The following is a 72,089-nucleotide window of genomic DNA, read 5'->3' as shown; positions in this document are numbered from 1 at the left end:
TATGCCCCAACACAACATGTGCAGATAGTATGCCCCAACACAGCATGTGCAAATAGTATGCCCCAACACAGCATGTGCAAATAGTATGCCCCAACACAGCATGTGCAGATAGTATAACCCAACACAGCACGTGCAGATAGTATGTCCCCTAACACAGCATGTGCAGATACTATGCCCCCCAACACAGTGCATGTGCAGATAGTACGCCCCCCAACTATGCCCCCCCAACACAGTGCATGTGCAGATAGTATGCCCCCCAACACATGTGCAGATAGTATGACCCAACACAGCATGTGCAGATAGTATGTCCCCCAACACAGCATGTGCAGATAGTATGTCCCCCAACACAGCATGTGCAGATATTATGCCCCCAACACAGCATTTGCAGATAGTATGCCCCAACACAGCATGTGCAGATAGTATGTCCCCCAACACAGCATGTGCAGATAGTATGTCCCCCAACACAACATGTGCAGATACTATGCCCCCAACACAGCATGTGCAGATAGTATGCCCCAACACAGCATGTGCAGATAGTATGCCCCAACACAGCATGTGCAGATAGTATGTCCCCCAACACAGCATGTGCAGATAATATGCCCCCCAACACAGCATGTGCAGATACTATGCCCCCAACACAGCATATGTAGATACTATGCCCCCAACACAGCATATGTAGATACTATGCCCCCCAGCACAGCATGTGCAGATACTTTCCTCTTTAATCTCCAGATACCTCCCTGCCCGGACCCTCCGTTCCTCACAGGAGACCCTTTTGTCCTCCAGCCTAGTCACCTCCTCTCACTCTTGCATCCAAGACTTCTCACGGGCTATCCCTTTCCTTTAAAACTCTCTCCCTCAGCCAGTTCGTCATGCCACGAGTCTGGAAACCTTTAAACGTACTCTGAAAACACACCTGTTCAGACAAGCCTTTAATTTGCTATAGGCAGCACTGAAGGCACACTGGCTCACCCACTAATCCTTGTGTTTCCTTCCCTTTTGTTTCCTCCCCACTACCCTCTAGATTGTAAGCCCGCAAGGGCAGGGACCTCCTCCTAGTGTTTCTCATACTGCTGTAATTTTAACCACTTCCCGACACTTATTGACAATTGGCGGCCGGGAAGTGGACCCCGCAAGGACCGCCGTATTGACAAATGGCGGCGGTCCTTGTAGGGGCATGGGCGGAGCGATCGTGTCATCTGTGACGCGATCCTCCGCTGGCGCCTGTCTCCGCTCACCCGCCGCAACATCCCGCCGGCCATACGGAAGCGCCGGCGGGATGTTAACCCGACGATCGCCGCATACAAAGTGTATATTACACTTTGTAATGTTTACAAAGTGTATTATACAGGCTGCCTCCTGCCCTGGTGGTCCCAATGTCCGAGGGACCACCAGGGCAGGCTGCAGCCACCCTAGTCTGCACCAAGCACACTGATTTCCCCCCCCCCCCCGGCCCCTGATCGCCCACAGCACCCCTCAGACTCCCCCCTGCCCACCCCCCAGACCCATGTTTACACCCAATAACCCCCTCATCACCCATCAATCACTCCCTGTCACTATCTGTCAACGCTATTTTTTTTTATCCCCCCCCTGCCCCCTGCTCCCTCCTGATCACCCCCCACCCCTCAGATTCTCCCCAGACCCCCCCCCCCAGATCCCCCCCCCCCTGTGTACTGTATGCATCTATCCCCCCTGATCACCTGTCAATCACCTGTCAATCACCCATCAATCACCCCCTGTCACTGCCACCCATCAATCAGCCCCTAACCTGCCCCTTGCGGGCAATCTGATCACCCACCCACACCAATAGATCGCCCGCAGATCCGACATCAGATCACCACCCAAGCGCAGTGTTTACATCTATTCTCTCCTCTAAACACCCACTAATTACCCATCAATCACCCCCTATCACCACCTGTCACTGTTACCCATCAGATCAGACCCTAATCTGCCCCTTGCGGGCACCCAATCACCCGCCTACACGCTCAGATTGCCCTCAGACCCCCCTTATCAATTTGCCAGGGCATTATTTACATCTGTCCTTCCCTGTAATAACCCACTGATCACCTGTCAATCACCTGTCAATCACCCATCAATCACCCCCTGTCACTGCCACCCATCAATCACCCCCTGTCACTGCCACCCATCAATCAGCCCCTAACCTGCCCCTTGCGGGCAATCTGATCACCCACCCACATCAATAGATCGCCCGCAGATCCGACATCAGATCACCACCCAAGCGCAGTGTTTACATCTATTCTCTCCTCTAAACACCCACTAATTACCCATCAATCAACTATCAATCACCCCCTATCACTACCTGTCACTGTTACCCATCAGATCAGACCCTAATCTGCCCCTTGCGGGCACCCAATCACCCGCCTACACGCTCAGATTGCCCTCAGACCCCCCCTTATCAATTCGCCAGGGCATTATTTACATCTGTCCTTCCCTGTAATAACCCACTGATCACCTGTCAATCACCCATCAATCACCCCCTGTCACTGCCACCCATCAATCACCCCCTGTCACTGCCACCCATCAATCAGACCCTAACCTGCCCCTTGCAGGTAATCTGATCACCCATCCACACCAATAGATCGCCCGCAGATCCGACATCAGATCACCTCCCAAGCGCAGTGTTTACATCTGTTCTCTCCTCTAAACACCCACTAATTACCCATCAATCACCCCCTATCACCACCTGTCACTGTTACCCATCAGATCAGACCCTAATCTGCCCCTTGCGGGCACCCAATCACCCGCCTACACGCTCAGATTGCCCTCAGACCCCCCCCTTATCAATTCGCCATGGCATTATTTACATCTGTCCTTCCCTGTAATAACCCACTGATCACCCATCAATCACCCCCTGTCACTGCCACCCATCAATCACCCCCTGTCCCGGCCACCCATCAATCAGCCCCTAACCTGCCCCTTGCGGGCAATCTGATCACCCACCCACACCAATAGATCGTCCGCAGATCCGACATCAGATCACCTCCCAAGTGCAGTGTTTACATCTGTTCTCTCCTCCAAACACCCACTAATTACCCATCAATCACCCCCTGTCATTGCTACCCATTAGATTAGACCCCTATCTGCCCCTAGGGCACTCAATCACCCGCCCATACCCTCAGAACGCCCTCAGACCCCAGCCCTGATCACCTCGCCAGTGCATTGCTTGCATCTATTCCCCCCTCTAATCACACCTTGAGACACCTATCAATCACCTCCTGTCACCCCCTAGCACACCTACCCATCAGATCAGGCCCTAATTTGCCCCGTGTGGGCTCCTGATCACTCGATCAAACCCTCAGATCCCCTTCCGATCCCCTTCCGATCACCTCCCCAGTGCATTGATTGCATCTATTTTCCCCTCTAAACACCCCCTGAGACACCCATCAATCACCTCCTCTCACCCCCTAGCACTCATATCCATCAGATCAGGCCCAATACAACCTGTCATCTAAAAGGCCACCCTGCTTATGACCGGTTCCACAAAATTCGCCCCCTCATAGACCTGTCATCAAAATTTGCAGATGCTTATACCCCTGAACAGTCATTTTGAGACATTTGGTTTTCAGACTACTCACGGTTTTGGGCCCGTAAAATGCCAGGGCGGTATAGGAACCCCACAAGTGACCCCATTTTAGAAAAAAAGACACCCCAAGGTATTCTGTTAGGTGTATGACGAGTTCATAGAAGATTTTATTTTTTTGTCAAAAGTTAGCGGAAATTGATTTTTATTGTTTTTCTTCACAAAGTGTCATTTTTCACTAACTTGTGACAAAAAATAAAATCTTCTATGAACTCACCATACCCCTAACGGAATACCTTGGGGTGTCTTCTTTTTAAAATGGGGTCACTTGTGGGGTTCCTATACTGCCCTGGCATTTTAGGGGCCCTAAACCGTGAGGAGTAGTCTACAAAACAAATACCTCAAAATGACCTGTGAATAGGACGTTGGGCCCCTTAGCGCACCTAGGCTGCAAAAAAGTGTCACACATGTGGTATCGCCGTACTCAGGAGAAGTAGTATAATGTGTTTTGGGGTGTATTTTTACACATACCCATGCTGGGTGAGAGAAATCTCTCTGTAAATGGACAATTGTGTGTAAAAAAAATCAAAAGAGTGTCATTTACAGAGATATTTCTCCCACCCAGCATGGGTATGTGTAAAAATACACCACAAAACACATTATACTACTTCTCCTGAGTACGGCGGTACCACGTGTGGCACTGTTTTACACCCTAAGTGCGCTAAGGGGCCCAAAGTCCAATGAGTACCTTTAGGATTTCACAGGTCATTTTGCGACATTGTTGGTTTCAAGACTACTCCTCTCGGTTTAGGGCCCCTAAAATGCCAGGTCAGTATAGGAACCCCACAAATGACCCCATTCTAGAAAGAAGACACCCAAAGGTATTCCGTTAGGAGTATGGTGAGTTCATAGAAGATTTTATTTTTTGTCACAAGTTAGTGGAAAATGACACTTTGTGAAAAAAAAACAATTAAAATCAATTTTCGCTAACTTCTGACAAAAATGAAATCTTCTATGAAGATGGCTACCTACTCCCCTGGCTACCTACTCTGGGCACATATACCCCTGCCTACATATATTGGACACATATACCCCTAACTACATATACTGGGCATATACCCCTGGCTACCTACTCTGGGCACATATACCCCTGCCTACATATATTGGGCACATATACCCCTAACCACATATACTGGGCATATACCCCTGGCTACCTACTTTGGGCACATATACCCCTGGTTACCTACTCTGGGCACATAAACCCCTGCCTACATATACTGGGCACATATACCCCTAACTACATATACTGGGTACATATACCCCTGGCTACATATACTGGGCACATATACCCCTGGCTACATATACTGGGCACATATAACCCTGACTACATATACTGGGCACATATACCCCTGGCTACATATACTGGGCACATACCCCTGGCTATATATACTGGGCACATATACCCTTGACTATATATACTGGGCACATATACCCCTGGCTACATATACTGGGGACACATACCCCTGCCTACATATACTGGGCACATATACCCCTGGCTACCTGTTCTCTGGACATCTCTACCCCTGGCTACCTGTTCTGGGGACATCTATACTGCTGGCCACCTATTCTGGGGACACCTATAGACCTGGGGCTACCTATTTTTGGGGAAGCACTGCTGTCAGATTGAGTGTATTTTGGGGAACTGCTGCCAGGTGAGAGGTGTCTACCATATTAAGGGGGCATTCTGCCTATTTATGTGAAATGCTGTCTATTTATGTGCCTCATGACTGCTGAATTTGTCTTGTTGGGGGCCTCATGGTTACTGAATTTGTCTTGTTGGGGGCCTCATGATTTGTTGGGGGCCTCAAGATCGCTGAATTTGTCTTGTTAGGGGCCTCATGATTGCTGAATTTGTCTTGTTAGGGGCCTCATGATTGCTGAATTTGTCTTGTTGGGGGCCTCATGATTGCTAAATTTGTCTTGTTGGGGGCCTCATGATTGCTGAGTTGGTCATGTTGGGGGCCTCATGTTTGCTCATGATTGCGGAATTTGTCTTGATGGGGGGGGGGGGGGCTCATGATTGCTGAATTTGTCTTGGAACATGCTGGAAGGTACATACTGAGGGAGGGTGGGTGAGCGTGAGCCTGCTAACCTCCATGTACATTTGAAGGAGCGTGACCAAATGTGGAGCACCCATAACCACGCCCACATTTGGTCACGACCCTTCACCTTAGGGGGCGCATTAATAGTCTTTGTCCCCGGGCGCTGAAAACCCTAGCTACGCCTCTGTATGTATCTGTATTTATTGAATAGAATAAAATGTCATGACAATACAGTGTCTTGTATTTCTTATGTACAGTATATTTGTTACCCATTTGTAACGATCGGTGTAACACAGAGAGGGTCTGATTACCGGTGATCTGCAGTATCACCGAGAATGCAGAATATACCCGATTATTGATGATCTGCAGTATCACCGATAATCAGATATATCTTCTAACCTCTGGACACCTGATATATGAGAGTGTTTGGTGCAACAGTAATACTTTGAGGAAAGCACCCATAAGATGGGTGCTAGACAGTAAGAGCTACTGATATGGATCAGATTCCTTCCACAGGTCTGATGCTCCCCAAGGGGCGGAGCCAGGCTAAGACAGAGGGAAGGACAGAACGTGAGTGACACCAATGGGCAGTGTCACTAACAGATCTGTGAACTATCTCTTAACAGGAGAGATAGTTCTCGAGGTCGGACAGGCCAGGTCGTAACCACACAGACAGATACAGTACAGAGACAGGAGGCAGATGCAGATTCCAGAGACTAGCCGAGTTCGGTAACAGAATGACAGAATGACAAGGTACAAAATCAGAGATCAGGAGAATGGTCAGGAGAGCCGAAAGTCATAACAAATAATCAACAATGCCTAAGCTTGAGTGTGAACTCCAAGATTCTCACACTCCAGGAACTAGTCTAGAATATGACAAATAATACAGATGATACTGAATTCCTAGACTAAGGTGTGAGTTCCTTGGCCATCAACACCTTGGAAACTGAACTAGAGAATAATACAAATAATAACAGATTTCCTAGACTAAGGTGTGAGATCCTTGGCCATCAACACCTTGGAAACTGGTCTAAATAACACAGATACTGACAAGGTCTGAGTGCTACCACGTAGTGACCGCAACGCCAGACACCAGAGGAATGACCAGCACCCAGTATATATACACAAGCGCTCTCCAGCGCCTCCCCTAAGTGCTGGACCAATTAAGGTAGTTGAAATTGTCAGCTGACCGGCTTGGTCAGCTGACCCCCTTCTGACTGCCATAAAGGCCCTGCCTCTCTGCGCGCGCGCGCGTCCTCCTAAACCAATGTGGACTATCAGTCCCAGCCACACCAGTCATGTGTTGTAATGTTTCTGCTGTATTAGATGCGGAATCCGCCGCATCGCTGTCCGTGCGTGCGGCATTTTCTCCGCATCCCGCATGAATAAGAGGCACAGGCCTTTGCGTGCAACTTGCCGCATTGGACGCGGAATCCGCCGCCCTAATGTCAGAGCATGCGGCGGTTTCTCCGCGCTCCGCCTGCGCGCCAGCTGCCATGTTGAACGCGGAATCAGCCGCCTCAGCTTGAGTATTGGCGGCGGCTTTTCCGCGTTTTCTCACACCATTATTTGTTTGTACTATGTACAGCGCTACGGAAGATGTTGGCGCTATATAAATAATAAAATAATAATAATAATAATACTATGCCCCCCAACACAGCATGTGGTGATACTATGCCCCCAAAAAGTTATTCCCTCCACCTGTTAACCACTTTCCTCAGCAGCCTGAAAAACAGTCCCCCACACACAAAGCAATCAATCTTCAAAATACATATTTTAAGATCCCCCCCCCCCAAAAAAAAAACCAACCCCCTTTTCCTAATAATCGCATGAACTGCAAATTATCCACCACACACACAGAAGAGAACTCCCAGCAGCAGCCATTCATTCACGGGGCACCTGAAAAACCTTTTTGCACCAGAGATTGAAGCATACTCAGGTGACAACATGCCATCCAATTGGACAGCAGTGTCACCTGATGCGGAATTGGATTGAAGGCTAGCGAAAGACTGTTTGCTGGCTTCCCTGTGGAAGGGTGGTGCCAGCACTGCTATTCTATATACGGGCTACTGATATTTAGAGATGCAGTGGACCGTATCTATATGTAATATGTTCTGTGAGTGGGGGCCGGTAAAAAAGCCTCAGGGGGACACATTCAGCCCGCGGGCCTTAGTTTGAGGACCACTACTCTAGGAAATGTAACTGTGGGTACATGTAAGAGTGATGTGCAGGTACTCTGCAGGGGAATAAGGAGATTCTTCCTCTATTACACATTCTTCATGCACACACTCTGTTGCTGGAAGCGTACTACACCTGTGCAGCACTATTGTGCAAGTGCAGAATGCTCCTGGCTGTGGGAGCGGCGCGGCCAGACTGCGCTCACTGGCTGAATTACCAGGACTCATAGCAGAAGATCCAGATGGCGGAGGAGGACAGCAAGGGACTGATTGGCCTGAAGGGGGCTGGAGGAAGCCCCAGGTATGTATAAAACTTTTCTTTTCATCCGTCTCAGGTACCCTTTAATTCGTAGTCACCAAACCAAATTTTAACATATCAAATTATTTGATTTCATAAGTAAAGGAAGTGCATACATTTGCATAAATCAGCATCAACACAGAATTATTTCCATCTCACTGACCATCTCTATTAGTGACACAGCTACACATCAGGCTTTATTCTTACAGTATATATAAGAGATTCCTGTGTACACATCATATATACAGTCACAATCAGATATGTATATCTGACATTAAAAATACGGGGACTGCTTTATTGAAGCAGCACAAGTAACTATTTTGTGATTGGTTTATTTCATTTTTGTGGACTAAGCACAGCTATTACTGTATATATAAATTATTTATGATGACTATTATCTGAGAAAAAGAACATTTTATAATATTTTCAATTTTAATTACAGTTTAAATTCATTGCATTGCATTGCATTTTTTTCCGACTCCAACTCCAGGTACCCAAAATTGCTCCGACTCCTCGACTCCACAGCCCTAGTTTTATCAAGAGACGCGCCTCCTAATTTTACTGGTCTTATGTCTACTAGAAATTACAGGTGCCCTTCTAGTACTTAGATCAGCAATCCTCTATTCATCAGGTGCTAAGGGTTGTCTAACTACGTCCTTAATGAGGCTCATATATTATACTCCGGTGGATACGGCAGCTGAAATAGCACCGTACCTTATTCTTCAGGTGGCAGGGGGTATTAAACCTTTTTTAGGATAGGGGATTGCTGATAATGTACTTATACTTCTATAATGAAAATCAAATCAAATGGTTCTTACCTTGACCTGAAGTGTAGTCGTTTTCCAATTCGGGAAACCGTCACCAGATCAGGGTCCAGTCGGTGACCGGCCTCTTTTTACGTCAATTCAGACGGAGGTCTTTTGTGTTATGACTTCCATAGACAAGATATCTGGTGATCACTTTTAGCAGCATATACAAAAGTCTGGACACAAAGATGAAGTGAAATTGTGCTTTTAATAAACTGTGCTATATACATATAATACATATAAGTGAAAATAAACAGTTATCATTCCCACAAACACACAACTAGCAAAATATATACAAAATATACAGTATTCCAATATATATATATATAATAGAGTAAGTGCCTCAACCTTCAAGCAAGAAGAAGAAGTAGCGCCCTGCCCCCAGGGCCGGTCCAAGCAAGAAGAAGGGGCTGGTCCACAGTGGTGGCTCCAGGAATTTTTTTTAGGGGGTGCTATGCAGGTGCTGGACCAATTTCCGGGGGAGCTGACGACCTTCGCGCGCCGCGTCAAAAATGGGTGTGGCTACAACCTCGCGACGAAAGAATGGGCGTGGTCATGACCGGATGAGGGCAGGGCTAACTGTAATTTAAAGTGAACCCAGGGTGAGAGTGATATGGAGGCTGCCATATTTATTTCCTTTTAAACAATTCTAGTTGCCTGGCAGCCCTGCTGATCTATTTGTAGTGAACTGAATTACACCAGAAACAAGCATGCAGCTAATCTTGTCAGTTCTGACAATATTGTCAGAAACCCCTGACCTGCTGCATGCTTGTTCAGGGTCTATGGTTGAAAGAATTAGAGGCAGAGGACCAACACGGCAGCCAGGCAGCTGGTATTACTTAAAAGGAGATAAATATGGCAGCCTCAATATTATTCTCACCTCGGGTTCCCTGTAAAAGTGCAACGCAAAGACAGAGAGCCCAAGTTTTGGTGACCCTTTCCCCAGAAAATTCACATAATTGTGCAGGTTTTCTCAAGAAAATACACGTAATGTGAGCAGATTTTAACAAAAAACATGTTCAATAACCCCAATATGCACAATCGTTAGCAGATATGACCCCAATATGCACAATCCGTAGCAGATATGACCCCAATATGCACAATCTGTAGCAGATATGACCCCAATATGCACAATCCGTAGCAGATATGACCCCAATATGCACAATCCGTAGCAGATATGACCCCAATATGCACAATCTGTAGCAGATATGACCCCAATATGCACAATCCTTCCTCAGCAGTTTTGACCACAATCAGCACCACCTGAAAAAGAAAAGAAAAACCCATTTACTCACCTACAGCCAGAAGACCTTCTTTCCCGAGTCCCGACCTCCTGTCCCGACCTCCTTGTGGCGCGCAGCGCCCGCGCGCCCACGATCCTCTTCCTTCCCGACGTCACGAGACTTCCTGCCTGCATGCTGAGAGCAGGGCTACGGGAAAATGGCCGCCTGAAGCCATGCACTGCAGACTCGAGGTCTGCAGAACAGGGCTTCGGGCGGCCATCTTACCGTAGCCCTGCCTGCTGCTCCGTGCTGCTGCTGTGTGAACTGACTTGGCGTCTTTTAGACGCCTGAAGTCAGTTCACTCCAGGGGGTGCTTGGACAATTCTAGGGGGTGCTCGAGCACCCCCAAGCACCCCCCTGGCGCCGCCCCTGCTGGTCCAAGCAAGAAGAAGAAGTAGTATCATATCAAACCAAGGGCAAAGAGGGATAATTTGCATATTCAGTAGCAGTGCATTGTGGGTAATCACAAATGTTCACTTATAGCTGAATTATTGCATATTTGCTTCTGTTTTAAAGGGAAGGTTCAGGGAGGGTGGGTTAAAAATAAAAATCAAATTCCACTTACCTGGGGCTTCCTCCAGCCCGTGGCAGGCAGGAGGTGCCCTCGCCGCCGCTCCGCAGGCTCCCGGTGGTCTCCGGTGGCGCGCCCGACCTGGCCAGGCCGGCTGCCAGGTCGGGCTCTTCTGCGCTCCAAGGCCCGGAACTTCTGCGTCCCACGCCGGCGCTCTGACGTCATCGGACGTCCTCCGTGCTCTACTGCGCATGCGCAGTAGTTCTGCGCATGCGCAGTAGAGCCCGGAGGACGTCCGATGACGTCAGAGCGCCGGCGTGGGACGCAGAAGTTCCGGGCCTTGGAGCGCAGAAGAGCCCGACCTGGCAGCCGGCCTGGCCAGGTCGGGCGCGCCACCGGAGACCACCAGGAGCCTGCGGAGCGGCGGCGAGGGCACCTCCTGCCTGCCACGGGCTGGAGGAAGCCCCAGGTAAGTGGAATTTGATTTTTATTTTTAACCCACCCTCCCTGAACCTTCCCTTTAAGAAGGAAAATTACACCAAGCTTTGCTTTTTTTAGTAGGAGGGATTTTTGGTCTCTTTTATCCCCCTATACATTCTTAGTAGTTTGGGTCACCCTGAGCTGCTTGGTTACTCTGTAGTACTGGTCCAAGCCCTATCTTATCATACAGCCTGATCAATCCCTGCTATGTACTGATGAGAACCAAAGGTCTGAAATAGGCTGTCACATGTGGGTTAGATATGACTGTGTAAAACTTGAAGCATTAAGCTTGCTTGGCTTACTAAGGGTGAAAATGAATAATTTGCATATTTAGTAACGGTGCGTTGTGGGTAATCACAAATGTTCATTTATAGCTGAATTATTGCAGATTTGCTTCTGTTTTAAAGGACTTCCGAGGTCAAAATCTGCCCCCAAAACGTAAAAAAAGTTAACTACCTGCATGACTTTGTAAGGCACAGAGGACGCCGTCCGCGCCCTCCGTGCCGGTCTGCCTGGTCCCCTCTGCTCAATAGCCCCCCGAAAGGCTGTGACCCCATGATCCGGGTCGGTATCTGCAGCCTGCATAAAGATGGCCACCGGAGCTGGCCACGGCTGCACAGTCCGCATAGCCGCTACTGCGGCTGCGCAGCTCTAGGGTCAACCCTCCGATCCACGCTGCCTGTTATGTGGATCGGGGGTTGGCCCTAGAGCTGCGTGGCCAGCTCCGGCGGCCATCTTTATGCAGGCTGCAGATACCGACCCGGACCGTGGGGTCACAGCCTTTCGGGGGGCTATTGAGCAGAGGGGACCAGGCGGAACGGCATGGAGGGTGCGGACGGCGTCCTCCTTGCCTTACAAAGTCATGCAGGTAGTTAACTTTTTTTACGTTTTGGGAACAGATTTTGGCCTCAGAAGTCCTTTAAGAAGGCAAATTACACCAAGCTTTGATTTTTTAAGTAGGAGGTCTTTTTGATCCCTTTTATCCACCTATACTTTCCGAGTGGTTTGGGTCACCCTGAGCTGCTTGGTTACTCTGTTGTACTGGTTCAAGCCCTATCTCATACAGCTGTATCAATCTCTGCCATATACTGATGAGGAACAAAAGTCTGAAACAGGCTGTCACATGTGGATTTGATATGGCTGTGTAAAATTTAAAGCTATAGGCTTGCTATACCCCAGTGGTCCTGGATGCTTGCTTGGCTTACTAAGGGGAAAAGGAATTATTTGCATATTTAGTAGCAGTGCATTGTGGGTAACCACAAATGTTCACTTATAGCTGAATAATTGCATATTTCTTTCTGTTTTAGGAAGGCAAATTACACCAAGCTTTGCTTTTTTTAGTAGGAGGTCTTTTTGGTCCCTTTTATCCCCCTATACATTCCGAGTGGTTTGGGTCACCCTGAGCTGCTTGGTTACTCTGTTGTACTGGTCCAAGCCCTATCTCATACATCCGTATCAATCCCTGCCATGTACTGATGAGGACCAAAAGTCTGAAACAGGGTGTCTAGATGTGGGTTTGATATGACTGTGTAAAATTTAAAGCTATGTGCTTGCTATACACCAGCAGCTCTGGATGCTTGCTTGGCTTACCAAGGGGGAAAAGGGGTCATTTTCATATTTAGTAGCAGTGCATTGTGGGTAACCACAAATGTTCACTTATAGCTGAATTATTGCCGATTTCCTTCTGTTTTAAAAAGGCAAATTACACCAATACAGTGTGCGGCATTGCAGGAAGTGACGACAGTAGAACGCACGATGGAATACGGTAGAGGTGAGTCATCCCTGCCCGCTGCCTCTTACTAATAGTGGCGGCTTCTACTGTTCTTAAGCAGGAGGGGGAGTGCACATGGGGGACCAAGGTATAGGGGACCAAGGTGAGGGGGCGGGGGGGGGGGGTTCCTGCTGAGCTTAAGCTGGAGGGGGGGTGCACATGGGGGACCCAGGTGAGGGGGGGGGGGGGTTCCTGCTGAGCTTAAGCTAGAGGTAGAGCGAACATGGGGGACCCAATTGAGGGGGGGTCCAACCCCTCTCCCCACCGCTGTGCCCAATACCCCCTTCCTGCCCTCTACCCTCTTATGTGGCATATGCTACGCCACGGGTCGGCTACTACTCATATAATCAAGGTACAAGATCAGGTAACAGGAGCAATGTCAGGAAGCAAGCCAAGGTCATACACGGGCAGATCAGGATAGATGAGTACAGAGCAGACAGAATCAGGAAACAGGATCAAAGTCAGAGAACAAGCCAAGGTCATACATGGGCAGATCAGGATACACTGGTACAGAGCAGAGAATAGGGAAGTGAACCAGCAACAGAAGCCAAGCTAACTAAAGATCTGGCAATCCTGCAAGAGGTGTGGTTGTCGTAAATAGGAAATGGTAAAATGCTAGGAGAACACCTGTTGATCAGAAACATGCCCAGAATGTGATACTTTATCTTGCGGTGAAACTGGAAACTGCAGGTAACATAGCAGAGATAGCATAGTCACCTGCTATGATAACACCAGCAGGTGAAGCAGGGTGCAACAGTGTTCCTGACATTTTGTTTCAGAGTCCCTGTGTGGTCTCAGGGACTCCCCATACGGTTTAGTCACCAGTGTTCTGGTCCCTTCACAGTATCTTAGGTTCCGGCTTGAAGGACCAATTTTGTGAAAGAAATTCTCCAAGACCACACTTAGGATCAAGTTAAGTTAAGTTAAGACAATCTATTGCTCATATGAGGAGGCAGGATACAACTGTCCCTCTGTTGGTTCTAGACATCATGGCCCGTGCAGTAGGGCTGCTCACACAATGTCTAGCCTGTAGGTTCAGAGACTTGACTGTCTCTGCTGGCAATAATTTAACTTTATATAGGGGTATATTTCCTGACTGAACTCAGCCCCTTGGACCATGATTCGTTGTCTGAATGACTGGGCTTGACCTTTATTACCATGTCCAGGAAGTAGGCTGGGTGTAGTCTCACAGACTATTTTTAACAAGAAAAAGGAAATAACATGTCTCAAAGCCATGTCTACCAAAAGGGTGGGGGCTAGTTTAGTTTAGGTAAAACAGAGACAGATTATTAAAACACATAAATGATTATAATACCAGATTAAATTTACTTTAATAGTACAAGAACTTCTAAATCACTACAACCAAATGCTCCAAAATCACCAGACATAAATAGGAAATCGCAGGGCACATTCCCAGAATCGCTACTGAAAATCGCTAAGTGGCACTTAAGAGTGGTTAAAATCTGGAATATCTTACCTCAGGAAGTAGTTATGGCAAATTCTATATCGGCATTTAAAGAGGGCTTTGGAAGCTTTCCCCGCCTTACACTTTCCCGGCGCAAGGGCAATGCAAGTCTATAGAGACTTGCACAGTTCACGTGATGCGACACGGTGCATTGGTAATATCAAAGTCGCCGTATTCCCGACACAGTCTGCAGCATGTTGCCACATGATCTGTGCCTACCACACTGATAATGCAGCAATGCAAGTCAATGGGCAACACAGCAAGTGTGAACGACGGGAGTGCGGTGTTATTCATGCGAGGACCGACAGAAATCCCAGTGACATACTTCTTGCCGAGCAGGGAGTACAACACTAGCCAGGGGGCGGGCTTATGCATATACGACCCTGTCACCGCATGTTGGCGCAGGGTAATATGAAGGCTGATTTCTGCAGTGTGATGTGGTGCTTGGGCATTTTTTAAGCTCTGCTTAGCACAGGAAGTGGATCCTTATGTTAAAAATAGGATCTGCTTCCACACAAAAAACTGATCCATTTGCCATGTTGCGGTAAACAGAGCGCACAGTCCAAATTTAGTACATTTTACTGCAACAGCCGGGAAAATGTATGCAATGAAAGCTTATGGGAGTGTCCATTCTCACTGGACTAGTCACCGCGTCCGCTTCGACCCACTTCGATTGCTGCCATGACGTAAATACTCATGTGTCTCCCCGGTTCTGATGCCACTAAATCCTCTGCTCAGTCTCAGCATGCAGATCGGTGGCCAGTAGAATCATTGGGATCCCCATAGGGCTGCAAAAGACCAATGTGAATGCTCAGGGAAAATAGGGAGTGCAAGTAAAGTTTGTTAAGGCCTCATTTCCATGGACAGTTGAACAGTTCTAGTGCGGAACAGCGGAGCATACTACACAACACATGCACAGTATGTCCGCTAGGGCGCCTTATGACTGCGCTCCCTGGCGACTCCATATAATGTCAGCACTCATGCGCAGTCGCAAGGCAGCCTAGCGGACATACTGCGCATGTGCAGCATAGTATGTCTGGGTCAGAGGTCACCGTTCGCGGCAACCAGGGGGGGCAGAATGAGACGAATTAGAGAAGAAGGGAGGGTAACGCCAGGGCACGGGAGGTGCAGTAATACTCTACACAACTCCCCATAGACACATAAGGCGTCCTTTTTTAAATAACAGAAAACTATGAGATAAAAATGGAGGTGGGTATGACTCGATTGAAAACAAATTTGTTTGAAAAGTAATTTTTTTTTTTAATAATCCTTTATGTTTCACTTAAAACCATATAAAAATGTGCTCCCAACCCCAGCAACCCCTTTCCCCATCAACCCACCAGATCCCCTGTTCCCCCAACACTGCCTGTATATATGGGACAGTCTTACACTGTCCTGACAAAATAGTGAAAAATAACAGCCGCTTCACTGAGGGAGATGTGATAAACAATATAACCCTGTTGTGGGAATTCAACGAGCTGACTGCAATGATGCCCCAGAATAACTTTAGGCCTGAAAGGTGCAGGCCAGCTCCAGTTCTAATTAGCTAGCAAAAATCCAATGGATATAATTGAGCGATCCAGGTGCACAGCACAGTCCTCAATATAAGTATAGAGCATCGAACGATAGCACATAAGCCATGCGTATAAAGGCCCAACAATGGGCTCTATTTACAATCACTCATGCGGTAAGAAATTTTTCACCGCTATATTACCGCCAGTGATAATTTCCGCATTTTTTCCCCACATTCACTAAAATTTTCCACATGTTTTCCACATGCGGAAACAATGCGTAAAAAAAATTGGGGAAACATGCGTAATTACGCATAAGTGGCATAAAAAAAAAACTTGTCAAAAAAAAAATGTATTAAAGTCCAGCAAACACAGCACTCAAGGCTTCAGACTACATTTAAGTCAATGGGAAGTGAAATATATCACCAAGTACTAGTAGGTTCCAGAGAAAACCGTTTGGGCGCCATTTAAGTCACAAACGCAAGTTTCATAGCAAGCAACCAAAATGACATTTTTGGTTTAAATCAACCCCCTTTTTTTTTGAACGATACTCTCTGGCTCTGCCAGCAATCTCTGATAGCTTGCAATTACGAATCTTTTCACTTAAGTGTGAAATCTGTCCCCTAGCATTCCTGGGAAGTTATATAGCTCATCCATCAGATGAAGTCAGAGATCAGCCTGACAGATCCAGTTTAAAACATCCTTCTCTAGACTGGTAGGAACCGATCTCAGCAGGGGGTTCCCTCAGCTGGAAGATCAAAGGAGGTCCTCTCCCAGCTAGCTCAGCTCAGAGAGCAGATGACCCTACTGTAACCCTTAATAATCCATAAACTACTATATTTGTAATATTTCTGGGGTTACAAAGATACCAGGTCCTTCAAATTCGCAGAGTGTGTTGGACTTCACGTGACACTGGTCCTGAGAGATTTTCAATCACCTAGATCTTCCAGAACCAATGCTACAAAGGGTGGAAGTAACGAATGGTGTTATTTGTCCTCATGTGTGGTATCAAATGAATTGTACAATTATGCTGGGTGCGAATATGCATTCTATTTCTTGATGTGACCTATGGGCACGGAGAAAGAGGGCAAAACATGAATTGGGCCAAAATCTCTCCCTGTCTAACAGGGCACTGCCTTATTCAAATTGCACAAGGCTGGACTTTTACGTGTCATGAACCCGCCCATCTACAGTGAGGATTAAAACTCCAATGACACAAGGGTCCAAAGTCCTTCATCTAAAATCTGATGTCGAGTTAACATCAACTGGCAGCCAGCTGGACACAGGCAAATCACTTGGATTATTTCACACAAAAGGGCCTCTTGGCCTCTATGGCAATCAGCCATTTTGGACTTCCTCCAAAGACTTGCGATTGCCGCATGGACTACCAATAACGGTATTTGAACTGTACATTAAGAAATTCTGTTTCTTTTCATCTCTACTCTCTTTCTATCAAACCAATCTGTTCTGACGGACAGGCATACAGTATTTACCTGTGGACTAAAGTATGCTGTGTGTATGTAGTTTTAGAATAAAAGTAACGATTTTATTGTTTAGTCTTGTGCCTGTTTTGGTCATCTGATTGTTGCTACAACGAATCTGCCCTCTGAAGAGTCAGTCATACTACCGCATTGTTTTATTATTTTCTTATAAATTGTTGATTTGCTAGCTAGGTTGTAAGTAACAGTTTCTTCCTTCCAGGATTAGCTAGTACCCGATTTCCTGTGCGAAATCGATAACTTTAGTTTTTCGATTGGACATACAATTGAGATTGCATCACATATGGACCCAGTAACCTTTCTTAACCACTTGATGACCCACCCTTTACCCCCCCTTAAGGACCAGCGCTGTTTTTACTGATCTGTGCTGGGTGGGCTCTGCAGCCCCCAGCACAGATCAGGTAGCAGGCAGAGAGATCAGATTGCCCCCCTTTTTTCCCCCCTAGGGGGATGATGTGCTGGGGGGGTCTGATCTCTTCTGCCTGCTGGGTGATGCGGGGGGGGGGGGCACCTCAAAGCCCCCCTCCGCGGCGAAATTCCCCCCTCCCTCTCCTACCTGCTGCCCCCCCGGCGATCGAGGCTGCACAGGACGCTATCCGTCCTGTGCAGCCAGTGACAGGACGTCCCCTGTCACATGGAGGCGATCCCCGGCCGCTGATTGGCCGGGGATCGCCGATCTGCCTTACGGCGCTGCTGCGCAGCAGCGCCGTACAAATGTAAACAAAGCGGATTATTTCCGCTTGTGTTTACATTTAGCCTGCGAGCCGCCATCGGCGGCCCGCAGGCTATTCACGGAGCCCCCCGCCGTGAATTGACAGGAAGCAGCCGCTTGCGCGAGCGGCTGCTTCCTGATTAATTAGCCTGCAGCTGGCGACGCAGTACTGCGTCGCTGGTCCTGCAGCTGCCACTTTGCCGACGCACGGTATAAGCGTGCAGTCGGCAAGTGGTTAAACGTCACACTGCTCACAGTCTTTAAGCATTCGGAAGTGACTATTCCCCGAACTGTGACTGGAGCGTGTCAAACGTGATTGGGCTGGCTACCGTATTATGATAGCGTTGGAGTCTCTTTGCCCTATCAAATCAGAGAGTGGTGGCAGTGAAATTACCCGATTTCCAGCATGAAATCGATAGTTTTAGTTTACCGATTGTACATACAATCGTGATTGTACATGTATGGGCACCTCCAACCAATCTTAACCGTTTACTACGCACACAGTGAATCTGCCTCCAGAAGTCTCTAGTGCACGAGATCTGCAAGGCAACAGTGGCCTAGTAATATGGGATTGGTGAGTGAGTGTCACATTACATATTGTCGGCAGTGTGGCGACCAATCTTTATTGTCAGTCTGCTCACCGTACTTCTTGCTAATGCTAACGGGAGCAGATTAGACGGGATTGGCACGCTCTGTCACATTACTACCTTCTTCTGATGATCCAGCAACCGGTCTGTATTGTCAGTTTGCTCACCGTACTTCCTGCTAATGCTAACGGGAGCAGATTAGACGGGATTGTGGGGTTGGATTGTCACACCCCCCAAGCACTCTATACATAACCATTGATACGGCACCCCAAAACCTGCCAACGGCAACTACAGTGTTAGAGGTGCAAGCAGGGGATGGGGAACACTTTGTTAATGATTTCCACTATTCAAAGCATCTATAGAAGTGATTATTATGAGCACAGAACCAATAGAGAGCTAATACTGTAGTTGAGAGAGGGCCCCTTGGGGCCCCTCTGGCCCAAGGGCCCTGATGCGGTCGCTACCTCTGCACCCCCTATTGCTACGCCCCTGACAGTCCTCAGTCTGAGTATGTAACATCCATAGGCAGGACATGTACTGACAGCTCACAGAGGAGATTGCAATTGTAGTGGCTTATGCTTGTAATGCATTCATGCATAGCAAGTACAGTGTCCATAAGCGTGTTAGTTTAGCAGCCAAAGATGCACATGGTCATCAAAACCATCTCATATAATCAGGGCCGGATTTAGGCCTAGGCCTTCTAGGCCATGGCCTAGGGCACCAGAGGAGGAAGGGCACCAAAGCAGCGGGCAAAACTGGTGCAGCATTTGCAAGCTTGCAAATGCTGCAATGCAGGGAGATCAGGCGAGCACCTGACTGCTGCCAGCCACCTGTGCAATGGCCACCTTGCTCTCTGTGCACGTTTGCATTGTGGTCGGTGGCTATGGACTTGGGGAGCATTGGAGATGGAAATGAAAAGGAATCATCTGCACTGGAGATGAGTGGAAAAATGAGTGACACTGATGGCTGCTGCTGTGGTGTGAAGGTGAGCTGGCTACCTATACTGAAAGGGGGGGGGGGATTAAGGGAGTCATCTGGCTACCTATACTGGAGGGAAGGGGGGAGGGGTCATCTGGCTACCTATACTAGAGGGAAGGGGGAGGGGTCATCTGGCTAACTATACTGGAGGGAAGGGGGAGGGGTCATCTGGCTACATATACTAGTGGGAAGGGGGAGGGGTCATCAGTCTCATATAGCATCAATATTCAAGTTAGGTGCCCACTGGGCTGCTTACAGACATAGGTTTGCTGATGCTGCTGTTACCGCAAGCAATGTCAGGGTGCAGCAAGATCTTCTGCTGGATCGGCAGGGCAGAAAGGCACGGAGGCCGGGACGCTGCACATGCATCCTCGACTGGTTTCACCAGACTTCCGGCTTCCTCTGGAGGCGTGTACTTTTTTAAATACATTTAGAGCTAAGGTATCCTTTAAGGGCCAGAGACTGGGGGTACTAAAAAATGGGTCTTGCCATTGTCTTGCCACACGGACGCGCCGCTCATGCTGCTCAGCCGTCGCTGAGCCCACTTGCTCTGCCATTGCTATGACAGCAGAGCTCCATAAGCCGGTCAGAATCTGATTTCATTGGCGGAGCAAGTGTCCAGCAGCGATGGGAGAGCAGCTGGATTGGCGATAGCGGCTGGTCCGTGTGGCACGGTTATGGAAATTTAGCCCTGACATTCATAAGCAGCCATAAACAGAGGGTAGATTTCAACTACTGCGGTCAAGAAGCAGTTTAAACTTGCATAGTTGAACTTCAAATAAACCTGCTATGGTTGAATTATTGACTTTCTTCTTAAAGGGGCACTACATAAATTACTTTTCTCCTATGTTGCTGTCACTTACAGTAGGTTGTAGAAATCTGACAGAAGTGACAGGTTTTGGACTAGTCCATCTATTTATAGGGGATTCTCAGGGATATATTTATTTTCAAAAGCAATTGGTGAATGGCAGTTGCTCTGTCCAACTGCCAAAAAACTGTGTAGTGAGCAGGGAAACTGGCCAGCATCATTGTTTATATCCTTTTTAGGGAATATCTTTAGAAAGAATAAAAGCCTTGCTGAGAATCCCCTATCAAGAGATGGACTAGTCCTAAACCTGTCACTTCTGTCAGATTTCTACAGCCTACTGTAAGTGAAAGCATTATAGGAGAAATGTAATTTATGGCTCATTTTACTGTGGAAAAAACGTACTACTTATTTGTCTATGTTTGCACATATTTTAAATTTTACAATTTTTCGCCATAGTGCCCCTTTAAAGGACAACTGTAGCAAGAGGCAGGGTTGCTGGAATGTACCAAAATTCGATTCGGGTACATTCGAATTCGGGTCCGGGGCAAATTCAGATTCGAATTCGATCGCATTCAACGAATTAAATTCGAATTCGGTTCGTGTTCGGTAACAAAATTCGGGAAAAAAATTAGTGTTCACGAATTCGGATGCCTTTTTGTAAAGGGAAATCACATTTAAATAGGTGTAATAAAATAAATGTGATGGAAAACTTTTTTTCACTATTTCTTCTTTATTCTTCTTCACCGTATTCACCGTCTTCTTTTTGTTCTCTCCATCTTTTTCTTCACCGTCTTCTTTTTCTGTTTTACCATCTTCTTTCTCGTCATCAATCATATTCATTACTATCATCTTCATCATCTTCTTCTTCACTGGCATCTGGTTCTTCAAGTTCTTCTTCTTCTTCACCTAGTTCATCTTCAATTGGTTTTTCATCTTCTTCTTCAATCATCTGGTTCTTCTTCTTCAATCATCTGGTTCTTCTACTTCAATCATCTGGTTCTTTTTCTTCAATCATCTGGTTCTTCTTCTTCTTCACCTGGTTCTTCTTCTTCTTCTTTATCTGGTTCTTCTTCTTCACCTGGTTCTTCTTCTTCATCTGGTTCTTCTTCTTCACCCGGTTCTTCTTCTTCACTTGGTTCTTCTTCTTCACCTGGTTCTTCTTCTTCACCTGGTTCTTCTTCTTCACCTGGTTCTTCTTCTTCACCTGGTTTTTCTTCTTCTTCTTCACCTGGTTCTTCTTCTTCACCTGGTTCTTCTTCTTCACCTGGTTCTTCTTCTTCTTCTTCATCTGGTTCTTCTTCTTCACCTGGTTCTTTTTCTTCACTTGGTTCTTCTTCTTCTTCACCTGGTTCTTCTTCTTCAACGTCCACCACCATCTTTTTTTTTTTGTTTTGTGTTCATATTCTTCCTCTTGAACCCAACTTAATGTTTTTTTCCCTTACAGAAGTGTACTGTTGTAAAATTTTATCTTTAACACCAGCATAGCTAAATTTGTGGCGTAATAGCTAGTGGCGCATGGCAGCAGCGCATAATTCTGTGGACCCTGGTGGTGGGAACACAGACAGCAGGAGGATAAGTACAGCAGCAGAAGAAGCAGGAGGAGGAGTGACGTGTGGCAGCAGGCAAGGTAACAAGGCCATGGTACTTAGCGTTTGTAGTACCACGGCTGTAAATAAAGACACCAAGATCAGGAGGTTCTGGACAGCAGTCGTGAAGCACACATTGTGTCCAATGCACAACTGGGACAGCACAGTTTTCAACCCAGACACCTCAGAATTTTTTTTTTTTTTTTACAACAGTATATAGCTATTGTAGTGACGTAATAGCTAGTGGTGCATGGCAGCAGCGCATAACTCTGTGGACCCTGGTGGTGGGAACACAGACAGGCAGGTGGTTAAATTCAGCAGGAGGAGGAGGAGTGACGAATGGCAGCAGGCAATGTAATCTGTCGATCCTGGCGGTGGAAACACAGACAGCAGGAGGATAAATGCAGAAGCAGGAGGAGGAGTGACGTGTGGCAGCAGGCAATGTAACGGGGCCATGGTACTTAGCATTGGTAGTACCACGGCTGTAAATAAAAGCACCAAGATCAGGAGGTTCCGGACAGCAGTCGTGAAGCCCACATTGTGTCCAATGCATAACTGGGACAGCACAGTTTTCAACCCAGATACCTCAGAATTTTTTTTATTTTTTTTACAACAGTATATAGCTATTGAAGTGGCGTAATAGCTAGTGGCACTTGGCAGCAGCGCATAATTCTGTGGACCCTGGCGGTGGGAACACAGACAACAGGAGGATAAATACAGCAGAAGCAGGAGGAGGAGTGATGAATGGCAGTAGGCAATGTATTCTGTGGACCCTGGCGGTGGAAACACAGACAGCAGGAGGATGAAAATCAATTCAGCGCTGCGTAATAAGTTGGTGCTTTATAAATACAATAAATAAATAAATACATACATAAATAAATTCCTAAATAAATAAATACATTCATAAATAAATAAATAAATACAGCAGGAGGAGGAGGAGTGACATGTGGCAGCAGCAGGCATGTCACGCGGGCCATGGTACCTAGCATTAGTGCCACAGCAACTAAAGAAAAACCAGGCCAAATTATCAGGACCCAGGGACTGAAGGTTGATGTCAAAGAATAACTCCCAGGCACCTCATGTCCTCCTGTCGCCGACAACAGGTGCCTGGAACGTGCCTTGAATCCAGGCCTAGTTTATCTTAAGGAATGTGAGCCTGTCCACGCCCTCTGTGGACAGACGAGAGCGCTTCGCGGTGACCACGCCACCGGCCACACTGAAGCACCTCTCGGACAGCACACTGGAAGGGGGGCAAGACAATACTTCCAAGGCGTACTGCGCCAGCTCACTCCAGATGTGCAAGCGCTCCACCAAGTACTCCATGGGGTCCACACTGCCGGTGTCAAGCCCACTGAAGGACCCCATGTAGTCGGCCACCATCCGAGTCATGCGCTGGCTATGACTTTGAGAGGAGGTGGCTGCTGCATGCACCTCCTCTCTCAGCTGCTCTACCATCATGTAGAGCGCCTCCGTCAATGACAGCAGGTCTCCTGGGTGCCTTAAGCTGCTGCTGGCAGCAGGCCCCTGCTGCTGTGCTGGCTGGACAGGGACAGAGGGGGTGGAAGGCTGGGGGAAGGCTCTGGGGGTCAGCCACGTCTTCTCCTGCTCCCTCAGGTAGCGGAGCACGTTGGCTGCCGTCAAGCTGTTCTTCCCCAGGCTTTTTATCTCCAGCAGCGCTTGGCAGTGGCGGGCCTTAATGCTGCTGTTGATGCGGTGTCGATTGGTGGCGGGAGCTGCTGCTTCTCCCCTGACCCCGCGTGGTGGCACCACATAGTGGGCGACTGGTGCCGCTGCTGCCGCTGATGCGCCCGAGGGTGGATCTGCTGCTTCCTCGCTCGGGCTTTCCACCAGGCTGACCCAGTGGGCCGAAAAGGACAGATAGAGGTCTGTCCCAAAACGGCTGCTCCGTGAATCCATGGTTATGTGGATCCGCACACTCACGGCGTGATCGAGCGTGCGGACCACGTTCGCCATGGCAAAGAGGTGCAGTGCTGGGATCGCCGTGCGGGAGAAGTAGTGGCGGCTGGGGACTTGCCACTCCGGGATCCCAAACTGCAGCAGCGCTCTCATGTCACTCCCCTCCTGCACAAAGGAATATGGCAGGAGCTGGGAGCACATGGCCCGGGCAAGCAACCCGTTCAGCACCCGGATGCGCCTGTGGGCGGGAGGCAGCACCTTGGTCACACCGGGGAATGACTCGCTGAGCAGGGTCTGGTGGCATTTGCCTGCATGGGAGGATGAGGAGGCCACTGTGAAAGGAGCTGATGAGGCCACTGAGGACTGCCTGGGGGGGGCAGTGAGTTGCTGCTGCTGCTGCGCTCCTGCTGCTGCTGCTGGATGGGCAGGAGGGTGGGATGCTGCTGCTGCAGTCTGTGCAGTGGCTGTCTGGCTCTGACCACTGCCTGCGCAACTGTCCTTTAGCTTCATATACTCACTATAGTCCTCAAAATGTTTGTTCTCTAAGTGGGTCTGCAGGCACGAGGTACTCAACTTGAGGAGATTGTGACCTCTGCTGAGACTGACGCCACAACTGTTGCAAATTGCACGGGTCGCGTCCACTGGGCACTTAGTGAAGAACAGCCAGACTGGGGACTTCAACTTGCCCTTCGAGCTTGAGGGCTGGGGATTTTTTTGGCCCTCGGAGGGTTGTGTTTTTTTCTGCTTTGCTTGGAGGTTTGCTGCGGGTGGTGGTAGTGGCTGAAGCAGCAGGCTGTGGCTCCTGCCTTCCACGCCCTGTGCTGGCTGCCTTGCTGCTGCCACGCCTCTGCGCCAGAGACACACGGTCACACACGGTCAGATGCAATCAATAGGGTCGGGCAAATGACAGTGACTCACAGGTCACAACGGATGCTGGCCTGTGATGTAACGATTATTTGTTACACAGTACAGAAGCTAATTAAATCACAGACTAACAGTAGAAAAAAGTTAACTGAACGTATAGTAGTAGTAGACTAGTAGTAGTACGCAGGTAACTAATAATTCCCTAGTGTACTATGCAATAACTAAGTGGTGTGCCAGACAGTGGGTGACAAAGTCGGTCACACACGGTCAGACGCAATCAATAGGGTCGGGCAAATGACAGTGACTCACAGGTCACAACGGATGCTGGCCTGTGATGTACTGATTATTTGTTACACAGTACAGAAACTAAGAAACTCACAGACTAACAGTAGAAATAGAAATTAAATGAACGGGTAGTAAGTACGCAACTGACTATAAATCACTAGCGTACTACACAATGGCTAAGTGGTGTGCCAGACAGTGGGTGACAATTAAAGCCGGTCACACACGGTCGGACGCAATCAATCAATGGGGTCGGGCAGATGACTGTCTGTCACAGATCACAATGGATGCTTGCTGGCCTGTACACAGTCAGTCAGTAACTAACTAACTAACTATTAACTAACACAGTACTAAAGCTATAAACTAACAGACTTCAGCAGTACAAATTAACTAAACTAGTATAGTACAAAACTAACTATAATCCCTAACCTACCTAAGCTAGTAGTAGGCTAAGGCTGCCCTAGGCTAGCAGGCCTAGCCTGCACACAGACTAACACTAGCCTAGCACAGTACACTATACACTAGCTGACTACAAACAATCAAATTACTAGCTATCTAATAAAGAGCACAATCAATGTGTTTAGGAGGTGTTAAGGAAGAAAAACGCTAGGTTTAGCAATGAGAATGCACTTGCTCAGACGCAGCACAGCACTGGAGATACTCTCAGTACCAGAACAGTCACACAAGTACGTGGCTCCGCAACATGGCCGCCTTATATATAGAGGAGGGGAGGGCCAGGCTCCCCTCCTCTGATTGGTTGCTAGCGTTACCAGGGCCTCGGCTGGAGGACTTCTGATTGGCCCACGTCACCTGCCACGTCACTCCCGAATCCCGAAGCTGAACCCACCGCGTCATCCGGCCGAATTCAAGTGCGCATATTTGGGAACCTTCGCATTTGTGTTCGGCATATTCAAGTTTTGGCTTCGAGAGTCCTGGAGAGCAACCCTGGCAAGAGTTATATGAAGGCTGCCATATTTATTTCCTTTTAGGCTGCTTTCACAGTGGGACGTTACAGGTGCACATTAGAGCAGCCTGTAACGCAGCCCAACTCACAGTAATGAAAAATCAATGAGCTGTTCACAGTGCCCACGTTGCGCTACAGTGTAACGCTGGACATTTAAAGAAAGTGCAGCATGCTGTTTGCACATGCTCAGTAAGGGGAGAGTCCGCTATTGTTCCTAGCCACATGGCTAATTAATATTCACTGCACAGTAGTGTTGTCCAGGTCATGAACGATTTGGATCTTTGATCCGGATCTTTTTTGTGAGTCGAATCATCTGGATCATCACAATGAAGGATTCGGTTCACAGTGAATGTCTGGAAGAAACAGGAACTGCAGCTTCTGTGCACAAGAAGAATCTTCTTGCTGCATCTCTCCCTTCCCCATTAGCACCCTCAATGTGCCTTCATTCTCCTGCACCTCTCACTCTGCTGCCCCCCTGCTTCCCTAGTAAAAGGATTCAAAGATTTGGTTCAAAGATCCGGATCTTTTCAATGATCCGATTCGAATCATCGGAATCATTGAAAAGATCCGGACTTCCCATCTCTACTGCTGCGCACCAAGAGCCATATAACGCAGCTCAATCTGATGTCCAACTTCAACACCACCATGCGTTGAGTTAGGGGCACGTTATGCGACCTTAACGTCCCCTAAAACGCAACGTCTTGGTGTGAAAGAGGCCTTAAACAACACCAATTGCCTGGCAGCTCTGCTGGTCTATTTGGCTGCAGTAGTATCTGAATCACACCAGAAACAAGCAGGCAGCTAATCTTGTCAGAAATGACAATAATGGGCTCTATTCACAACGCATTACTGCATTTGGTAATGCTGAAAAGAGCTGATTTTACCAATCATCTTCACAAATTACAATTCAATAAACCTTCCTGCACAGAAAATTAATATTACTGACTAGTGAGGTAAATTACCGACTTGTGCGGTAGATGCCTCAGGAAATGTCAAGAAATTGCAATTCACAAAGATTTGCACATTCGGTAAACCAGGCAAAAGTGTTCGGTATTTTTCTCCAGCTCACAGCAGCCGATAACTCACTCTTTCCATGCTGTCTCTGTGCGGTAGATTTGACAGACAGCCTTTAGGTAGAGCCAGGCAGCCAATAGGGAGAGCCACACAGCCCTGCTTCTCACGCTGATTTGATGCTACCAGGTATCGGGACTTCACTCTCACAGAGCAGAGGAAAGTGACATTTTTTGAGGCTTTTCTGCATCCATTTAGTTGTGAAAATCTGTATTCTGGCACACAGAAGAGCTCCCCCTGGTGGCTGCAGCACACCTAAAGGGATGTCAGAGATGCGCTGAACAGAAGCCCCCACTCAAACACACAGCTCACTGCTGACCTGCTACACAGCTGGTAAGTGACACTAATGCTAGGTACACACTATGAGATTTTCTGGCAGATTTACTGTCAGATCGATTATTTCCAACATGTCCGATCCGTTGTCTGATCGATCTCCGATAATTTTCCGATCGATTTCCAACTGTTTTCTGTTCACCCCCCTTTGAAATCGATCGGAAAATTATCAGAAACCGATTGGAAACGTTGGAAATAATCGTTCTGGCAGTAAATCTGTCTGAAAATCGAATAGTGTGTACCTTGCATAAGGCTATGTTCACATTTTAAATCGCCAGCGATATCGCAAGAGCTGCGCTTTGAGCTTAGAAAAGCGCTTTTCTAAGCGCTTTTGATGAGCAATTGAGATTTTCTTTGAACCAGAAAAGAATAAATACAATGGGCTCTATTCATAAAACTTTACCGCAAGTTTTCCGCTCAAAACAGCGGACTTTTCCGACCATTTAGCAAAGTGGGCATTCATAAAGGCTGTTTCCGCATGAAAATCTGACATTCCTTTGCAGTGCGGGAAATTACCGCCTTGTGCGGAGATTATCATCACAACACATGTCACTGAAGGTTAATTCATAAAGATTAGAGCAGGCGGAATGTGTGCGGAGAAACCCAGCTGTTTAGAAAAGTCGATAAGCCAGGGGTAACAGTCAAGATAACAGCAAGTGAATGAGAAAGACCTCCCAGGCAGCTGCAGTGAGAGGAGAGCAGACAAGGCATTCCGGAATACCAAGGCTGTGATTATTTAACCCCTTGGGTACCTGTTTTCAGATATATTTCACATCAGAAAGCCTGCATGTGTAACATTTATTGAAGTTCTTCTAAGCTGCAGCAATTAAATAGATTGTTTAGGAAGACTAATAGACAGATTCAGTGCAGATTCAGGAGAAGGAGAGGCAGAAAAATGCATATGTAAAGGGATGCTGGGGCTGCCTCTTCTATAGTAACCCTGTCTCTGCAGGAGAAAATGTGTCAACTCAGCCAGCAAATGTAACAACTCAGCAGCACCGCCAGTTTAGTGCGGGAATTCCCCGACCTATTATCGCAAGTGTAAACATTTATATGAATTAGCACACAAAAGTGTAAAATACCGATGCAGTGTTTTCCCTCCAAGATTTTTTTTTTACCGCAAATGTTTTATGAATAGAGCCCAATGTATTTATTCTTAAAAGCACTCTGGAAATCGCAATACCAAGAGCTTTTTTAAGCACTTTTCGATTTCCCTATACCTTCCATTGAGTCAAAGCGCTCAGAAAATGGTACATGTAGCGCGTTTGCGATTTACTAAAATCGAAACGCTCACATGAACACTCTCATAGGAAATCATTGCACAAGTGCTTTTTGGGCGATTTCTAAAATCGCCAGCGTTTAAAAAAATCGGAAATGCTCATAGTGTGAACGAGCCCTTAGGCCTCTTTTCCATGGGCAGTTGAACAGTGTGCTCAGCAAGCAGTTAACAGGCAGCAGCAAGCAGTTACCAGGCAGCAACAAGCAGTTGTGAGATTTTGAGAGGCATTTCACTGCCTATCAACTGCTTGTGGAAAAGACGCCTGAGGCCTCTTTTCCACAAAGGGCTCTATTCATAAACCGTTACCGCAAGTTTTCCGCTCAAAGGGCTCTATTCATAAAAAAGTTGTGGCGAAAAAACTCCTGGAGGGAAAATACCGCAGCGGTATTTTAGACTTCTGGGTGGTCATTCATTAAAATCTTGCCAGCTGCAATCAGTGCTGGTCGTAATGGAGAAAGCTACGCTTACGGATCATTACGCGTAATTTTACGCTATTACGCATTACGAAATTACGCTTACGGCATAGACATTCAATTTCGGTACATGTCTATAATTACGCATAGCACTTACGCAATTACGCGTAAGTATACCGTAATTCAGGTTATTACGTTATAGGCTTACGCGTAAAATCCTACTAGCAATTAATGCGTAAGGTCATGCTGCCAAGCGGAAAAGTTGACGCATGGATCAATGTTAGGTAGCCGCCGACTTTAAGGGTTAATAGCAAAGCCCCCTTAAGTGCTAAGAGCCTCAAATTTGGAGAATATATTAAGGAGATCAGAAGGAATAAGAGGAAAATTTTTTTTTCAAAAAGACCTTATAGTTTTTGAGAAAACCGATGTTAAAGTTTCAAAGGAAAAATATATACATTTAAAAACCCGCCGACTTTAACGGTTAATAGCAAAGCCTGCTTAAAATTTAGGAACACCAAATTCACAGGGTATATTAAGGGGATCAGTGGGAATAAAAGGAAAAAAAATTTTTTCAAAAAGACCTTATAGTTTTTGAGAAAATCGATTTTTAAGTTTTAAGGGCAAAAATGTCTTTTAAATGCGGAAAATGTCAGTTTTTTTTGCACAGGTAACAATAGTGTTTTATTTTCATAGATTCCCCCAAGTGGGAAGAGTTTTACTTACTTCGTTCTGAGTGTGGGAAATATAAAAAAAAAACGACGTGGGGTCCCCCCTCCCAGACCTCTTTAACCCCTTGTCCCCCATGCAGACTGGGATAGCCAGAATGCGGAGCACCGGCCGCGTGTGACCTGACTATACCAGCCCGCATGGTCCATGGATTGGGGGGTCTCGGAAGGGGAGGGGCAGCCAAGCTTTCCCCTCCCCCTCCGAGCCCTTGTCCAATCCAAGGACAAGGGGCTCTTCTCCACCTCCGATGGGCGGTGGAGGTGGAGGCCGCGATTTCCTGGGGAGGGGTTCATGGTGGCATCTGGGAGTCCCCTTTAAAAAGGGGTCCCCCAGATGCCCACCCCCATGCCAGGAGAAATGAGTATAGAGGTACTTGTACCCCTTACCCATTTCCTTTAAGAGTTAAAAGTAAATAAACACACAAACACATAGAAAAAGTATTTTAATTGAACAAAAAACATAACCACGAAAAAAGTCCTTTAATATTCTTAATTAACCATTAATACTTACCTGTCCCTTTAAAAGCCAGTTCCCACGCAATATCCTCGGAAATATACTAATCAGTTACAATGTAACAAAGTTATTACAATGTAACAACTTTGTTACTTTGTAACACCACCGCACCCGACGTCACTCGCCGCTCACCCGCCGGCCGCCGCATACACGCTAGTCCCCGCCGGCTCCCGCCGTCCACTCCGCCCACACCTGTCACCCATATACATGCTGGCACCCATGGGTGCCAGCATGTATATAGGTGACATGTGGGAGAGGCGGGGAGGGCAGCGGAGCCGGCGGGGACTTAGCGTCCCTTCACCCGACAGAGCTCTGAGCTATATTAGCTCAGAGCTCTCGAAAGCATCTTTGTATTTGGGCTCCAAGGAGCCCCATTGGTCTGCTAAGGACCAATGGGGCTCCTTGGAGCCCAAATACAAAGATGCTTTCGAGAGCTCTGAGCTAATATAGCTCAGAGCTCTGTCGGGTGAAGGGACGCTAAGTCCCCGCCGGCTCCACTGCCCTCCCCGCCTCTCCCACATGTCACCTATATACATGCTGGCACCCATGGGTGCCAGCATGTATATGGGTGACAGGTGTGGGCGGAGTGGACGGCGGGAGCCGGCGGGGACTAGCGTGTATGCGGCGGCCGGCGGGTGAGCGGCGAGTGACGTCGGGTGCGGTGGTGTTACAAAGTAACAAAGTTGTTACATTGTAATAACTTTGTTACATTGTAACTGATTAGTATATTTCCGAGGATATTGCGTGGGAACTGGCTTTTAAAGGGACAGGTAAGTATTAATGGTTAATTAAGAATATTAAAGGACTTTTTTCGTGGTTATGTTTTTTGTTCAATTAAAATACTTTTTCTATGTGTTTGTGTGTTTATTTACTTTTAACTCTTAAAAGAAATGGGTAAGGGGTACAAGTACCTCTATACTCATTTCTCCTGGGAGGGGGGTGGGCATCTGGGGGACCCCTTTTTAAAGGGGACTCCCAGATGCCACCATGAACCCCTCCCCAGGAAATCGCGGCCTCCACCTGCACCGCCCATCGGAGGTGGAGAAGAGCCCCTTGTCCTTGGATTGGACAAGGGCTCGGAGGGGGAGGGGAAAGCTTGGCTGCCCCTCCCCTTCCGAGACCCCCCAATCCATGGACCATGCGGGCTGGTATAGTCAGGGTGCGGAGCCCCACGCGGCCGGTGCTCCGCATTCTGGCTATCCCAGTCTGCATGGGGGACAAGGGGTTAAAGAGGTCTGGGAGGGGGGACCCCACGTCGTTTTTTTTTTATATTTCCCACACTCAGAACGAAGTAAGTAAAACTCTTCCCACTTGGGGGAATCTATGAAAATAAAACACCTTTACCTGTTACCTGTGCAAAAAAAACTGACATTTTCCGCATTTAAAAGACATTTTTGCCCTTGAAACTTAAAAATCGATTTTCTCAAAAACTATAAGGTCTTTTTGAAAAAAATTTGTTCCTCTTATTCCCACTGATCCCCTTAATATACCCTGTGAATTTGGTGTTCCTAAATTTTAAGCAGGCTTTGCTATTAACCGTTAAAGTCGGCAGGTTTTTAAATGTATATATTTTTCCTTTGAAACTTTAACATCGATTTTCTCAAAAACTATAAGGTCTTTTTGAAAAAAATTTTTTTCCTCTTATTCCTTCTGATCTCCTTAATATATTCTCCAAATTTGAGGCTCTTAGCACTTAAGGGGGCTTTGCTATTAACCCTTAAAGTCGGCGGCTTTTTTATATTATACGGGAGCGTAATATTACGCGATTATGGCAGACTGTGTAATTTCAATGGGAGTTTACTGTCTTACGCGTAATTTGTTACGCGTAAAACGTAACCCCACGGTCTACGCGTACTTAATTACGCGTAATACCGTAACCTTACACGTAACGCTTACGGTGCATTTGTAGTGAATTACGATGCGTAATTACGTTAATGCGTAATTTCGGCCCAGCACTGGCTGCAATGCAAGTGCGGAGATCTCCCGCTGAAGGCTGGCAGTAAGCTGTCGGAAGGCATGCGGAAACACTTCAGCCGGCAGAGTCCCTCCGTGCACTGCTCTCTCTGGGAGGTCTGTCCCATTCACTTGTATGTAATCCGCAGGCTTCGAGGAAGCGGTATTTCCCGTCCACATACCGCTTCCTCTAAACTTCATGAATGGCCATTTTGTTACTTTTTTCTAGATAAATCTAGAAAAACACTGGAGAGGGCGGAAATTTCTCGCTCTGCTGGGGGATGGTAGATTTTCATGCGGGAACAGCTTTTATGAATGCCCACTTTGCTAAATGGACGGGAAAATCCGCTGTTTTGAGCGGAAAACTTGCGGTAAGGTTTTATGAATAGAGCCCAAAACAGCGGACTTTCCCGACCATTTAGCAAAGTGGGCATTCATAAAAGCTGTTCCCGCATGAAAATCTACAATCCCCCAGCAGAGCGAGAAATTTCCGCCCTCTCCAGTGTTTTTCTAGATTTATCTAGAAAAAAGTAACAAAATGGCCATTCATGAAGTTTAGAGGAAGCGGTATGTGGACGGGAAATACCGCTTTCTCGAAGCCTGCGGATTACATACAAGTGAATGGGACAGACCTCCCTGAGAGAGCAGTGCACGGAGGGACTTCAGCGGGAGATCTCCGCACTTGCATCGCAGCTGCCAACATTTTTATGAATGACCACCCAGAGGTCTAAAATACCGCTGCGGTATTTTCCCTCCAGGAGTTTTTTCGCCACAAATTTTTTATGAATAGAGCCCAAACTGTTTACAGGCAGTGAAATGCCTCTCAAACGCTCACAACTGCCCACTGCTGCTTGGTAACTGCTTGTTGCTGACTGATAACTGCTTGCTGAGCACACAGGCAGCTCAACAGTACGTGGAAATGAGGCCTTAGTGGCCTAGCTAAGGCCTCCTTTCCACGGACTGTTGAGCTGTGTGCTCAGCAAGCAGTTACCGGGCAGCAGTGAGCAGTTATCAGGCATCAACAAGCAATTACTAGGCAGCAGTTGAGAACATTTGAGAGGCATTTCACTGTCTATCAACAGTCTGGGCTCTATTCCTAAAACCTTACCGCAAGTTTTCCGCTCAAAACAGCGGGTTTTCTCGTCCATTTAGCAAAGTGGGCATTCATAAAAGCTGTTCCCGCATGAAAATCTACAATCCCCCAGCAGAGCGAGAAATTTCCGCCTTCTCCAGTGTTTTTCTAGATTAATCTAGAAAAAAGTAACAAAATGGCCATTCATAAAGATTAGAGGAAGCGGTATGTTGACGGGAAATACCGCTTCCTCTGATTTTGCGGATTACATACAAGTGAATGGGACAGACCTCCCAGAGAGAGCAGTGCACGGAGGGACTCTGCCGGCTGAAGTGTTTCCGCATGCCTTCCGACAGCTTACCGCCAGCTTTCAGCGGGAGATCTCCGCTCTTGCATCGCAGCTTTCAAGATTTTTTTGAATGACCACCCAGAAGTGTAAAATACCGCTGCGGTATTTTACCTCCAGGAGTTTTTTCGCCACATCTTTTTTATGAATAGAGCCCAGAGCGAGAAATTTCCGCCTTCTCCAGTGTTTTTCTAGATTTATCTAGAAAAAAGTAACAAAATGGCCATTCATAAAGATTAGAGGAAGCGGTATGTGGACGGGAAATACCGCTTCCTCTGATTTTGCGGATTACATACAAGTGAATGGGACAGACCTCCCAGAGAGAGCAGTGCACGGAGGGACTCTGCCGGCTGAAGTGTTTCCGCATGCCTTCCGACAGCTTACCGCCAGCTTTCAGCGGGAGATCTCCGCTCTTGCATCGCAGCTTTCAAGATTTCTTTGAATGACCACCCAGAAGTGTAAAATACCGCTGCGGTATTTTCCCTCCAGGAGTTTTCTCGCAACAACTTTTTTATGAATAGAGCCCTCTGTGGGAAGAAGGCCTAAGGCCTCTTTTCCACGAACTGTTGAGCTGTGTGCTCAGCAAGTAGTTGTCAGGCAGCAGTGAGCAGTTACCAGGCAGCAGCAAGCAGTTACCAGGCAGCAGCAAGCAGTTGTGAGAGTTTGAGAGGCATTTCACTGCCTGTAAACAGTCCGTGGAAAAGAGGCCTAACTGTTAATTCTCACTGGTAAAAAAAAGTGGGCAGATCAGGAAAGTCAGACCACCAAAATGGTGACATGAATTGTTGGTTGCATATGTCTTTCATGCCAGGTGTAGAATGAGTTAGGCCTCTTCTCCATGGACTGTTGATAGGCAGTGAAATGCCTCTCAAACTCTCACAACTGCCTGCTACTGCCTGGCAACTGCTTGCTGCTGCCTGATAACTGCTCACTGCTGTCTGGTAACTGCTTGCTGAGCACACAGCTCAACAGTCCGTGGAAAAGAGACCTTAAGCAGCTGTTGTCTGCCTTGACATAGTTAATGTTGTAATCTAGATTGGGTGCCAGCTGATCCTAATTAATTCTAATTAGTCGAATTAGTCTATATCTTTGTAGCATGAGTGAAGGGAAGGGAGTGATTTCAGTATGGAGTTCTGGTTCATGCTGGTGGTGTGGGCAGTCTGGATTGCCACTGTCCAGGCTGGGGCTGGTGAGTGGTAGCTTAGTGCCATGTGTTAATAGCATTCTTACTATAAGAAGCTTGTGCTGTCATTTTCTAATCCAGTGTGTTTGACAGGCTGGCTGCATAAACTGGTTTTATTAAGCTTTGAATGTTTCATCACTATGTTCCATTATGTCCCCCTCTGGACCAATATCTTCTTAATGCGCATATGGGCTATCTATATTTTATTAATTCTGGTTTAATTCTAGCCTGTTTGACATTCTGAATCTGATTAGTCCCGTGCAAAGATTTGGTTCAGGGTAGGAAAACACTAGGCAGAAATGCCAGCGGTAATAATTTAAGTCAGTGGGACATATGAAAATAAAAGTGTGTGTGTGTGTGTGTGTGTGTGTGTGTGTGTTTCAGCTTCCTGCCGACTTGAGTGATTTGCACAAAATGCGCTTGTGATTTTATATGTGGGATGCAGTGCATTTAAAAAAAACAACAAAAAAAAAACTGGGTGGTATGCTGTGGGGTGTGGGTTTTTTTTTTTTATTATTTATTTATTTTTATTTTTTTGGTGTGTGTGTGGAAGTAGGACCCATTTACACTTAATCAGTTGCTCTCAATTATAACTGAAATAAAACTGATTTTTCAAAGTAATCCCCATGTTTTTCTATGGCACCTTTCACACTGAGGAACCACAAGTGAAAATAATGTAGTAAAGTGCTTCATTTTTACAATTATGTTTAAATGATTTAGTCAGTGTTTGCCCATTGTGTAAAATCTTTTAAATCTCATTTATATTCTGACATTTATAACATGGTGACATTTTTACTGCTGTCAAGTGATGTAGCTGCTGCTAGCTGTTTTGGCAGTTGTAAACAGCTATTTCTCACAATGTAACAGGGTTCAGACAGGAAACTGCCAGAAGTACCTCGGTACTCTGAGCTTTTTGTGGGAGGGGTTTCATCACAATATCAGTCATACAGCGCCCCCTGATCTGTTTGAGGAATAGATTTCTCACGTAAAAGGGGTATCAGCTACTGATTGGGATAAAGTTAAATTCTTGGTCGGAGTTTCTCTTTACGCGTTTTAACTGTTTTTTTTTTTTTTTTTTTTTTTTTCACAATGCACTGCTATGGAAAAAGCTTACTAACGCATACCACGATACACAACTGTACCTCTCGGCCCCAGACCTTAACTCCCTCACCCGGGTTCCCGACTGCCTGTCCGCTATCTCCTCTTTCATGTCCTCTCGTTTCTTAAAACTTAATATGAATAAAACTGAACTAATAGTCTTTCCACCATCCCTGTCCACCCCTTTGCCTGATATTACAATAAATGTTAACACGTCTATAACATCAGTTCCCAAAGCACGGTGCTTGGGGGTAATATTTGATTCCTCTCTCTCATTTACTCCTCACATTAACTCCCTAACCAGCTCCTGCCATTTCCAACTTAAAAACATAGCACGTATCCGACCTTTTTCTCTCCCATGACACAACCAAAATGTTAGTACATGCTCTTATTATATCTCGATTGGACTATTGCAATATATTGCTAGGTGGACTTCCAACTAACCGACTAACACCGCTCAATTCTGTACTGAACTCTGCTGCTCGACTCATTCATCTCTCCTCTCGCTCTTCCTCTGCTGACTTTCTCTGTCAAGCTCTTCATTGGCTACCAATTAATGAGGATTCAGTTCAAACTCTTAACCATAACCTACAAAGCTCTCCACAATCTCTCTCCCCTGTACATCTCCTCACTAGTCTCCAGATACCAACCCAACCGCAATCTCAGATCTGCACACGAGCTTCTTCTATCCTCTTCTACAATTACCTCCTCACATTCACGTGTACAAGACTTCTCACGTGCCTCACCCCTCCTCTGGAATGCCCTTCCACAACACATCCGCCACTCTTCCACCTTCGAAATCTTTAAACGCTCCCTCAAAACCCACCTTTTCCGACAAGCATATTCTCTAGCTTGGGCCATGCACCCACTAAATAACCTAATTACGCACTGCCTGTACATATACTGTATACTTCCCCCACCTCTTGTTTCCACCCCATTCCTTTAGATTGTAAGCTCGCAAGGGCAGGGCTCTCACCCTTTTGTGTCATGGAATGTTATTAATTCAATTGCTTGCGCACTGTTAGAAATTTATACATTTTAGTCATCATGTTAAATCAAGTTGTAATCAGCAGTGCTGTATCTTGTATCAGTGTTCATATTTCATGTATATCATTGTCTGTATCATTATGTATCCCTTGTTTGTTTTCTTACATTGTACAGCGCCACGGAATATGTTGGCGCTTTATTAATAATAAAAATAAAAATAAAAAAAATACCAACCGATTAAGTGTAAATGGGCCCTTGGAGTAGTGGTGGTCAATGAGATGCTAATTATGCAGTTGACTGCGATGCAGATTGTATGCAGCTGGAGAATACCTTTTGCTGACTATTGACTGGCTCATTTTGAAGCGGATGCTTTTAGTATCTTATTAACTTGGGCCTCTTTTCCATGAACTGTTGATGGGCAGTGAAATGCCTCTCAAACTCTCACAGCTGCTCACTGCTGCCCAGTGGCGGACAAAGCCAACAGTGGGCCCCTGTGCAGAATAAATGAAGGGGCCCCATGTGATTGGCCATTATCATAAGAGACCTTAAAATGGATCCGAGAGGAAAAACTATAACAAGTAACTTGTTTATATATCTAAAGTTTAGATATTTTACACAGCAAATCTAGCTGCAAACAGCGTAACAGTTTGATTTATTTCTGTGATACAATGACAGCAGCCATGTTCTGTTTGTCACATTACACAGAGGCAAGCTGATAGCATCTGCAGCCCTCAGTCTGACAAATTCAATCACCTTTCCTCCCTCCTCCCCCTCTGCCTCTGAAATCTCTGGCTAGTAACCTCCTCCTGCCCAGACTGAGTTCCTATAAGCCCTTGCTACCTGGGACTGAGTGCCTTGGCACTCTGGAAAATCTGTGGGCGAGGCTTGTTTAATTTATAGGGAATTGGAGTATTAAAACAAAACAAAGTGTTTGATTTGAGAAATGCCCTATAAACTATATGTAAGGAACACAATTATGCAATGAGTAAAAATTTCTCAGATCTACTTTAATCTATTGTAGCGTAAGATAAAAGCAGACACGCTGTCCCCTGGTCATGGCGTTCATTTTACCATCTCAGTCAAGTGTTGAGGAATACATTTTGTTCTGGGAAAGGTGGAATCTCTCTGAGGCAGACATGGGCCCCTGCAGCTGCACAGGGGTCCCATGCCCTCTAGGCCCCATGCAGCTGCACCAGTTAGGGTATGATTATTCTGTAGGCTCTTCTTTATGCATTTTTTTTTCTTTGAAACCCATGAGGAACAGTGATATTTGCTTGGGGCCCAGTCATACACAAGCATTAAATGTATACCACATTAACACAGTACCTACAGAATTGTTTGTTTGGATCTTATCATAATCTGATATGATTATGGCCACTCGCATGGAGCCCCTTAATTTATTCTGCACAGGGGCCCACAGTTAGCTTTGTCCCCACTGATCTCTGTACAGCTAGAGGTTTGTGCTTTGATAGTCCTTGCTTGCTTTTAGAAAGCCATCCCCCTTGCATGGTCTGGGTTTTCTTTCCTTGTCTGAGCATTGGCTGGGAATTCCATCTAGCAAACCCTAATCCAGTTTGGATATGATTTGAATTAACTTTTTTCATGAGTTTTTTTTTTTTCTTTTCTTTTACAGCTCCACCTAACACTGTGTTCTATGGATGTAATGATACTTTTGTAAGCGTGGCTGTTAAAGTTGACCCATGGAAGTTAAACCGGAGATTAGACCCTGCAGGCCTGTCCTTGGGGAAATGCACAGTACCCAGCACTACTGCACTCTACAACTACTTTGTGTTTGAATTTCCGTACAACTATTGTATGTTCAACAGAATGGTGTGTATGAATTGTTCTGTTACAGAAATGTTATCTCCCCACCACTTCCTCCATTGATGTCAATGGCTGCCGTCTGGCTTACACTGTACTGTGAAGTAATTCAGTGTTTGCTGTTTTTGAAAGTCTGTCTTTCTTTCTGGAATAGAGAAAGTGGAAAATGCTCCCTTCTGTTCCCACAGGATATACGAGTACATCAGAATAGTGTAAATATAAAAATAGAGGATCTAATACATGAAATGTCTAATTGCTATTAACGCTCCCCTTGATGCCATGGTATGTTGGGTCAGGCATTATGCTGGATACACTCCATACAATTTTTTTTTATATTTTTTTGGCCCATTTACCTGCCAGATCGATTATTTCCAGCATGTCCGATCTGAGGATTGATGTTTTTTTTGAGTGATTTTTCTGATTGATTTCCATAGAAACAAATGGAAATCTATCAAAAAATGGCAACAAAAATCGATCCTCAAATCGGACATGCTGGAAATGATCAATCTAGCAGGTAAATCTGCCCCAAAAATTTGTATGGAGTATATCCAGCATTGGGCTTGGGCTGGAATGATCACATGATTTTGTAAACTTGGCCTTTAGAAATGGATAAGAGTAACTTTTTTTTTTCAACCTGAATGGAAATTTTATGCAGCACGTAACTGGGCCAATGAAAAGCTACTGTCAAACTGTGCACGTTGGAAAGATTAGCATCTCTATTCAGGGCCAGTTCTCACTTGAGCGGGAAGTGCGCGATTCCCACTCAAGGCAAACCGCTAGCGGTTTTCAAAAAAATGCTACAACATGTAACACATGGCAGTGTGCTCACTGCCGCGTTTGCGGTTAGCGTTAACCGCAAACGTGTTACATGCAGCAGTTTGCCGGCGGCTCACGATTAGCATGCATAGCACCGCTAATCGCGATAGCTCCAAAACCGCCGCAGTGTCCAGTGATTTATAGCACATCACCATGCCTCCCAACTTTTTGATAAGAGGGACACTTAAGCCACACACCTGCCACACCCATAATCACAACCCCAGCACACCCCTAGTCACGCATACCATAAAGATTTCATGAGAAAACTGTTTTATAATTCAACCCACACTGGTCCTGTTTTGTCCTGGTTCATTAACATTTGAAAATAAGAAATTTTAGCAGGGCCAGGCAGACGCTTGGCAGGCTCCAGCCTTGGAGGAAAGCTGCAAGGGTGCATGGATGGAGGCCAGAATCTGTCCCATTCATTGGACCCTTCCTGTGACTTTCCTCCAGTTTGTGCCACTGTCACCCCTCCCCCCCCCCCCCTCCTTCCTGCAGCATTACGGAGTGAAGCGTGGAGGTATAAAGGCAGCGCCCACACCTACTTATGGTTCCAGGCGATGGGAGTTCTGGTCTCTTCTCTGCACTAACGCCGCTCTGTAATTCCTGCTTATCAGTTTGGGCTGTAGCACCCAGAACTCCCTTCCCCTGGAACCATAAGTAGGTGAGTGTGTGCACGCTGCCTTTATTCCTCCCCCACTGCGCTTTGTGATGCTGTGGGGAGGGGGGGACATGTGACAGTGAGGGGCAAGCAGGGCTGCTATGTAATTCTGTAGGGGGGGGGGGTGTAAGAGCAGGGCCACTCCATAATGCTGAGGGGAGACTGTGGCGGTGGGGAGTGGAGCTGCACTCTAATGCGGTGAACGTAGGGGAGGGATTTACATTTGTGGCTATCATGCGTGGGTGGGAAGGGGGGTGCTATGTGGCTACCATATTGGGGTGGGAGGGGAAGCAATGTGACAACCATTCTGGGGTGGGTGGGATGGCTTATGCATCTACTTACTATAGGTGGATGAGGGAGCACATGTGGCTGGGAGGGAGGCTATAGCACATGTGGCTACCATAATGGGGAGGCAGGGGTTAACGCATCTGGCTACCATATTGGAGGGGATGGAGCTGCCTAATACTGTAGGGGGAACATATGGCTATTGTACCAGTGAGGGAGCGAATACTAGGGGCATGTTTCCTACCTATACTGGGGTGGGTATATTTTGGGGGAGGGGGGTGCACTTTGGAGTCTTAGCCTCTAGTGCTTGAAAACCTTGTCCCAGCCCTGAAGTTTAGTCACACGTCCTGAAAGGGGGACAAATGAGAACAGAGCGGGCAGGACAGGGTCCCCAAGAGGGACAGTTAAGAGCTATGCATCACAGGGAACCAGTTTGTGGGCTTCCTGGCATGTTTAACAGAGGTAGCCACTTCACCACAATGACAAATGTGCGGTGAAGACCTTTTTTAACTAATTACCCACAGTGATTACTTTTTTTTTTTTTTGTGCAGGGTTGGTAAAGTGCAATAACAAGGCGGTAATTGTTTAAAAAGTCACTAGAAGTGCAGAAAATACTTTTGGCAGAAAAAAACTGCAAAGTTCAGCAAACACTGCTCAAATGCTCTAGAGCCTAGGTTCTAAACATGTGGTATATGTACCCCAGGGGGTACTTCTGATGGTTCCACGGGTTACTCTGGCTTGATATACATGACCAAGAATAACACATTCTTGGTCAGCCTTCCTTCACTGAGGGGTGGGGGAGAGGCAGAGATGCACACTGATGCGTAAGGAGGCAGAGCTGCGGCTGAAAGCTCTGCAGCCTCCAGCAGCAAAATCCACAACCAAGGAAGTCATAGATTTTGCGGGGGAGTTAGGGGGGGATTTAGTTGGATTTCAGCCGCTGGGATGCAGCGTTTTAGTTAGGGCAATAATAGGTTTTTGAAATAAAGCTCATTTTTAGGAGACTTCAGTGTCTCTTTAAAAGCAATCGCAAATGCTTGGAAATGGTTTATCATGTATTATGATTAAATATATATTTGTCAAGGGGTACTTGTGATGTTTACTAGGGGGTACTTGGTGAGTAGAGGGTTTTAAAGGGGGTACATACCAATAAAATGTTGAGAAACACTGCTCTAGACTAACATGTAACAGTTACTTACAAGTAATATAAAATTGGTAATTAAGGCTGAAACTGTCTTTATTGAATTTCATTTTTTTGCAGCACTTTTTCTACTGACCTGTTGCGCACCACTTTTTTTTTTTTTGGCCACACTTTTTCCACAAACTGTAATTTTCAGGCGGAAAACATTGTGAATGTGAACTTGGTCATACTTCAGTCGGTAATTTTTTGACACTTCATTACTGCATGCGGTAACTCATTATGAATAGAGGCTGCTTAAGTTTCATTATACAGATCTATATTTATATATTTTCGTTTCCTGTTGAATGATGCCAGTTTCCAAAAAACAGATGAATGTTTGTTACAAAAACAAAATAGTTTTTTGTAGACTAGACAGTTTTCGTTCCCAGTATCCCTGAGATCTCCTTCCTACGCTTGTACATATTAACATCAATCACTTTCTTCTCTGCAGAAATGGGGGACTGGTGTAGCATTCTTTACGGATCTCATTTACAAACCTACCCGAAGTGGTGCGAATCTTTATTCTGACACTTTTACTGAGCCAATAGTCTGCCTGACAAGCAGGTGAGTAAATGCTGTGGCCAGATCCACAAAACTCTACAAAATGTATGTGTATTAATCACCCCCTCAAAGGAAACATTCAGTGGTGCATTATACCATTACACAACGTTGTGTAATGGTGTATGGCATACCAGCGAGGACTGCATTACAGTAAAATGCGCATGCTAACAGTGACTCATACTTTTCCTTGACAGTATGTGTCACTGCAACATGCAGATAGTGTGGTGCGGCTTTCCTGCTTCTTTCCTGTTCCATGGTATTCCTGCTGTTACAGGGAACACAACACCCTCTGTGAACCATAGTAGTGACCTGGAAAAACCAAATATTATCCTTAGAACAGACTAAAGATTAGGCAATTTTTTTTTATTTGAAAAGGTTTATGGGCCAAGCTTAAAGGAAAGGGAACTGTAATTGGAAGATAACGGCGATTCTGGTTTCTGGGGCTTCTTCCAGCTCCCCAGAGTCTCTAGTCCAGAGTTCCCCAACCCTGTCCTCAAGGCCTGGTAACAGTACACTTTGCAGAAAACCACAACCATTCACAGGTGGGGTAATTAGTGTTGTAGCAGAGAGTAACTACCTCTGGTTTTATACAAAACATGCACTGTTGGTAGGCCTTGAGAAGGTTGGGGAACATTGCATCTAGTCCCTTGCTGTTGTCCTGGTCTGCACAGTCTTGGTGCCACAGCTGCACGAGCCTCCTTGCTCACGGCTAGGAGTGTTCTGCATCTACAGTTAGTAAAACTTGCAATTACACAGGTGCGAATACTGGCAACCACAGGAGTGCTATCAGGAAGAGGTGCACAGTAGCCTCTGACTGGCTCAGTTGGGGATTTTACCAGGGTTGACCTTGGCAAAATGGTGTGGATCAGGACAATGAGGGACCAGGTAAAAGGAGGGGGGGGGGGGGAAGATGTTGAAGCCCCAGATATGTAAAGTAACAATTTCATTTAAGGTACCCTTTGAGGCTAGGTGCACGCTTAGCAGAAATACTGCATTTTTGCAGTTAATGGAAGTCTATCGCCGCTTGAAAAAAATGCATATGCGGTTTTAAAAATGCAGGTTTTGTTGCATAATATTCAAAAATGCACATGAGTCAATGGGAATGCAATGTATTTACTTTTGAACGCATTCATTTTTTTTTATTTCTGCTTCCGGTTATCCTAGTGATTTGCATAAAATGCAATGTAAAAAGGCATGTTTTGTTAATGCAAACCGCAAACGCCTAAACACACACAACACTAGAAAAACTCATATGTGGAAAAACTAACTCTCATGACAGAGCAACCTTTCATGCTGTTTGCACCCAACCTGAGGCTAGTTTCACACTGGGGTGTAAAGACAGGATTGCAATGGAGAAGTTGCATCATGCAATGTGCAGTATACAGTACAAGAAAAGTATGCTCTACTGCAACTTTAAATACACACTACCATACAGCATGCATATACCCTCTTTCCCTGAAAATAAAACCTACACTGAAATTAAAAGGAACCAGAGACGCCGATATAGAAAAAGGGAAAAATTCATTCATAGGGCTTCTTCCAGCCCCATAAACCTGGATTGCTGCCATCCTCTGCTTCCTGGATCCACCAGTACCAGGTCCCGTCACTTCCGCCGGACGCGGCCAATTGTCCATCACAGGGGCTCCCAGCATGCCCTTACGCGCGCGGCTGCGCAGTATGCAGCCGCACACCTAATGGTATGCTGGGAGCTCCTGTGATGCGGACAATTGGCCACGTGCTGACGCCGACTGAAACTACGGGACCCGGAACTGGCTGATACAGGAAGCGGAGGACGGCGGCGTGGGAGCGATCTCTGCGTATGGGGTTGGAGGAAGCCCCAGGTATGTATACAATCTTTTTTCCTGGCGTCTCTGGTTCCCTTTAAGCTCTAGTTGGAATTTTGAGCACAGCGATTCAGTGCCAATCGGGCACTGGTCCTGTCATCCCAACACAGCTAGGTGATCAGCTGTGTGCAGGGACAGGGCAGATGCCTGATCAGTACAGTAGTATGCCTTCAAATCCAGGAACAGTACAAAAGAACAAATGTTCTGCTGAGACACTTCCTAATAGAAATAAGGCCTCTCCTGAAAATAAGCCCTAACGCATATTTTTTAGAGCAAAAATTCATGTAAGACAATTATTTTTGGGGAAACACAGTAGCAGAATTCTGATGGATCCCACACACTGCTAATGCAGTGATGTGAATGTTACATTAAATTTGTTATGTTCAACACCATGTGTAAAGGTGCCCACTAATACAACTTTGTCTATACAATCTTACCACCTCTGTAACATGAGGGACTACTAAATATACATGAAGTATAAGAACTTACCGTAGTTTTCCCTTCTACATAGATTTTGTAAAAGCAAAATTGCATCATTAGTGGGTGCCTTGGTGTGAAAGTAACCTTAAGGGCTGGAACCCACAGGAGCGCTTTTAGCAGCGTTTTGGCAGCACTGCGATACGCTAGCAGTTTGCCAAAACGCTGTGCTAATGTTAATGGATGGGGCAACTTCCACAGGAGCGTTTGCGTTTCTCAGAAACGCAAACGCAGGACCTGCAGCATTTTGGGAGCGTTAGCGCTTCAATGTAAAGTATTGAAACGCTAGTGGAAACGCTCAGCAAAACCTAAACTGAGCGGTTCTGCTAGCGTTTTGCGGTGCAGCGCAATGTAACAAAATGAAAAATTATTCACACGACCAATCAGGATAAAACCGCAAACCGCAAAACGCTACGCACCCGCTGGGCAAAAAAATACAATGTTGCAAAACGCGACCGCAAACGCGCATGAATCAGCTTGCAAACCGCTGTTACAAATTGCTAGCGGTTGCGTTTAGCGTTTGCGGTTTGCAGTGGGTTCCAGGCCTGATAGTTTCCTTGCACCACAACCAAATGCATCTATTGTGCACTTCAAATTGGGCCACCTTATGAGCTGTCATGTTATCCTCCGACCTCCTCCAGTTTCTTTTTATTTTGTCCTTTGCTCAACTTGATCTCCATCTTCTCTTCACTTTCTACTGAGCCTTCATCACTGAATAGTTCTTACATTAACTTTGTAAGAAATGTGCAACCAGCAAAGAAGGCTTGCTGAGGCAAGTTTTTTTTTTTTTTTCTTTTAGCTATTCTAACTCTGCCCAGAATACAAAGCGGTGCACTATCCTCTTGTGTGTTTAAGGCTATATTTATACTCTTCCCACTTCAAGCCAACTTTCTTGTGGCTCCCCTTGCATGTGCAGCCCCTCTCCATGTGTATCACCCATGTAAAGCAGATCTTATGTACAGCTCCCTTGTACAGCAGTTCCATTCTTCATGTGTTGTGTCCATTTGGAGCCTCAATTTTCAGTGTGTAGCTTCCTCTTCCATGCTTGGTCACCTCCTTGGGAAACAGCCACCCAAGGCCTGGGTTTTTCATTAAAAATCCAGTAAACTGACTTTACTTGTAACAATTGTATTGCTTTTTAGAATATTTATTTTACTAGAAAAGAGATTTATATTAACGTGCATCTTCAGTAGCAACATCTGTTATACAGTGATTGCAAAAATCATACTAATTAATCAAAATGATTGCACAATACGTGTCCAGTGAAAAATGGCGCCGGTTAAATAATGGCACCCCTTCTGCCTATGTGTTTGAAACTATATTTATAATTTTAATTGCGCAGACCTTGTGAATGTAATTTGTTTTAAAACTTATTATTATTTTTTTTTTTTTTTTGTCCTGCCTGAACGATATCTATAGTTTTAAGCCCTGCTTTGCTGCCATTTAGAAAAATGTCTGCCTGCTGACTTTAATGTTTAGCACAGCCCCCAAAAAAAAGATAGAAACACAAAATTTGCAGGGAATGCTAAGAACAGTGGGAACAAGAGGAAGACCTTTTTTTTCAGAAAGACCTTATATCAAATGATCCGGTTATTTTTGTATTGAATCAAATGAATCGGCTCATTTTCAATACAAAAAGAACCGGCTCGTTGATGAGCACCTGTCACTCCTCACCTAGCAGCACCCATGGGTGCGAGGTGACAGGTGGGGAGGACAGCGCGAGCCTGCAGCTATGCGTCCCACAGGACACATTCTCTATGTGGGGACGGTAGAGATCTTCAATCAACTTAATTGAAGGCCACAAGATTGGAGGATTCTGTGTACGTTGGATCGTTTACCAAGGATAATGGCGTGGGAACTTTTTTAAAGGTGCAGGTAAGTATTTCTGGTTAATTAAGAATATTAAAATACTTTTCTTGTGGCTGCGCTACTAAACGTTAAAGTTGGCGGGCAGACATTTTCTAAATGGCAGCAAAGCAGGGCTTAAAATGGCTCTCGTTCAGGCAGGACAAAAAAGCAGGTTTTATGATATAGTTTTGACGGTCGGCGCCATTTTTTACTTTATAAAACGATAAATATTTAATGGTTTTAAATGAAGCACCATTTTTATAGCGCCCGATGCCATTTTTCACTGCCGCACTGCAATACATGTTGCCATACCGAACGGGAGAGCTTTTATTGGCTGTAGAGGCAGCTCAATTGATCTATTTCAGAGCATAGAAATTACTAAATGGATTTGAATTTGACAGTGAAAGGTAGCTCATCAGTATTTAAAGATTGCACAGTAAGCTCGTGCACCAGAACTCCTAGGAGTGTGAGGGGTTAAAGGACCAAAAAGTCCCCTTACTAAAAATGCTGTATAACAGAATTTTGCCTTCTTAAAATGGAAGGTATTTGCCATTCAGGTTGGAGTGAGTAAATTGCACCACTCCAGGAGTTCAGTTCCTACTGAACTCTGCTGTTTGTCTCATCCACTTCTCCTCCCACTACTCTACTGCCAATCCCTCCATTGGCCATCAATCACCCAGAAGATAAAGTTCAAAGTCCTCATGCTATCACACAAAGCTCTACATAGGCTATACCCTCCATACATTTCTTAATCTCAAGATATCATCCATCCCAGAAACGTAGACATCCAAGAGACCCTCTTGTTATCCAGCTTGGTCACTTCCACCTCACACTCACATCCAGGACTTCTCACAAGTGTCACCTATCCAATTTAAGCAAATCAGACACACAAACTCAGTATCTGATTCTTGTGATTTGGTCTAAAATTGCTGCGGTAACCAGTTGGGTTTTTGTAGCTTGCCATTTCAGACCATACCTAGGCTCAGCCCATTGACAGTGAAGCAGAAAAATGCCTGCAAAAGTATAAAACTCCATGGGGTTTTTTTTCTTTTCCTCCTGGCAATGTGACCCCCTAACTGCATCATAAATTCAGCTCCATTATGTGGGTGGTTTCTGTGTTGCATCTGATTTTAGGAAAGTGACAGATCATAGCTGTGCAGCAAGTACTGGTGACAGTAAATTATATATGTATGAGTTTTTGGCCAACTTATCTGGGAGGTGTGTCACATTAGCATGCTACTGCATAAACCAGTTATACAGGCTATATTTTTCTAAGTATTCTCAACCATTGTATTTTCAACATTACAACATATGTACCCCTTATTGTGTCAAAAACCTGAGCGGTTCTTGCCTTTCATGATTGCTAACTCTGTAAAGGACCAGCCTTTAAAGCGTTGCTATCATATAAATCCGGCATAGCGGGGTTCTGAACCCTCTAGAACAGTAATTATAGAATGACGGTATACCTTGAAATGAATCGGAGCACTCAGTATGACTTAATATAAAAAAATTGTATTTGCTTATCATACAGCATATATACAAAACATGAACAGTTCCAAGTAGTGTTTCCTTCTAACAGTATTCCATCTCATCAAGGCCTTTATAGCCAAGCATTCATCAATCTTCCAAGTACATTCAAAAAAGAATATAACAGTTGTGTAGAATAAGATCAAAAGTAGTCTCATCTGTATCTATAGCTGTGTATATAATAGCTGTGTAAAACTTGTAGTAATCTTCTTAAAGAAATGGCATAAAAAATAACTTCTTAAACTTCTTGCTAACATCTTAACAAAACTTATTGCTGAAAATTAATAAAGTAAATCACCAGATTAAGCATATTACCCCTTCTGTCATCTCTTCAGCATCTAGAACCCCGTGTGGGAAGGTAGCTTCTGCCTTCTCATGAGATTGTTGGGCTTCTGCAAACTATGGGCTTTCAGCTCCTACTTTTATAGGGATAGGAAGCAATATGGCTGCCTAATCTGGAATTTCCCTGAATCCCAGGTTCTGATTGGCTAAAGCTTCCATGCGTCAATGCTTTATCATGTTTGAATACCTAAATCATAATATTTATAAATTCCTTAATTACCTTATCTTATTAACATTATTTGGAGTGTTTGACATTTGATATAGGGACATTTTTGATGCAGTTAATTAAAAATGGATGTCACCAGCTATCTTGTCTGCTGGTTGACTATTTTGCACCAGACATTGAGACTAAACCATGTCATTTATGACTTATTTCTGATAGTGTTCTCTGCTAATTGGGTTGGAATGTGTCCGTACTTTCCCAGACAAATAGGGCACATTGACCTAAACAATCTGTGGATTACAGATATAGTAGTGTAATGCTTATTGAAATACAGGGCTTCTAGTATACTCATTTAAATATAAAGCTTATTATATAATTCTTCTTAAAACAATTAATCATATAAGAAATTGCATATTAACTCTTAATATAAAATCATGATCTATATATTTGCGTTTCTTATGAATAAATGACTTCAACCGGCAGAGCTCACCATTTCATAACAATCTTTATTAATAATTTTATAAGACTATGAAACCGCTAATTGGGAAAACCCCTTGTTTTATACATTTGTCTGTTCCAAAAACATGTTATCAGCTTTCAGTGTTCAGCTAACTGAGACAGCCTTGTACCCAGAACACATCAATTCTCCAGAACCAAAACCATCCCACGAATGTTTAGTCTCAAATCACCAGCTTTTAAATGTTTCAAAAGTATTATATTATATAGGGTTTAACAATAACCATTTCTTTCTTTAGGACTGTATTGATGATTTAGATTATTTGTGTGGTAATTAAGAAATTTTACATGTATAATTACTACAGTAATGTGAGTAACTTGTTCCCAGTCTTTACACAGGAGCCTCTTTCAAATGTCAAGGCCACAAACACACCAACATAAACAAAAATGTACTGGCTTTTTGTAACTAGAATAATCCAATTATGAGTTTCACTGCTTGGAATATGCTGAGATGTCACAGAGCAATATTTTAAAGTACTTTAACTGTAGTTTACAATGTAATTTTGCATAGCAGATTAAAACTTAACCTATACATGACAGCTTTTCTTGCATAAATAAAACCGCTAGAATTCTGACAATTGCCTTGGTTCACCTACATTAACATCTCAAGTATCTCGACTCGTACATATTGCTTGGGAGTACTTTATAATTGCGTATAGATCCTTTTTAATGAACTATACTTCAGATTTATATAAGGGGTATGTTTTTTTTTTCACAATTTGTAATGGATTATGACCAGTCCAAGTACCCCCTGGGTATGCATACCAAGTGTACAGAGAACTTAGATTCTAGACAAGGGTGTTAAATTAATACAGTTGGGCTGAAATTGAACAATGGAACCCAGTCATGGGCCAACCTGTCTAGTGACCCCCCCCCCCCCATACGTAACCTATATAGTTCCCTGGTGTCTAGTCCTTTCCCCCTCCCCATATGGCTTATGTGATCTGGGGCTTCACCGCAATATACCTTTGGCAGTCTACAATGGGCCAAACATAGTGCAAAGTACAGAAACCACTTACAGGCCAAATTTGGTGAATTTGCCTGCAGGCCACAGTTTGACATGTATGTTCTAGACTAGCCAGCAGTTTCTTTGAGGCCCTATGTTTGTTTTTTTTTTCTTTCCCTCCATCAGGTCTATGGATGATTTGCCTATACCAATAACTACAGTGTCACTATCTGGGTCTGGAATGGGTTACCTTACCTTCAGCTCCACCTTCATGAATGGTATGTTGGATTTTCAATTTTTTTTTTTTTTTTTTAATCCATTTTAAGAAAGTCATGATTTTAAGAGAACCTGAAGTAGGGCATAGATTAAAGTTGCCTCAGGAATTACTCTGAGCAAGAACTGAACTTGTAGATAAATCAGGAAACCAACTATCCAGAGTTCCTCAGAACATCAAGTGAGCTTTCCTGGACAAATCAAACTATCTGAGATGGCTTCAAGTGTACCTGAGATGGAGCCCCTTAAAAAAAGTTTTATTTATACCTGGGGCTTCCTGTGGCCTGATCACCTCCTCGTTGTCCTCAGTCGACTTCCTCTTCACCCACTAGAGGCCCTGAAAAATCCTCCAGTCGGCGCATGAGCAGTCAGGCCAGGCACACTCTCCCATCTTGCTCCCATTGCTGGGATTCTGCGCCTGTGCAGAACGCACCAGACGTTGAACACAGACGTGTGCGCGGAGCCAGGCCGCCTATATGCAGTTGGCCCTGGACCGGAAGGAGGAGTCTGAGGATGGCTGGAGGACAATCAGGACAGAGGGGGCTGGAGGAAGCCCCAGGTATGTATATTGTATTGCTGTAGCCCCATCTCAGGGTCACTTTAAGGTGTCTTGTACTTGGTTTCATAAATTGTGTATGTAATCTGTAACCAAAAACTGCTGATTAGCTAAAGATTGCAGATTAACAGCTTTCATGTGATTCCCTGATTGTAAGGTCACTAGAAAAGGGGTTCTCCATGTGCCACAGTCCCTTGTCATACACAGTGGGATTACCTAATTGGTAACACTCTGGCCAGCAAGTAAGCAGTTTAATTTACCGTACTTTCCTGGTATAGTTACTGTTGACTTTTTTTTTTGTGGTTGTCCTGAACACACCACCTAAGGGTCAGATTGTAAGTGTGGGCTATTATGACCAAAGCAATTTATATATTCTGTTTCTCTCATCAGATGACTTCTCAGATACACTAGATACAAAAGACTTCAGATTGGGATCACCTATCAACCTGGAACTTTCTGTGGATATAGGACATCACCTGCCTCTTAGGCTGTTTGTGGAGGAAGGAATAGTGACTGCTACTCGCGACACTACTTCATCACCAAGATATGATCTCATAAACAATCATGGGTAGCTACCTCCACTTCACACTTGTCTTTAACACGCTGCATAACAGTAAAACACTTGTGATTACCCTGCTCACTGCTGCTTTCACCTAAGCTCTCCCCTGAACCTCTTCACATGCTTCAATAGGAAATATGCTGTATGAGTGTGCTGCTACCAAGATGGGAGTGAGTCCCTGACCCACCCCAAAATCTGCAGGAAACACATGCCAGGATCCTCCTGGATTAGAGGACCAGACAATCTTGTGGAATTAATATCTAGCAGTAGATCCTATAACCAGTTAACCTGTATGCTATTGTTGAACACTTTTGTAATAAGCACTTATCCTTGCATTGTCAGACATTTAATATAATTACATTGTGTGCTGGATCTGGACTTGTGCTGTGTCGATGTAGATTTCTGTAGCTCAAAGGTTCTTTGTAATCTTTCACAACACAAACTTTTTGGGGTAGAAAGCAGACCTGTGTGAAAAACCCTACTTTAACCCATTCGCGTTCCGTCGTTTTCACTTGAGAAATGTTCACCTCCCATTCATTAGCCTATAACTGTATCACTATTTATCACAATGAACTGATCTATATCTTGTTTTTTCCACCACCAATTAGGCTTTCTTTGGGGGGTACATTTTGCTAAGAGCCACTTTACTGTAAATGCATTTTAACAGGAAGAATAAGAAAAACGGAAACATGATTTCTCAGTTTTCAGCCATTATAGTTTTAAAATACATGCCTCCATAATTAAAACTCACGTATTTTATTTGCCCATATGTCCCGGTTATTACACTGTTAAAATTATGTCCCTATCACAATGTATGGCAACAATATTTTATTTTGAAATAAAGGTGCATTTTTTCCATTTTGCATCTATCACTATTTACAAGTTTAAAATAAAAAAAATATAGAAATATTTCATCTTTACATTGATATTTAACCACTTCAGGATTCTGCGTATGCTTAACTACGCCCCTGAATCCTGAAGTGGTTACCATGGAAACGGCCGCTCGTATGAGCGGCCGTTCCATGTCAGTTCACGGAGGGTGTCTCCGTGAACACCCTGCGAGCCGCCGATCGTGGCTCGCAGGGTAAATGTAAACACGCGGGGAAGATCTTCCCCGGTGTTTACATATATACGGCGCTGCTGCGCAGCAGCGCCATAGAGGAGATCGGCGATCCCCGGCCTCTGATTGGCCGGGGATCGCCGGCATCTATCCTATCCGGCGCAGGACGGCTTTCCGTCCTGCGCCGCACACAGGGGACAGGAGAGGGAGGGAAGGAGGCAGAGGGAGGACTAGTGCTGCGGAGGGGGCTTTGAGCAGCCCCCCCCGCTAGGCATAGCAGCGCAGCTGCAATCAGACCCCCCCCCCAGCAGGACATCCCCCTAGTGGGGGGGAAAAAAGGGGGGAGGTCTGATCGCCCTGCCTGATTTCTGATCTGTGCTGCGGGCTGAAAAGCCCCCGCAGCACAGATCAGCCAAACCACCCAGAATCCGGAAGTGGTTAAAAAGTTTAGACCCTTAGGTAAATATTTACTTTTTTATTGTAATGGTTTTTTTTTTTTTTTGGGGGGTATTTTTGGGAGGGTGGGATGTAAACTATAGTTTTATAATGTAATTGTGTGCTTTTACTTTTTTTCTACTTGTAGTTTTACTTTTTGGCCACAAGATGGCCGCCATGAGTTTGTTTACATGACGTCACTCTAAGCGTAACACGCTTAGAGTGACGCAGGGGGGAGGCAATGGCCAGAAAAAGCGCAGCTTCCAAGAGAAGCTGTCGCTTTTTCAGTGGGGGAGAGGAATCAGTGATCAGGCACCATAGCCCGATTGATTCCGTGGCTACCGAATCCGCGGCCGGGAATGCACGCGCGCGATCGGCCACGGCAGCGTGCATGGTTCCTGGACGTAGTTTCTACGTCCAGGAACCAAAATAGGTTCATATCCACTTAAAACACATTTTTGTGCTCCAACCAGAAGTTAAATGAAAAAATGAAAGGCAGGTCAACATATAGCAGTCACCACAAAGTATGCATGGCTTGATTTTTATTTCATTTCCCGAGTACACTTATCAGCCAAAATATTAAAACTGCCTGTCCAATATAACATAGGTCCACATAGTGCTAAACGGCTTTAAGGCATAGACTTAAAATCCTGAAGAGGTCTTGGGCAATTTGACATGCAAGATGCTCATAGCGGTCCTGACAGCTGCAAGGTGAGGCATGGGGAGAACTACAAATCGTAGGACCACCCCTACATTTGCATCCCTGTGCTGACCTCCATGGCCCATTTGCCAGGGATTATATAAGAACGTGGCCACAAAGGATCTTTACGGGTTAGGTAAACACCACCTACTGTTTATGGCATAATTATGATTACCATGTACCTACTGTAGGCACTTTTGGCAAGGGATTTTATTTATGGGTAAGGAGTTGTATGCAATCTCCACACAATCATTCTCTCCTGACCAGCATTGTTTTTCAGCAAATTGTGCTGTTACAGCTTTCGTATGGGGTTGAAATTAATGGGCAATGCCCAACACTTCCAATTGGTGAGCCTTAGATGCCCTATTGTCCTTCTCAGAGAACTAGGTATCACTGGTAGTTGTAAATTTGATACCACGAACACCCAACCAACCTGCTATTATGGAGATACTTTGATCCATTCCTACTACCCAGACGGAGTGAAGTCTTTCTAGGCATTATGAAGTACTGTTCAACTTCGCTTATGATTGTCAGAATGATGGCTTAAGTGCATGCCTTAAGGTCTGTACTACCCTCCTACACACTGGACTGCAAACAGATACTCCACTTGTGCACCATGCCCATTTGGTTTCCCTGCAGTGCTCCTTAATTTTAAACTTTATTTGAAGGAGCACGATTGTGAAAAATGGTAACTTAAAATGTGTAAACCTACTTAGATGTGCATTGCTTTCAGAGTAAAATGTGCTATAAATTCCTATGTTGCTTTAACCACTTGCCGACCGCACGCTTATACCGTGCGTCGGCAAAGTGGCAGCTGCAGGACCAGCGACGCAGTACTGCGTCGCCAGCTGCAGGCTGATTGATCAGGAAGCAGCCGCTCGCGCGAGCGGCTGCTTCCTGTCAAATCACGGCGGGGGGCTCCGTGAATAGCCTGCGGGCCGCCGATTGCGGCTCGCAGGCTAAATGTAAACACAAGCGGAAATCCGCTTTGTTTACATTTGTACGGCGCTGCTGCGCAGCAGCGCTGTAAGGCAGATCGGCGATCCCCGGCCAATCAGCGGCCGGGGATCGCCGCCATGTGACAGGGGACGTCCTGTCACTGGCTGCACAGGACGGATAGCGTCCTGTGCAGCCTCGATCACCGGGGGGGGGGGAGCAGGTAGGAGAGGGAGGGGGGAATTTCGCCGCGGAGGGGGGCTTTGAGGTGCCCCCCCCGCCAGCCACACGCAGGCAGAAGAGATCAGACCCCCCCTGCACATCATCCCCATGGGGGGAAAAAAGGGGGGCAATCTGATCTCTCTGCCTGCACCCTGATCTGTGCTGGGGGCTGTAGAGCCCACCCAGCACAGATCACTAAAAACCACGCTGGTCCTTAAGGGGGGGTAAAGGGTGGGTCATCAAGTGGTTAAGTAGGCAGTAAAATATCTGACTTTTTTTTTTTTTTTTTTTTTTTTTTTAGTTATTCTATACAATGTTGGTCAACATCTCTACTCATTTGCGCACTATTTTGACAGTTGAACACCACAACTTTCACTCAGTTTATTTTTAAAAATGCAAAACCTTGAGAATCCCCTATTGGATGGATTGGCCCCAGATCTGTTGGCTTTTTACTGCTTGCTGTAAGTGACAGAATCATAATGGTTTATAATGGATTTCAATCTTGGAACAATGTACTACTTGTACACAAATATCTTTAAATTTTACAACCCTTATGTGAACAGACTAAAAAATTATACCTACATGAGATGTTTTGTGCTGGTATCACACAAACTCCTTGACTGACTTTCAATTAAACTTTGTATTCAGAGCCCTTACTACCTGGGAAGATGTATTCTGGGGGTCTCATGCCCCCTGCACACCTGGCCAGAACAGTCAATCAGATTAATTTTACTTGTTGATTAGAGAATTTGGAAGGCTGCCATTCTCACAGTAACAAAGCCAAAGTCTCAAGCATTAGCTATTGTTTGTGAGAGGGTAGTACCTCTAGGTGTCAAGTCCTACCCCATAGAGCCACATTAATCCATGCCATGCACTGAGGATGAATCCAAAAGTCTGTATGCATGTTGGTTTATTGTGGCTCTGTAATTTAGGAAGCTGACACATTGCATTCCAGTGGATCTGGAGGTGTGGCTAGCTCACAGGGATGACTATGGATAATTTGCATATTTCAGCAGTGATGCACTGGAAGACATCTCAGAGCTCACTTTTTAACCTGAATTATAGCAAAATCTTTGTTTTAAGAAAGCAAAAAAAAATTTTCATACACCCAGTAACTTTTTTTGTTTTTTTTTGTTTCCCCCTCTCCAAAGATGCTTTGTAGATGGAAAAGTGGCTAACTCGAAGTTTGTGTCTCAGGATAAAGTTAACAGAATTTGGATGACTTTCCCAGCCATGAAATTTGTGACAGTCAGTGATCAGGCAAGTACTTGTAATGACAGAACGGGCAGGAAAATCCTGTGAGTTTTCAATGTCACTCTAGAGCAGAAATTTAAAAGCTTAAATAAATGTGGTGGGGGGATGTGGACTCACACTCACAATTGTGTAGTGTACCCATGTTGCCATGTCATCAGTGGTCCACTTAATTTATACAAATGAGATGAAGACAGCACTCTTGCTAAGCAATTTGTATTGAAATCGGAGGCATGTTGCACACAGGTTTTAGGTGTTGCCCCTTCCACTGATTTAAATGCAAACCGCTCTGCAAAGAGTGCTGTCCTTGTGTTAATACCCTGCTTAGATTGTTCTCAGTCAAGGTGGCCTTTCCAAGTCAACCTCTAAAGAGAAACCCATGTATTTGCACGGCAGCTCCTTGCTCTTCCTGATGCAACTCCATTGGGGCAGGCTGCCTTTGCGGAGAACTAGAAAGCACCAGGCTAGTGGACAGGCAGCTGGCCAGCAGTGAATTCACCGTATTCAGCTGCTTGTGGCTAAGATTTAGTTTTTTGTGTTGGGTTTTTTTTTTCCTCCAGGAACCTTGGGAGTTAAGGTGCCCATACATCAGATGACTTGGTGGCCGATCGACAATCCCATTTGATTATTATCAAATTGAATAAAAATCTCTGCCGCCAAGTGCATGCCCAACTGACAAATCGACCAATTTTCAGATGGAAATTGGTTGCATTGACTATCACGCATGCCACAAGATGTGAGGCCGAAGTTGGTCAGGTGTGAGGCGGCCGATTTTGGAACGACTGTCTAAACAATGAAACCCTTGCCGCTGCAATGTATAAATGTGCAGTGTGCATTTATAAATTACCTGTCCGGTGACTGTCCATCTCGCTGGGTTCTGCTGCATACACACACTAGCATACCACAGCTTGTGCCTGCACCACTTCACTACAGTCCTCAGCAATGAGATCTGAGAGGCGGTAACAGTATAGGGAGTATTACCCGGCATCACTGACACCCATCTAAGACCCCTGACTTTTCATATTTTCAAGGGTTAAGTAGTCTAATACGCCAGAATATACAGTACATATGTTTGTTGCATCTCCCCATAATAGTGGTCTATGGCCACCTTTAGGACTGCATGTATCTTTGGCAATATATTTCTTTACAAACTCCTCCCGCTGCACAAGATGGCAGAATTCAGCAGGTCTGCCTATTGTATTACACAAACTTATCAGAACTTCGTTCTTTACAGATCTACATCACCTTTAATCTGGTGGTTGGGGATCCTAAAGTTGTAACCGAGAACAAAAAGGCATGTTCGTATTTCCGTGACACAAACAGGTGAGCAGATTTTTCTCTATTCCCCCCCCCCCCCCCCAAGGGGAGTGAATACTAGCTTAGTCTTGGCAGCTATGACAAAACTGATCAGTGGATGTTATCCACAATCATTGGATATTTAGGGAATTGAGGTCCGTCATTAAATTGCATCTTTTATGACTTTGAGCAGAATACTTTAGACTGATGTACAACTCAGTTTCCCATTCCAGGGCAAAAATTCTAGGAAAACATGTACTGTAAACTTTACCTTGGTATTGTGCAAATTTGTAGGTTCCCTAAGAGGTGCTATAAAAACTACATCGCATAGAATAATCTCAGCATCTATATGGGTTTACTAAAGAAAAGGCTTGTTTGACTAACCTGCTCAGCATGTTACACACACCCACCTGCACCTGGAGTGGAGATGCAGGATACAAATGTTCCTACTCACTTGAATTAATGCTCTGATATTACAATTTGAGACTTCTACGGATCCTAATTACTCCTGTCATACCACAGGTTTCAATGGTGCCCTATGTATAAACAAGGTTTGTAATTTTTAACCTATGGTCATGGAAAAATTGATCTGTTTGCCTCTTGAGGAGACAGCCCTTTTGTAGGCTGAGAAACATGTCGTGATATGGTCATGGTAAGGCATCTAGATAGCATTCAATAGACTAAATACAAAGCCCTATACTCATAATTTTTAATAGTGTAGCTGTTAGATGGGTCCTGCTCTTGTCCAACTCTGATACATATAAACCAGCAGTATAATTCTAAGCATTTTATTGGATCCAGTGACTCTGTAACCAAGAGTGATTCATTTACCTTCTAGCAATATGTTCTGACACAGTGGTTCTCAACCTGGGGTCCACGGACCCCTAGGGGTACATCGGCAGCTGTCAGGGGGTCCCCCAGGGGCCACAGACAAAATGGCGGATCTCGCCTCCAGGAAAGACATGGCAAGCTTGGTGGCATGGGCGCAGCAACTTGCTAAAGCCCCGTACCCGCATGGACTCCTATCGCTGGGCTCTCTCTGTAGCCTTGTGTCTTGTTGCCATGGTTACTTGGCAGCCTCTCATGTCAGTTGCTGCTGGAAGTAACCATAGCGGGAAGATGCGGTGAGAGCTCAGCGAGAGGAGTCTGCACGGGAATGGGGGGGGGGGGCCCAGTCTCACTGGCTGGGGCCCCCAGTCTCACTGGCTGGGGCCCCCAAACCACCATTCAGTACCCAGAGGGAAGTGTGGGTGGGCCCTGGACCTCTCACCCCCACTGCCTCTGAACTGAATGCTAACTGCAAAACACACAATTTGCTCACTTACAGCTAAAGCACTTTCCTACCTTTATTTGGTCAGCAGGCACCAGTCGGCCAATCAGGTGCACTGTCATACACCCTTTGCCTGCCATACCAAATCTAGCAGGAATTGCATAAATTAGCATTCAGGTGCGAGGCTTCGGGTTGGCCTTAATCATAGATTGCATGTTTTACAGGGACGCCCCGTGTAGGCACATCTTCCACACGGTCCACTCCCTAACCACTCACCTGTCAACTGCATCCTACTAACAAAGCTGTTAATCTGGGTAGGCCAGCAGTTGGCGCATGTATAAATCTCTAATCTCTCAGTATTTGTAATTCTCAAGGAGCTTTATTCAGGAGAGCAGTAGCAGTTAAGATGACACAAGCTGGATTAGATATACATGAATGATCCTCTGATAGGTCTTAACACCCCAGAGTAGATTGTTAGGACTAGAGACAAAAACTGTCATCGGCCTAACTAGAACAAAACTAAACTGTTGTATAAGGCCCTGGGAGGCCTGACCATGTGAAGGTCACAATCCCCAGAAAACTACTCTAAAGGGGCCCATACACCTAACTATTTTCCCGCCCATATACGGCTGATTCGATCAGTGATCGAATCTGCTGTGAAATTGCCGCACACACCGCTGACAGAACGATCGATTTCCATCCAAAATCTATCGGTCCCGTCGATCCGTGCGGAAGATCAATCGCCGGCGGGTTGGGAGTGTCGCTGGCGGCGTTCGAATGCCCGACCGACACAATACAGTGGGTATACATGACCTGTTCCGGCCGGTGCAAGTCCCCTGGTCCCCACTATCTTTCCGCGCTGGGTTCCGGACCGGCTGCAGCTACACAACTTCCTGTCCCGGCAGGAAGTTTAAACAGTAGAGCGCCCTCTTCTGTTTAAACTTCCCCTGGACAGGAAGTTCAGTAGCTGCAGGAACGGTCTGGAGCGGAGAAGACAGCGAGGACCAGGGGCCTCGCGCCAGCCGGAAAAGGTAATGTATGTGGGGGCAGCAGCAGTTCCAGATTGTTATCGGTTTCAGGCTGAAATCGATTCACAATCGGTTTGCCGTAAAGGCAGCCATACGATCCCTCTCTGATCAGAGAGATATATCTGGTCGAATCTGATGGCAAATCGACCAGTGTATGGCCACCTTATGCTGGCTCTGTGAATCTGCAGGGCTGCAACGCAGGCAGATAAGACATACCAATAAACTGTATTCACTATCAGCTGATGTAGTAACATGTTGCTTACAGTTCAGATGAGGCAGGAAGATAACAGAATGAAGTAGTGATCTGTAACACTCTGTTCAGCTATGATGCGGTCACTTGTCACTGGAGAAAGGTTTCACCTCAGGGTTGGTGCACACCAGTGGCGTAGCTAAGGAGCTGTGGGCCCCAATGCAAGATTTACAATGAGGCCCCCCATGCACTCTATACATAGCAATTGAACCGGCGCACTAAAAGCTGCCAATGGCAACTACAATGTCAGAGGTGCAAGAAGGGGATGGGGAATAGTTTAATGATTACCACTATTCAAAGTATATATATAAATGATTATGAGCACAGGACCAATATAGAGCTAATACTGTAGTTGAGGGAGGGCCATTCGGGGCCCCTCTGGCCCAAGGGCCCCGATGCGGTCGCTACCGCTGCACCCCCTATTTCTACGCCCCTGGTGCACACTGAGCGTTTCTGAGCTCTCTTCAGATCACCAGCGCTTTGAAAAGCACTTGGCTACTGAAACCCCATGAGGTTGTTCTTTCAGCAGTGTTTTTTTTTTTTTCTAGAATCTCAAATGTGCTGCATGTAGCTTTTTGAGTGATTCAGCTTGAATGAATGGGCAAAGAATAGCTACTAAGCACTAGCAATTTTGGTGTGCACTAGCCCATAGTTCAGCTCTGTATGTTGAAACACTCCACTTCAGGAAGGATGCACTGTGGAGAAAGTTTAACCTCAGACAGCTCCTCTGATCTCACATCAGGCTCTTTCCTTTCCTCCCAGCTCACTAAACTCCCCTTTCTGGAACATTCTTTCCCCTCAGAGCTAAGAATCCACTTTCCCTCTGGCTACAAAATCTCCACAGTATAAAAGCTACTCTATTGGTTAGAGGAATTCTCCACCTAGCTGTAGGAGGTAAAACTGCAAACGGCAAGCTATTTAGCAATTATCTGTTTCAGAGCTGACTTTCATGGAACCTCATATCCCAGCAATATCATTAGAGAATATACATTGTACAGATACTGATTAGCCAGGATGGTTGCACTGGATTAAAGTGATTGGGAACCGCATTAAAAAAGATACTTAACCAAGGTGAGGGAAGGCTCTGGGTCCTATAGAACCTTCCCACTCCCCTCGTTCCAGTGCTGGCTCGCCCGGAAGCAGTATTTGACTGGGGGGGGGGGGGGGGGTAGTTGGATGGAGCCAGCACAGGAAAGAGCACAGAGAGAAGACGGAAGGCTCTATACAACCCAGAGCCTTTCCTCTCCTTAGGTATTTGCTTCATTTTTTTTTTAAAGTGCGGTTCCCATTCACTTTTAAAAGCTACATTTTCCAAATTTACTAGTTTGGCTCTAAAAACTATCTTTGTTATGGAATATCCTTTTGAGGGCCATCTTCTATAGTGAATATAAAGCATGTTAAATGGCACCTAGCAAAGTTTCAAACAATTGACTGAATATTTCCTATAGGTGGGAACTGCTTGATAGTGTTGACAATACTTTATGTCGCTGCTGTGATTTCACCTGTAACAGCCCATCCAGGAAGAAGAGGGGTATTAATGGTAGGTGTAGATTTGATCAATTTTTCCACACGTTTAATGTATCAATCAAAAATTGACTACTTCTAAAATTAAAAAGAAATATAAAAATATCATGTGGCCACCTTTAAAGGGAATCAGAAACGAGCAGTGTCTTTGGTACTATACTTACCTGGGGCTTCCTTAAGGCCACTTGTATCTTGCTGTCTCCCTGTTTGGCTCTGACCTCCCCCCCCCCCCCCCCCTGTAATTCAGCCCATAAGCCTGGCTGAGTCATGCTTCACTGTGGCAAGGTGCACTCCCCCATTGGGCCCCTGGGAAGGGGTGATATTGTGAAACCTAGTTTGCTGTCTGTAAACCTCCATTGCGTTGTGGTACGCCCAACTGCCATGCAATATCTCACTCTGTGCATAGAACTCAGTAACTAACATTCTGTACAGATCACCTGGCAGAACTAAACATGTCCCCGCCCATGATAAATTCCATAATGTAAATCAGTGTGAGGAATTGTTTTGTTTTTTATATTTTTTTTTTTTTTATGTAAAGATGATACAGGTGGACTTGTTCACACAATGGTCCTGGGGCCTTTCAAAGTGCACGATCCCTCAACTGATGGACTGCATCACTCTAGTAACGAATCCAAAGCAGCAGAGACAGGCAAGTTCTCCACTTTTCCTGTACTGCCCACCCTAAAGAGGCCAACTTTACAGCATGGCAAGTAGTCATGTAGCTGCTTGGTGCAATAGGCTGATAGCTTTGCAGAAACAAAGATCTTCCATAGCCAAGTAGTTTTTCATTCTCTAGAATTGAGGTCTGTGCAAGGTTGTGGTCACAATCATAAATGACTTCATAGGCAGCTGGTCAGAAAAATGACTTTGAATGCTGTCTGCAAAGCTGCTGGTAAATTTTGGCCTTTGTTTTGTATCTTGAAGACCAGCTCAACAAATATAATTAAACTTGTCATAACAAATGTGAAAAGGATGTAAAAGCCGATCTACTGGCATTACTAGATATAGAGGCATTAGAGCCAGGCATCTATTTTTAGTATATAGAAAAGGCTGAAGTGCTTATGCAGGCCTAATGATCAGTGGTAGAGATGGATGGTCAATGACTCTATTCTAGCTTGCATGCAGCTTGGAAATGAGCCAATCAAAATTTGCAGAAAATCCAATTTACCGGTGGCCCAAGCTGCATGGCAGACAACATTTGTAAGGGCTTGTTCTTATGTTGTTGTTAGGGGTGATTTCGTTTAACTTTTGTGCTGGCGTTATTACACAAGTGCAATTTTTTTCAAAAGTTCGCTTATGTGAGTTTTCTCACATGAGCTTTCTATCCAATCGCAGCTCCTGCACAATTTTTAGAGCTTGTGTTTCAATAGAAAGGATAGGGAAATTGCTAAGGGCTCTTTCACATTAGACAACGCGTGCAGGAGCCTTTCTCCTGCACGCGTTGTCTGCCTGCAGCGTGTCGTCAGGTATCTGCGGTGCGACGCAATCAGTGGCGGTAGCTGGTAATTAAACCCGACGGAAAACGCCTGCTCGTTGGATGAAAAACTGCGCCCGGGTGCGTCGGAACCGCAACACATTGAAACGCAGCGTCGGGTGTGAAAGGTAAAATGAAAGTCTATGGACTTTCATCTTACCTTGGTTAACGTAAACTGCTGCCGGTTGCGTTAACGCACAATCTGCCCTAATGTGAAAGAGCCCTAAGCGCTTTTAAGGAATACATTGTATGTATCATTTCTGGGGCAAAGGGTTCACTTCCTGACAGGAATTGAAAAAATGGCTACACAAGCCCTAGAAAAAAGTGCTTGCAAGAGCATTGGCAATTTTATGTGAACAAGGTCTAAGGCAGGGAGCACACTTGTCTGTGGAAAACAAAGTTTTTGGCCATACAAATGAGAACTGCCAACTGTGACCCCTGTTCTACAGGGTGCATCAGACTTGGTCAATGAGATGGTAATAAATGGGAATTAGAAATGCCAATATCGGATTCTGCAGCAATGCCAATCTCTGGAAATGCTATTTACGGATATTGCAGTATACCAACGGTAATACATTTCCAAAATTGTTTAAGAAATCTGTAATCAGACATCTGCAAAACATTAGTCTAAGGAGAGAAAAATTACAGTATACTTCCAAATAGTGAAGTGGCTAAATGCAGTGTACTGAGCCAGGTTTAACATGTTCCGATGTTCTTGTGCACTCACTCATGTCTCTTGTTACTAGGCTTCCTGATGCCACCAGCTGTAGGGGCTCTCTTCCTGGAGTTGGCAGTCCTTTTACTACTGTGTGTCGGTGTTGTGCTTTATAGCCGATCCAAGCAGAAAGAAACTGATCATCTGCACCTTATTGCTGAGCAGCACTGAAGTCTTAATTTTAAATAAAGGCTTGTTATACTGATGTCTTTATACCTTACTGTGATGGGAGTGTTTTTTTTACATTTTATCCAGGCAGGACATATCTGCTTGGAGTATAAGCTTAAAGAAAACCAGAGATCAACTAAAGTAAAGAATCTATACTTGGGGCTTCCTCCACCCCATACACCCATGTGAGTCCCTCGCTGCCCTCCAGCGGTCTGCCATTCAGCCGCAATCGGCTCCAGTAACTTGCCCAGTGACGTCAGTCCGGGTCTACTGCGCATGTGCAGTATGTCTGTGCTTGTGCAGAAGACTTGTACTGGATGCGACTAAGCAAGTTACCTGGGCTGAACAGCAGACTGTGAGGACAGCGCGGGACTTGCATGTGCTTATGGGGTGGGAGGAAGCCCTAGGTAAGTTTAGCTTTCTTAACTCTTTAGTTGATCATTGGTACACTTTAATGACCTAATCTGAGATCGTTGTTGTGAATGTCTGTCAGAATGACAGAGTACACAAAATGCAATTTCCCATCAGATCAAAGTGTAATCTGATAGGAAGTTGCATAGTGTACATGTCCAAACTGCTCCCAGTTTAACAGGATCAATTTTCAGATTGTTAATTAACAAAATTGATCCTATTTTGATTGGGAGATCAGGCAAGTTGGAAATTGTTGTGACCCATCAATCTGACGGTCATACCTTGTACCTACCATGTTCCCCAAAAAAATAAGCCCTCCCCTGAAAAAAGCACTTCTGTATAGAAAACCCCACTTCCCTCATTATGGTGTGTACATGCTGGTGTGGTCACAAAGGAGCAGACTCAATATACAGTGCATGTTCAGCAACTGGGTCAAAGGGTGCCAAACATCTTAGGCCTGGTTCACATTAGCGTTCGCTGTCCGGATCTGCCTGATCGGATCCGGACCATATACTGTACAAACGGAACGTACGTTCCGCATAGCAATGCAAAGTCTATGCGGACGTTCACATGCGTACGTTCAGTACAGAATGGAGCCGGATCGGATCTGGACCCTTTTCCAACATGCGCTATTTTTTGGGTCCGGTCATCCGGGCCACGCACCCGAGCAGGATCCTGACCCGAACATGCGGCCATGCTGTGCAATGAGAAACTGATGTTTCTCATCACACTGGCAATAGGACCGAATGCTTCCAGCACCGGTCCTATGCCACTTGGGGGGGCCCGGACTACACGCCAGTATCCCCCATGCTTGCGGTGCCTTTCTGGCACTGCAATGTATCTAGTTCTGGCTACTTTATTGTAGCCGGAACTGATACATTCCAGATCTGCAACTTGTGGCCACCGCAGAGACCCGTACGGTCTCTTTGCGGCCCCTGGACACTTGGGGACTTGAACCGCAAGTGTGAATGGGGCCTTAGGCTTCTGGGCCATTTACAGGCAAACTGAGTGGAACACAGCCACAAGAGACTGCATACCTCCTCATACACTACTTTTTCCTATACCACTCAAAATGGACTTTCCACAAAAATAAGCCCTAGCCCCTCTTTCAGAGGAAAAATTGAGTCTTATTTTCTGGGAAACAATGGTACTAGGAACAAGACATGTGGACACTGAAGATGGTCATTACTCAACCGTGTCAATCGGTGGTAGCTTAAGTTACTGTATATAGCTATGGCAAAATGTACACACAATAAAAAAAGTAGCTGTAAAGGTGGCCATACAGCCTAGTTTGGCAGCCAATTGACAATTATGAAATTGGATGAAAATCTGCCACGCCAAGCAACTAATATCAATGAAATAGGAAGATAATTTAAAATGAAATTTTAGAAGTTCACCTAATAAACATGAAATTATGACAGGCATTCTCTTACAACTGGTTATAGCATAGTTCACTCTGGTCACAGGGGAGCAATGATTCATGCCTTTCATGGAAGAGAACTCCCTTTTTTACTGATCTGATATGTCCTTGGAGCATTCAAACATCCTCTGCTCCCACAATCTCAGTTAAGGTGCCCATACACTCGTCAGATTGGCAGCAGATAGATAAGAAATGCATCTGATGATCTATCTGATGCGTTTTTAGAACATTTTTTACCAGGATAGAATTCCAATAGATTTCAGTTTGAAATCTATTGAAATTCGATCTGATGGCATTTTTTTAGCCATCAGATTTCCATTAAGGCCAATGCAAAATAAGCAATCTCATCAGCATCGACCTAAATTTTCCATCCTGCCAGTTCGACAGAAATCCATCGAAATCGATCAAAATCGGCCATCGATTGGCCAACCGATCGATCGGCCAGAAAATCGGCTCAGTGTATGGGCCCCTTTAACTGTTGTAGCTGCTGTGAAGAGAAGCTCCAGGATGCTGTGCAGCTTGAGACATGGACAGCATCTGCATTTTGATAGCAGAAACTGGATGGGGTCTGAACTATCTGGGCTGCCACTCAACATTTTTGAGTTCAGTAGAAGCTACTAGCTTTATACTGCCTTATACAATGGTATGAAAACTTGGATCCTGTAGTACTCTTGCTCCTGCCCCTACTGTCAAACAATTAGACATGTCTGATGCATTCCCAATTTAAAAAAACTGGATTGAAAAACAAACCTTACACTGATCTTTCATGGCCTAAATTATAATTTCTAAGGCATCTAGATAATGTCTTCCCAGGTGCAGTACTCTAATCTACATTAAAAATATGGTAACTAAGATTACAATATGTCATGCAAACTAAACATTTTGCTTGCATACAAATGCTTCTAAAAGGCACAATTCAGTTTTGTATTTCCCCCAATCAGAACACTGGATCTGAAAACCCATGCAAATCTAGGTGCTGACACATTTTAGTTTCTAATGTACAAATTGGTTTGCTGTTCCACAAATGTGCATGTAAACTTCTCTAAAGCAGTGAATGTAGCCTCATAGAAACTGGAAATGAAGGTGTTCACAGGCACTCTTATCACTCTTTACTTATAGAAACTGGCAGTGTGTAATTTTGAACCCAAGAACTAATCCATTCACTGGTAGCAAAGGATCATGTTCTAGGCAACTAAACACTATTGTTGCCTTGAAAATGCTCAGACTGCAAAATCATACCTACATTTTTACTGCAGATATTTAGAGCATTGAAAAAATTTACTGCAGATGTTTAGAGCATTGAAATATTTACATCAATGCCACAGGACTTGGTAAAATGGGAGTTAGGATTTTTTTTTTACCTTAAAATACCTAGAGCGATGCAGAAGTCTGACATTTGGAGACTTGCTGATCTATTTTCAATGGTGAACATTAGTTCACGATTCTAATTTGGGTGTAGTGGTTAATCCTTTCAGCTATAGATTTCTGAAGCTGAAATTCTTTGCCAGTCTAATCAGTTGTGGCCTACCTAAAGTCCATCTTGCTGCATAATTTGCTGCAGCTTTTATTAATTTCCCTGGTAATTTCTGGCAATAGCATGGTGAAGGTGACCTTTGCCTCCCTCCCCCTCTTATGCATCATGACTTGAGGTGGACAGACCATACAAATTATAATTTATTTATTTTACCAACTCAACCATTTCAATCCAATTTATTGGTTTTAATGTTTGGCAGAAATTGCTCAAATTAACACACTTGTTTCTGTGATTAACCTAATTTTGGGTAAAACGTAAACTTCAAAAATTGGTTGGATTAAGCGTACAAAGTATCTATTTGACCAATATGTAATGTACAATTGGAATTCACATAAAAACAAATGCCCCCCCTGTTCTGTGAGGGGAAAAAAGGAAGGTGCCATTGTCCATAAACATGACAAGGTAAAACTTGGATTGCCAGCCTATCTATACAACTGTGATAAAAGGGTGTGAAGAGGTGGCTTCATGATAGGGATGAAATGCAAAAACTTTGGAGTTGATGCAAATTTATATGAGAACATATGCAGATTGAAAATGAACTAATCTAGTCCCACCTAGGTTTAAAATGATTAGTCCGTTTTCAAGCTGCATATATTGCATATCAAGAATAGGGTTACATGAAATGCAAAGTCTCTATCATAATTGCTAATTTAAAGACTCTGAAGTGAATAAAATTTGCCATTTTTTACCTTGTATTTCACGTCAGAAGTCTCAGCAGAGGTAAACCGCCACAAAATGAGGGCTTTAGCCCCCAAATCCCCGCTGCAGCACTTCCTGATAGTGAAAATGAGATGCTGGGAAATGTGGGATTCCAATTTCAGCAAATAGAATATATCAATATTCTACATTGTTAAAGAGACTGAAGCAAATAATGCTATTTTTACCTTGTATTTCGCTTCAGAAGGATCAGCAGAGGTAAATTGCCACAAAACGAGGGCTTTAGCCCTCTCAAATCCCCAACAGGCAATCTAGGCAGCACTTCCTGATGGGTAGAGCTAACTGTGGTAGCTCTGCCTCTCCTGATGTCAATTGCCATGTGGATATCTGCCTCTTCCCGCCCCTCTCTGTGAAGGAAGAGTGAGGGGTCGGGAGATGTGGTGGTCAGCAGCGATGATTGACATCAGTAAAGGCAGAGCTACCGCAGAAAGCTCTGCCTCTTCCAGGAAGTGCTGCCTAGATTGCCTCCAGGGGATTTGGGGGTGCTAAAGCCCTCGTTTTGTGGTGGGTTTACCTCTGCTGAGACTTCTGAAGCGAAATACAAGGTAAAAATAGCATTATTTGCTTCAGTCTCTTTAAAGGGAAGGTTCAGGGAAACGTTTAAAAAAAAAATAAAAATCCATATCCACTTACCTGGGGCTTCCTCCAGCCCGTGGCAGGCAGGAGGTGCCCTCGCCGCCGCTCCAGAGGCTTCCGGTCGTCGTCGGTGGCCGACCTGGCCAGGCCGGCTGCCAGGTCGGGCTCTTCTGCGCTCCAAGGACGGGCTCTTCTGTGTCCCACGCGGGCGCGCTGACATCGGACGTCCTCCGGGCTGTACTGCGCAGGCGCAGCAGTTCTGCGCCTGCGCAGTAAAGCCCGGAGGACGTCTGACGTCAGCGCGCCCGCGTGGGACGCAGAAGAGCCCGTCCTTGGAGCGCAGAAGAGCCCGACCTGGCAGCCGGCCTGGCCTGGCCAGGTCGGGTCGGCCACCGAAGACGACTGGAAGCCTCTGGAGCGGCGGCGAGGGCACCTCCTGCCTGCCCACGGGCTGGAGGAAGCCCCAGGTAAGTGGATATGGATTTTTATTTTTTTTAAACGTTTCCCTGAACCTTCCCTTTAACAATGTAGAATATTGATATATACTATTTGCTGAAATTGGGATTCCACATTTCCCAGCACCTCATTTTCATGCAAGCTTTATTACATTCAGATTTCAAATACCCACTTCAAAGCAGAACTGTTTGTTTACATTCATTTTTTCCCTGCAAACTCATTAATTTTTCATTAACCATAAGTTTATATTTAAACTACCATACTGTCCATTTTTTTAACAATGTTTTATTTTATTCGAAAGTTATAAGGTTTCCTCATAGGATATACAGCATTTGTCACAATACAAGAGATATACCTGCATTTGTTTTGGAGACAAATTATGCGTCCTTCCCATTTCTGATGGTTATAACGGAACAATCTGCTACAATCCCTTGAGGCGACCTCCCCCTCCCCTCTTGAAACCGAAAACCCCGAACCCCCCCCCCCCCAAACCGGAGAAACTGGCCCTCCCCCCTCCCTTTGTCACGGTTTCTCTGTATAGTACCATTGTAACATACCTAACACATCACTACTGGGTTGTTGTTTTAGCCCTGTCATGCTTGGCTAAATATTATGAGTCTATGGTCTTTCATTTACTACTTGGTCATATTTTTAGCTTCCCCAAGCTTCCCTGTAAATCTCTCACCGCGTACCAGGCAGTATATTTGTAGGGTTCCATAATGTCTCTGCAATTTGGGGAAAATTCATCTCTGCCACTTTCACACAAGAAGAAATCAAAGTGCTTCTTGGTGGATCTCTCTTTATGTTGCTTTGTTTCTAAATTGTCCAGGTTGAAGAGGTGCAGCAGTTCTTCTTTTAGGTCCCAGGTCGAGGGAACACTGGGGTATATCCATTTGTTGTATATTACTTTCTTGGCAGTGATTAGTATGAGATGTGCCAGCTTTGAAATTTGTGCAGATATTGTTCCGCATGAAGTTGGTTGTGCGTTGGGAACATAGTGGAACAAGCATAGCTGTGGGGAAAGCTCGATATCAACATTACAAATCTGTTTGACATAAATTTTGACCTTGTTCCAGTAACTTTGAATCTGATCACATGCCCACATACAGTGAAATAAGTTAGCATCTTGAGCTGAACATTTGGGACATTCAGGTTTGTAGTGTGAGGGTGGGGACTTATACCTGATATTAAAAGCGTACTTTGCTCGGTGTATTAGTTTATAGTGGGATTCTTTCCAGTTTTCGCTCTAGACTAGTGACCTGACAAGTCTTTTCCCTTCTATGATGGCCTCCCCCAGGTTCTCAGATGCTATGTCTTTGAGCCAGGCCTTGAAATTATTTTTTGCTATTGCGGCAAGATTGAGAGATTGCAAGTTTTGGTGGATGTCTGCTAGCGACCTGGGCCCTCCCTGCGGTTGTAGGAACCTATCAAAAGTCTGCTTGCATAATGACTGAGATATCAGAGGTTTGAGAATGAACAAAGGATTTTAGCTGTGCATAAAAGAGGAAATGGTGTTTAGGGTCCCCAAATAGTGCTCTTAGCTCTTGGAACGAATACCACTGATTGTTCTTGAAGGACCACACGTTCCCCAATTTAGTTATCCCCTTCTCTTCCCAGTCTAAAAAACCTCTATGTGCTATGCTGGCTGGAAAAGCTGGGTGACCCCACAAGGGCATGTATTTGGACAGGTGGTATGGTTTATTGAAGAGCTTTCTAATTGCCTTCCATGTTGCCCAGGTGTCAATTATTGTCCTGCATTGCTTTAGTCTGGTCGGGAGGTGTCTAAAAGGCGTATGTAAGATTGCCATCGTGGTCCAGTGTTCCATTAAAGCTTCTTCAAGTTGTGTGTTTGAGTATATGTTGGTGTTTCTTACCCAATCCCTTACATGCCGGAAGAGGCACGCTAAGTTATATAGTCGTATGTCTGGGAGCCCGACTCCTGCCCACTCCTTAGGTAATTTCAGCTTAGTTATAGCTATTCTGGGTTTGCGCCCCGCCCACAAGAATTTGGAAACCATGCTATCTATTTCTTGTATATCCTTATGTTTTAATAAGAGGGGGATAGTTTGTAATGGGTAAAGGAGCCTTCCAAATATTACATTCTTGATTATCGCCGCTCTCCCCATTAGGTTAAGTGGCAGGGATGTCCACCTTTGTAGTTGCTGTCTTATGCTGTTTAAGAGAGGGGTATAATTGAGATTATATAGGGAGCTTGGGTCTCTAGTTAACTTTATGCCCAAATATTTGACCTGGGACCTAATTGCTATGCCCTGTTCCTGAGCCACCGAGATGGAATCACTCCCACTGGTTAGGAATAATAGCCCGCTCTTACTTTTATTCACCTTGAACCCACTCTGTGGGCCTATGTGGTGTAATATTTGGAAGACCTTGGGAAGATCTTCTTTCGGGTTGGCCATGAACACCAGAATGTCATCAGCGAAGGCCGCTTGACTAACTGTCATGCTGCCTATTGGTATGCCTCTGATGTGTTTGTTCAGTGCTCTTAGTATCGGCTCCAAGGCTAGGTCGAAAATCAGGGGAGAGAGGGGGCACCCTTGACGTGTGCCTTTAGTTAGAGAAAAACCTGCTGAGATGAAACCTGGGGTGTAAATATGGGCCTTGGGGTTGGAGTGCATGGCCGTTATCAGGTTAATGAAGGGCCCTGAAAAGCTCATTTTTTCCAGGACTTTCCGCAGCCACCCCCAGCGCACATTATCAAAGGCCTTTTCGGCGTCTAATAATAAAATGGCATGGTTACGACATGTGGCCGGGTATGCCCGCGCAAAGCCCAGGACTGTAAGCACCTTCCTAACATTTATGGTTGCCGACCTCTGCTTGATAAAGCCAGATTGTGAGTGGCTTACCTATTTGTGCACGAGTTCTGCCAGTCGTTTAGCTACTATCTTGTTTAGGATTTTAATGTCCTGGTTCATCAGGGAGATAGGTCTGTATGCCTTAGGGAGCAAGAGGTCTGTGCCCTGTTTTGGGAGAAGTTTAACCACTTGATGACCCACCCTTTACCCCCCCCTTAAGGACCAGCGCTGTTTTGAGTGATCTGTGCTGGGTGGGCTGTGCAGCCCCCAGCACAGATCAGGGTGCAGGCAGGGAGATCAGATTGCCCCCCTTTTTTCCCCCCTATGGGGATGATGTGCTGG

At 45.3% G+C, this 72,089-nt stretch overlaps 1 protein-coding gene across 1 annotated transcript; it reads left to right on the top strand.

Annotated features, from left to right (window-relative positions):
• The first annotated feature begins 12,953 nt into the window (after positions 1-12,953).
• Positions 12,954-63,865, top strand: LOC137526085 (zona pellucida sperm-binding protein 3-like). The gene is made up of 11 exons (XM_068247325.1): positions 12,954-12,969; positions 17,201-17,341; positions 38,750-38,946; positions 42,331-42,443; positions 50,290-50,381; positions 51,323-51,500; positions 55,996-56,104; positions 57,330-57,418; positions 61,388-61,479; positions 62,002-62,112; positions 63,684-63,865. The coding sequence occupies exons 1-11, from the start codon at positions 12,954-12,956 to the stop codon at positions 63,821-63,823; spliced, it is 1,278 nt and encodes a 425-aa protein (XP_068103426.1). The 3' UTR covers positions 63,824-63,865.
• The last annotated feature ends 8,224 nt before the right edge of the window (positions 63,866-72,089 follow it).

This window comes from Hyperolius riggenbachi, chromosome 1 (assembly GCF_040937935.1).
Source record: "Hyperolius riggenbachi isolate aHypRig1 chromosome 1, aHypRig1.pri, whole genome shotgun sequence".
Taxonomy (NCBI): domain Eukaryota; kingdom Metazoa; phylum Chordata; class Amphibia; order Anura; family Hyperoliidae; genus Hyperolius; species Hyperolius riggenbachi.
Note: the sequence above shows the minus strand (reverse complement) of the source record. Positions and strands in the feature narration are given on the sequence as shown.

Coding starts and splice junctions, on each gene's coding strand:
- LOC137526085 (XM_068247325.1), top strand. Junction 56,105..57,329: donor TTGTGACAGTCAGTGATCAG/GCAAGTACTTGT, acceptor CGTTCTTTACAG/ATCTACATCACCTTTAATCT. Junction 57,419..61,387: donor TATTTCCGTGACACAAACAG/GTGAGCAGATTT, acceptor TATTTCCTATAG/GTGGGAACTGCTTGATAGTG.